This window comes from Pan troglodytes, chromosome 4 (assembly GCF_028858775.2).
Source record: "Pan troglodytes isolate AG18354 chromosome 4, NHGRI_mPanTro3-v2.0_pri, whole genome shotgun sequence".
Lineage (NCBI taxonomy): Eukaryota > Metazoa > Chordata > Mammalia > Primates > Hominidae > Pan > Pan troglodytes.
In genome coordinates this window covers 79581095-79653183 of record NC_072402.2, presented here as the reverse complement: position 1 = coordinate 79653183, position 72089 = coordinate 79581095, and the positions used below count along the sequence as shown (strand labels likewise).

The 72089-nt window shown below is 36.6% G+C and overlaps 1 pseudogene; it reads left to right on the top strand.

Moving 5' to 3' along the window:
* Nucleotides 1-37674: 37674 nt before the first annotated feature.
* LOC741438 (small ribosomal subunit protein eS8-like) lies at nucleotides 37675-38345 on the top strand (annotated as a pseudogene).
* Nucleotides 38346-72089: the final 33744 nt, after the last annotated feature.

Here is a 72089-nt window from a genome sequence, read left to right as displayed (position 1 = left end):
CAGAAATGCACATTCATTTGATCCGTATGAAACTGCAGCTTTCTAATCCAAATCGCAACCCAGACCGTGGGCTTATGAGACTGTTTTGATAACAACAAAAAAATTCAGAATGTTTTACAGACACCATATTGAGAAGGATCCAGTAAAGGAAATAACTTTACTCAACAGAAGATCCCCCAGGAGGACCCATATTATGATTTAGTTAATAGTAATTAAGAAGGTGGGTGGTAACAAGTGAGTTTATCCAGAAGTCAATTGTGCAGAGGTTTAAAAAAAAAAAGTTAAAACAGATTAGAAGCTGGACAAATTCACAACTATATTTTGTCACTAGATCATATTCTACCTAAGGCTGCATCAAATATTTTTAATTCCTAATCCTTAAAAAAAGTAAGCAAGTAAAAGAAGAAAGAGACATTGGCACAGGATATAAAGCATTCTTTCTCTAAGCAAATGGTGCACATTTTCTTCATATTTCTCTAACATTTTTACAATTGGGAAAACACCCCAACAGGCTAACAAATATTTATGTATAGTCTAACTTCTAATTTCTTTAAGTGTTTTCCTATGACCTACCTTGCCTGATGCTTCGTAGCACATGATGAGTTGGTGGTAACTGCTTGATGAAAGTCACAAGCAGTGGCAAGAAAAAATGGATTTGTTCCTTCTTTTCGAAAACTAAGTACCAAACATTGTTGGTAGTTTTCAATTAAATGCTACATATATTTCTGCCATTATTATAGCATATTACCATAAGACAGAACAAAGTGGTAATAAAGGATAAAAGAGAAAAGCACTATGTCCACCTTTTAGCATATTAGTTGATAATTATGGGAGTACATGACATTTGGCTTTAGATCAACTTATAGGTCTTCCACATATATTATTTTTCATGCAGCAAGGAACTGGATTTGTGATCCAAATAGGTCACAAGGAACATATTGTTAAGAATTTCAATATGTTCTCAGAAGCAGCATCTCCTATAAACAGTGACAATATCAGGCAGTAAGACATTTATAGTCCATCCTGGTTCATCCAAAGCATTTATAAAAATGGCAGCAAACTACTTCTTGTGCATAGAGCAATTCTGAGTCATTAAGCAAAGTGTTAGGTGCACTATAAATGAGGTGTCGAGGGGAAAAGATAAGAAATAAAAGTGAATGTTGGGTATGCTTTTAAGTTATCCTCAATGACTGCTGGAGGTTTCTAGTTTTTATTGGCCTTAGGTCAGCACATGTTGCCCTTGCCTATCACTCTTGGTGATGGTTGGAGCAACTGTTGCTCCTGCTGAAAGAAATCAGCATCATCAGGAAGAGTACTATAAAAGCAATCACAGTGTTGCCACAACTGTTGAGCTAGACATCAAATTATAATATCAGGCAGACAAACAGGAACACATTACTAGCTACCCATAGATTTCTAGGGGTAAAGTGGTAACTTTCCACATTTGTGGAAAAGTGATCTTTACTCAGGAACATAATTTTTCTATGTCTAGGGGAAAGATCATTAATCCCATTCAGCAGGCCTTACTGAGCTTCACTCCTCCCCACAAAAGCAGCCACCCTTGATGAGGCACACTAGTGATAACAAAGTTCACACATCTATACAAATTCTTCAGGGGAATCTGGGTCAACATAAATTTTTCTTAAAAATTATAGAGTAAATTTCTAGGAGTAAGTAATTAACAACTCTCCCTATTGCATTCCTCTATTTATCTTCATAATATCAGTGACATTAAAAGCATTAACTTTTGAGTTCTTAATTACACAGGGCTCTTGGTTGTATGCACAGTTATAGAGTCCGTTCTTGCCCTTTAGGAGTTTAAAATCTAAAAACATTTTTTTAAAATGCAAAACATAATCTAAATTGAAAACGCCAACTACATGAATAAACAGTAGGTCATCTATAATTTCTCTGCAGCTGTCCTCACGGAGGACCAGAAATTATACTGCCTCGTAAAAGGCATATAGGATTTAAATAGAGGATAGTGAGTTTTTGGTATGGTCAAGAAGGAGGGATTAGGGAGGAGAAGTGGGGGAGGAGAAGATGGGGGTGAACAAAAATACACTGGTGAGAAAGTGGAAAGTTGGGCAATGGTGAGTAGGGCTGTTTGATCAGAGCAGGAGGTTCGTGTAGGTAAGTAGTAAACAGAGACTAAAAGAAGAGTCACAGACAACACTGAATACCAGTTTAAAAGTTTGAACTTTATCCTTTGCTGGCGAGTGTCCCCAAAGGAGACATTTCATCAACAATTGAGGAAAACCACACGTCACACTGAATTTACTAAAGCTGGTGTAAGAGGGATGACCTTGAGCAATCTTTTATATGGTATAAATAGCACTAGCTTTCCCAACAGTCACAAAATCTTGCCGTTTTACACAACTGGATATTGATAGAACTGCCACTTGTGGCAAGGTCTCTTGGGCATGCCTTTTGAGCCCTCAAGTTGGTAATCTCTGAGTAGACATTCCAGACACTTACAGAAAAACCAAAGCAGTCATAAATAGCATCAATTCAATTTGCATAGCACCTTTCCTCCAAAATACTTTAAGTGCTAAAGGAGCCTGGCTCTTTACAACAGGACCATGCCAAAACTCACTAAACAAACTGCTTGCTTAAGAGGGATAAATTCCTTGAACAAATGCATCTGTAAACTCTCTACCTCCCTCATTATGGTTTGCACAGGGCAGTGCCACAGATCCAAACAGTGGCCAGAGGCAGAATATCTCCAACTGATGAATGGAAGCAGAAAGGCTGTCTGTGCAAGTGTAACTCTCTCTTTTTTTGTTTTAGATGGCGTCTCGCTCTGTCGTCCAGGCTGGAGTGCAGTGGCACGATCTTGGCTCTCTGCAACCTCTGCCTCCCGGGTTCAAGTGATTCTCCTGCCTCAGCCTCCCGAATCTTAGCTGGGATTAGAGGCATGCACCACCATGCCCGGCTAATTTTGTGTTTTTAGTAGAGACAGGGTTTCTCCATGTTGGTCAGGCTGGTCTCGAACTCCTGACCTCAGGTGATCTGCCTGCCTCAGCCTTCTAAAGTGCTGGGATTACAGGCGTGAGCCACCAAGCCTGGCTGCAAGTGCAGCTCTCAAGGTCAGCATAGCACTGCTCTAACCTGGGAATGTGTCCCATTAACTGTTGGCTGGCATCTCTGGCCCAAATAAAACTCCTATTTTTAGAAAAATTTTATTGTAAGTTACAATTCATAATTGTATATAGTTATGGGGTACCAAGTGATGTTAAGATTTATGAATACAATGTGGAAGAATTAAATAAAGCTCATTAACACATCCATCACCTCAAATACTTATTTTCTGTTGTGAGAACATTTGAAATTTACTCAGCAATTTAAAAACGTACAATACACTATTATTAACTATATTTATTGTGCTATGCAATAGATCTCAAAAAAAGCCAACAGCACTTATTCCTCCTGTCTGAGACTGAATCCTCTGATGATTGTCTCCATATTCTTTTCAACCCCAAGCTCTGTAATGGCCATTCTACTCTCTGCTTCTATGAGTTCAGTTGTTTTAGATTCCACATATAAGTGAGACTATGCAGTATTTGTCTTTTTATGCCTAGCTTATTTTGCTTAATATATAACATTTAGCATAATGTTTTCCAGTTCCACTCATGTTGTTGCAAATGGCAGAATTTCCTCCTTTTCTAAGGCTAAATATACAATATCACATATATATATATACAATGGAATACTATACTATTTATATGATTATATTTATATATATGTGTATGTGTATATATATGTATATCTGTATCTATATCTGTATCTAATCTTTGCAGATATCTCTTTGACAAACTGATTTCAAATCTTTTGATAAATACCCTGAAGTGAGATTTCTGGGTCATATAATAATTCTGTTTTCAGCTTTTTAGAGAATCTCCATACAGTTTTCTATAATGGCTGTGCTATTGTACAGTCCCACCAATAGCATACAAGTGTTCTCTTTCTCAACTTTCTCACCAACACTTATCTTTCATCTTTTTAATAATAGACATTCTGGAACACGTGAGGTGATATCTTGTTATTTTAATTAGCATTTTCCTAATGATAAGTAATGTTGACCATTTTTTCATATATTTTTTGGCCATTTGTATGTATTTTTTAAAAGAAATATCTATTCAGTTCTCCTGCTGATTTGTTTTAATTGGGTTTTTTGTTTTGTTGCTATTGAATTGAGATCATTATATATTTTGAGAATTAACCCATTATTGGATGCATGACTTGCAAATATTTTGTCCCAATCTGTAGGTTGTCTCTTCAGTGTGCTAATTATTTACACTGCAGACACTCTTTAGTTTGATTTAATCACATTTGTCTTTTTTGCTTTTGTTGCCTGTACTTTTATGGACAAATTAAGAAAAAAAATAACTGCCAAGACCAAGGTCATGTAGTTTCCACCCCACCCCACCCCCAACCTGTTTTCAACTGACCATACATGCATGGATTCATTTATTAACTCTATTCTATTCCATTGGTCAATGTGTCTATTTTTATGCCAGTACCATGCTGTTTTAATTACTATAGCTTTGTAGTATAGTTTGATATCAGGTGGTGTGATACCTCCAGTTTTTTTCCTTTTGCTCATGATTACCTTGGCTATTTGGTTTTTTTATACTTTCATATGCATTTTAGAATTTGATATGGTTTGGCTGTGTCCTCACCCAAATCTCGTCTTGAATTCCCATGTTGCGGGAGGTAACTGAATCATGGGGGCAGGTCTTTCCCATGCTGTTCTTGTGATAGTGAATACGTGTCATGAGATCTGATGGTTGTAAAAATGGGAGTCTCCCTCCATAAGCTCTCTCTTCTTGTATGCCACCATGTGAGACATGCCTTTCACCTTCCGCCATGATTGTGAGGCCTCCCCAGCCATATAGAATTTGTAAGTCCAATAAACCTCTTTCTTTTGTAAATTGCCCAGTCTTGGGTATGTCTTTATCAGCAGCATGAAAACAGACTAATACAGTAAATTGGTACCAGTAGAATGGGATGCTGCTGAAAAGATAACTGAAAATGTGGAAGCGACTTTGGAACTAGGTAACAGGAAGAGGATGGAACAGTTTGGAGGGCTCAGATGAAGAAGGGAAAGTTTGGAACTTTCTAGAGACTTGTTGAATGGCTTTGCCCAAAATGCTAATAGCTATATGGACAATAAAATCCAGGCTGAGGTGGTCTCAGATGGAGGTGAGAAACTTGTTGGGAACTGGAGCAAACATTATTCTTGTTATGTTTTAGCAAAGAGACTGGCAGCATTTTGCCCCTGCCTTAGAGATCTGTCAAACTTTGAACTTGAGAGGGATGATTTAGGTTATCTGGTGGAAGGAATTTCTAAGCAGCAAAGCATTCAAGAGGTGACTTGGGTGCTGTTAAAAGCATTCAGTTTTAAAAGTGAAACAGAGCATAAGAGTTAGGAAAATTTGCAGCCTGACAATGCGATAGAAAAGAAAATCCCATTTTCTGAGAAGAAATTCAAGCTAGCTACAGAAATTTGCATAAATAACAAAGAGCTGAATGTTAATCACCAAGATAATGGGGAAAATGTCTCTAGGGCATGTCAGAGACCTTTGCAGCAGCCACTCCCATCACAGGCTCAGAGACTTAGGAAGAAAAAATGGTTTTGTGGGCTGGGCCCAAGGTCCCCATGCTGTGTGCAGACTAGGGACTTGGTGCCCCACGTCCCAGCTGCTACAGCCGTGTCTGAAGGGATCCAATGTAGAGCTTGGGCCATGGCTTCAGAGGGTGCAAGCCTCAAGCCTTGGCAGCTTCCATGTGGTATTGAGCCTGCAAGTGCACAGAAGTAAAGAACTGGGGTTTGGGAACTTCCACCTAGATTTCAGAAGGTATATGGAAACACCTGGATGCCCAGGCAAAAGTTTGCTGAGGGGGTGGGGCCCTCATGGAGAAACTCTGGTAGGGCAGTGTGGAAGGGAAATGTGGGGTTGTATCCCTCACACAGAGTCCCTACTGGGGCACCATCTAATGGAGCTGTGAGAAGAGGGCCACCATCCTCCACACCCCAGAACGGTGGATCCACCAACAGCTTGCACTGTGTGCCTAGAAAAGCCTCAGACACTCAGTGCCAGCCTGTGAAAGCAGCTGGGAGGGAGGCTGTACCCTGAAAAGCCATAGGGACAGAGCTGCCCAAGACCATGGGAACCCACCTCTTACATCAGCATGACCTGCATGTAATACATGGAGTCAAAGGAGATCATTTGGAGCTTAATTTGACTGCCCTGATGAATTCTAGACTTGCATGGGGCCTGTAGCCCCTTTGTTTTGGCCCATTTATCCCATTTGGAACGGCTGTATTTACTCAATGCCTGTACTCACACTGCATCTAGAAAGTAACTAAAATGCTTTTGATTTTACAGGCTCATAGTCAGAAGGAACTTGATTTGTCTCGGATGAGACTTTGAACTGTGGACTCCTGCGTTAATGCTGAAATGAGTTAAGACTTTGGGGGACTGTTGGGAAGGCATGATTAGTTTTGAAATGTGAGGACATAAGATTTGGGAGGGGCCAGGGGCAGAATGATATGGTTTGGCTGTGTCCCCACTCAAATCTCATCTTGAATTCCCACATATTGTGGGAGGCACCTCTTGGGAGGTAATTGAATCATGCAGGCAGGTCTTTCCTGTGCTGTTCTCATGACAGTGAATACGTCTCAGGAGATCTGATGGTTTTAAAAACAGGAGTCTCCCTGCACAAGCCCTTTTCTCTTGTATGCTGCCATGTGTTACATGCCTTTCAACTTCTGCCACTAATTTGAGGCTTCCCCAGCCACGTGGAACTGTAAGTCAAATAAACCTCTTTCTTTTGTAAATCGCCCAGTCTCAGATATGTCTTTATCAGCAGCATGAAAACAGACCAATACATAATTGTTTTCTATTTGTAGGAAAAATAACATTGGAATTTTGATAAAGATTGCATTAAATCTATAGGTTGCTTTGGCTGGACATTTTAACAATAATAATTCTTCTAATCCATGAGTACAGGGATATCTTTCCATTTGTGTTTTCTCAAATTTCTTTTTCTTTCTTTCTTTCATTTTTTTTTTTTGAGATGGAGTCTCACACTGTCACTCAGGCTGGAGTGCAGTGGTGTGATCTTGGCTCACTGCAGCCTCTACCCTCTAGGTTTGAGCAATTACCCTGCCTCAGACTCCCAAGTAGCTGGTGTTACAGGCGCCTGCCACCATACCCAGCTAATTTTTGTATTTTTAGTAGAGATGGGGTTTCGTCATGTTGGCGAGGCTGGTCTCTAACTCCTGGCCTCAAGTGATCCACCCGCCTTGGCCTCCCAAAGTGCTGGGATTACAGGTGTGAGCCACCATGCCTGGCCTCTTCAATTTCTTTAATCAATGTTTTAAAGGGTTTGGCATACAGGTCTTTCACTTCCTTGGTTAAACTTATTTCTAAGTAACATTTTTTATGGCTATTGTAAATGAGATTGTTCTCTTGATTTCTTTTTTAAGTAGTTCATTGTTAGTGTATAGAAATATTACTAATTTTTGTGTGTTGATTTTGTATCCTGAAACTTTACTGTATTTGTGTATTAGTCCTAATAGTTTTGTGGTGGAATCTTCAGGTTTTCTATAGATAAGATCATGTTGTCAGCAAAAAGTAACAATTTCACTTCCTTTCCTATTTGAATACATTTTATTTCTCTCTTTTGCCTAATTGCTTAGGCGAAGACTTCCAACACTATGTTAAATACAAGTGCCACAAGTGGGCATCCCTATCTTTTTCCAGATCTTAGAAAAAAGGCTTTTAATTTTTCACTGTTGAGTATGTTAGCTGTGGGCTTATTATATACGGCCTTTATTGTGTTGAGGTACATTCCTTCTATACCTAATTTGATGAGATTTTTTATCATCAAACGATGTTAAACTTTGTCAGTTTCTTTTTCTGTATCAAATGAGATGATTTTTGGTGGCTTTCTTTTTGTCCTTCATTCTGTTAATGTGGTGTGTCACATTTATTGATTTGTGTATGTTGAACCATTTTTGTATACTGGAGAAAATCACACTTGATCATGGCAAATGATTCTTTTAATGTATTGTTGAATTTGATTTGCTAGTATTTTGTTGAAGATTTTTGCATCAAAATTTATAGAAAATATTAAATTTATGTAATTTCTTTTCTTGTAATGTTCTTTTCTGCTTTAGTATCAGGGTAATGCTAGCTTCATTAAAAAGTCTGGAAGTATTCCATCCTCTCCAATTTTTTCTAAGTGTTTGAGAAGGATTGGTGCTAATTCTTCTTTAATCATTTGGTAGAATTCAGCAGTGAAGCAATAGGTCCTGGTCTTTTCTTTGATGGAAGACTTTGTATTACTGATTCAATCTTCTTACTTATTATTGGTATGTTCAGATTTTCTATTTCTTTACCATTCATGGTAGGGCATACATGTCTATGAATTTAACCATTTTTTCTAGGTTAGATAATTTGTGTATAATTGTTCATAATCATCATTTGTGACCCTTTGTATTTCTCTGGTATAAGTTGCAATATCTCCTCTTTCATTTATGATTGTATTTATTTGAGTCTTTTTCTTTTTTCTTGGTCTAGATGTAGGTTTTTCAATTTCACTTATCTTTCCCAAAAATCAACTCTTAATTTCATCAATCTTTTGTATTGTTTTTCTAGTCTCCCACCTAAGTACTAACCTTTCTTAGCTTCTGAGATCAGACAAGATTTTTTCCTAATCTCTATTTCATTTATTACTGCTCTAATCTTTATTACTTCCTTCCTTTTTAATGTCGGGATTAGTTTGTTCTTTTTCTAATGTTAATTCTTTGAAAAGTAACATTAAGTTGTTTATTTGATATCTTTTTTGATGTAGGCATGTATTGTTATAAACTTACCTCTTAGAACTGCTTTTTCTGTATCTTGTAAGTTTTGGTATGTTGTATTTCCATTTTGGTTTGTCTCAGGGTATTTTTAAATTTCTCTTTTAATTCAATTTGTTGCCCATTCAGGAGCATGTTGTTTAATTTTTATAAATTTGTGAATTTTCTAAAATTCTTCCTGTTATTGATTTCTAGTTTCATATCATTGTGGCTGGAAAAGATATTTGATATGATTTTAGTCTTCTTAATTTGCTGAGACTTGTTTTGTGGCCTTTCATTATCTATCCTAGAGAATATCCAATGTGTACTTCAGAAGAATGTGTATTCTGTTGCTGTTGGATGGAATGTTCTGTATAAGTCTGGTAGGTCCAATTAGTCTAAGGTGCTATTCAAGTCCAATGTTTTCTTATTAATTTTCTGTCTGGACGATCTGCCCATTGTTGAAAGTGGAACATTAATATACCCTACTATTATTGTACTGAATATCTATCTCTCCTTTCATATCCTTTAATATTTATTTTATATATTTAGGTGCTCCAATATTGGGTGCAAAAATATTTACAATTGTTACATCCTCTTGAGGAATTGATCCATTTGTCATTATATACTGTCCTTGTCTCTTTTTACAGTTTTTGACTTAAAGTCTATTTTTTTCTGATATAAGTATAGCTACCCCTGCTTTCTTTTGGTTTCCATTTAGGTGGAATAATATTTTTTCCATGCCTTCACTTTCAGTGTATATGTGTCCTTAAAAATGAGGTGAGTCCCTTTTAGGCAGCATATAGTTGGGTCATGTTGTTGTTGCTGTTTTCCATTAAATTACTTCATGCATTTTTATGGGAGAATTTAATGCATTACATTCAAGGAAATTATTGATAGGTAAGGACATGTTACTATCATTTTGTGAATTGTTTTCTGGTTGTTTTATAGTTATTTTACTTCCCTCTTCATCTCTTGCTGTCTTCCTTTATGGTTTGATGGTTTTATGTAGTGGTATGCTTTGAATTCTTTTTTTTCCTTGTGATTCTACTAAAGATTTTTGCTTTATGTTTACCATGATACTTACATAGAACATATTATACTTACAACAGACTATTTCAAGCTAATATCAACTTTGATGTCATAATCTACATTTTTACTCCCCCCTTCCTCACATTTTACATCTTTGATGTCACAATGGACATCATTTTGTAAAGTGTATCCCTTGACAATTTATTTTGGCTATAGCTTTTATTAACAGTTTTGTATTTTAACCTTTGTGCCAGAGATAAAATTGCTTTAAACACCATTTTTATGTTCCCAGAGTATTCTCAACATGGCTCTGTGTTACTAACATTCAGTTTTGTGCTTTCGTTTGTTTTATGTTGTTAATTAGCAGCCTTTTGTTTTGGATTAAATAACTCCCTTTAGCAATTCTTGTAAGGCACATCTACTGGTAATGAACTCCTTTAGTTTTTATTCATCTGTGAAAGTTTTTATTTCTCCCTCATGTCTGAAAGAGAGCTTCACTATGTAAAGTATTCTCAGTCATCAGTGTTTCTCCTTTAGCACTTTGAATATAATATCACACTCTCTCCGTTCTTGTAGGGTTTTTGCTGAGAAATCTGCTGATAGTCATATTGAGACTCCTTTATATGTGATATTGAGACTCCTTTATATATCTTATCTCTTGCTGATCTCAGGATTCTTTGCCTTTGATTTTTGATATTTTGATTATTACATGTTTTTGTGAACTCTTCTTTTGGTAGAATTTGTAGACTTCTGCACTTCCTATATCTGAATGTTGGCATCTATCCCCAAATTGAGGAATTTTTCAGCTATTATTTCCAGAAATATGCTTTCTGGCCCTGTCTTTTTTCTTCTCTGATACTTCTATTATGCAAAGGTTTGGTGTCTTGATAGTGTTCAATAATTCCCACAGGCTTTCTTCATTCTTTTGTTTTTCTGCTCCTTTGACTGAATAATTTCAGATGCTTTTTCTTCAAGCTCATTGATTCTTTTTCTGCTTGGTCAAGTCTGCTGATGAAGCTTTCTAGTGCATTTTTTCAGTTTAGTCATTGTATTCTTCATCTCTAGGATTTCTAGTTTTGTAAAAAAATTGTTTCTATTTGTTGAACTTCTAGCTTTGTTTGTGTATTGTTTTCCAAATTTCACTTAATTTTCTATCCATATATTCTTGTAGTTCACTGAATTTCTTTAAGAGGATTATTCTGAATTCATTTTCAGTCATTTTATAGACCTATATTTCTTAGAAGTGTCATGATTTCTTGATTCCTCATAATCCTTGTGGTGTTGTCTGTGCATTTAAAGAGAGAGCCTCTTCCAACTTTTACAGGTGTTCTTTGGCAGGGATAGGTCTTCATTATTTATTGTAGTCTGAAATTCTAAAATGGCAAGCTGGTGACAACCTTAGGCAGGAAGAGTTTGTGTGGGTTCTCTAGGTGGCTGAGTTATTGTCTTTGCTCTGATGTCAGATGGGGCTACTGGCTGGACTCAGCTGTCCAGTGAGATCACTTGCTGGGCTCTGCTATCAGGCAGAGCTTCTGGCTTGGTACTGTGATGGCATCTGGTCAGGCTGGTCACAGGATGTATTTCCTGGCTGGGCAGTTCCATTATTCGGAATCTGCAACTGGGCAGGTCTACAGTGGCCCTGACCTCTGAGGTTAGGCAGAGTTGCTACTCAAGAAGGGTGGAACCTGAGGCTATGCTCCTTAGAAATGCATAATTGGGGACTGCCTCCATGTCCAGGCAGAGCCATAGAGTGAACTTTTGACTGAGTCAACTGTTGTTTAATTTCCAAGGTTGAGCAGGTCTAGTCCCTATGCTTCTCTGAAATGTGAAGAAGTGAATATCTCCTTGCCCGAATGGGGTCACCAGGGGCTTTTTGGCTAAACTGAGCCATTCTGCACTTGCAGGTCAAGCACTTCTAGCCCCTAAGCTCCTCTGAATGGGCTGAGGCAAGCATCTCCTTGCCCAGGTGAAGTGGTTGAGGTATCTCGAGGCTGATTGTGGAGACTAGTTGTCTAGAGACTCAAGCCAAAGTTAAACTTTTCACTGTGCTTCTGAAAGCAACCAGTTCAGCTTTGCAGGTGTGCTATGCACTTGCTGGGCTCTCCAATTGGGTGCCACAATTGGTAGGAACACAGAGGTACCACCAAGATCCACACACTGGTCAGTGTGAGCTCCATGTTCATTCTTTGTTTCTACTTGACTTTGAACAGTTTAGCTATGTCATTACCCTCAGTGTATCCCATAAGATGAGGCCTAAGTAGGCTTCCTGGGAAACATCTCAGAATGCTAGGGACACTGGATGACTGCCTCCAATTCTTTTTTCCCACTATAAAAACTGTGGGTCCAGGGGAATCTTCTGTCTGGCACTGTGCCAACTTCAAGGGGGTTGAGTGGGTAGTGACACAGCTGAAGTGAGATTTTTCTTTTCTTTTCTTTTCTTTTTTGAGATGGAGTGTTGGTCTGTCGCCCAGGCTGGAGTGCAGTGGCGTGATCTCAGCTCACTGCAAGCTCCGCCTCCTGGGTTCACACCATTCTCCTGCCTCAGCTCCCGAGTAGCTGGGACTACAGGTGCCTGCTACCATGCCTGGCTAATTTTTTCTATTTTTTAGTAGAGACGGGGTTTCACCATGTTAGCCAGGATGGTCTCGATCTCCTGACCTTGTGATCTGCCCACCTCGGCCTCCCAAAGTGCTGGGATTACAGGCATGAGCCACCGTGCCCGGCCAAAGTGAGACTTTTCTAATTCAGTTATCATTTAGTTCCACGGACCACATGGGTGTCTCAGCCTTGTTTCCAAGTATTGAAATTTTCAGAAAGATGTTATGGTCTGTAGATAGTCGCTCATTGAACTTTCTTTGTCGAGGAGGGTGAGCACAGCCTGAGACTTCATATTCTGATACCTTGCTTACCAAACTCTTATCTTTGACTCCTTGTTATTCACATACTCCTGACAGGCTAATTTTCAGAAAATATATATTTTTCAAAATCAGCATTGTACAATACCCTTCAGTACTTCTACAATGACTGAAAACTCAAGCTTAGACATCAATCAGATGTTCCAAGGCTGAGGTCTTGCCTGACTACTTATTGACCTACTATTTTCTTTCTTACATTTTACATCCCCTCTGCTCTACCTAGGATTGTCTTCTCTTATTCCTAAATATGTTACACTCATTCTCAACCAAATATGCTCATTAATGCTAGATCTTTTGCCTAAAATATCCCTCTGTATAAACTGTTTAACCTCCATGAGGTATTTCATATCTATATCAATTATTTACTGATTTCTGACTTCCCACAGCATTTATAATTCACAAATATTATTCTGGGGCTCAAGCACTGCCTTTTTGTTAAATTAGATTATAAGAGTCCAGAAGAAAGAGGCAATTTCTTTAAATTCTTTCATGTTCCCCACAATGCCTATCAATATATGAAATAAGATTAGGTGTTAATTAAAGACCTAGTAAATTAAATTACCATGAAAATATCCTTTGGTCATTGGTCAATAAAATCAATAGTCAGAAAAGAAGCATGTTGTCATGGAAATAGTACAGGCTCTGGAGTCATAAAGACATGGGTTCAAATCCCAGCTCTACAACTTACTACCTGGGGCACTGAAACTGTCTTCCCTTTGCCATAGTTTCCATGGGTGTAAAATGAGAATATTTCACAAGATTATTATGAGAATTGAATGAAACAGCATATACAACCTTTATATGCTATTTTAGTTTGGGCTTCTATCACAAAGTACCATAAACGTGGTGGCTTGCAAAATAAATTTATTTCTCACACTTCTTAAGAATGACAAGTCCAAAATAAAGACGCCAGCAGGGTCAGGTTCTGGTGAGGGCTCTCTTCTGGGTTGCACACAGCTAACAACTCGTTGATCCCTCACATGGTGGAAAGAAGGCAAGAGAGCTCTCTGAGGTCCCTTTTTATAATAGGGCACTAATACCATTCATGAGGAGTCTACCTTCATGACCTAATTACCTCCCAAAGGCACCGCATCCTAATGTCATAACACTGGGGTTAGGATTTTGGTGGTTGCATATGAATTTTGGGCATATGCAGGCCTTTAGTCCATTGCATATACCATAGTAAATAATAAGTATTCAATAAATTTTAGTTTTTTACTCAGTACTCATACCTAATCACTATAAAGTAGAGGCAGAAGAGTCATCTTAGGCTAGCTGGCTGCTATGGCAGTGACTTGAAGGGTAGAAATTTGATTAAGAAGTCGATATTAGCCTCAGTTCTTCATAGCCACAATAAGGATTTTTTACAGACCAGCACATAAAATGCCAATTTACAATCGAAGTAAGAATGATTTTTCAGATGAGAACATTCAAATAAGGTGGTTAGTGTTATCAGCAGTGAATCTGTATGGGTCTGCAGCAACCTCAGTTCTTGCCTCCTCAAAAGAAAGAATTCCATCCAGGGGCATAAGGCAGAATGAGAGACTGAGGCAAGTTTTAGAGTGGGAGTGAAAGTTTATTAAAAAGTTTAGAACAGGAACCAAAGGAAGTAAAGAACACTTGGAAAAGGGCCAAGCGGATGACTTGATCTCTCAAGTGTGTGATTTGACTTTCGATATGGGGTCTTGGCATGCTCCCAGGGTTGCATTACTTCTCCCCTGATTCTTCCCTTAGGGTGGGCTGTCCACATGTGCAGTGGCCTGCTAGCACTTGGAAGGGGCCTCATGCATAGTGTGTTTACTGAAGTTGTACACATGCTCACTTGTGGTATTTTTCCCTTACCAGTATGGTTCCTAAAGAAAGGTCATACACCAGTTAAACGCTACCATTTTGCCTTTTAGTCAGCATGGTTGAGCCCACTTGCCCAGCTCCTGAGATCTTACTGGGAAGCTGCTGATTACCAGTTTCAGGTATTTCTACCTATTGGGAGACTTCCTTTCCCTGGTGCTGGCTGCAATCAATTATTATTTTAGAGAGACATCTTATAGCTGCCTAACCACCACATGATGGTCACCTGACATTCCTGGTGGGTGAGATGTGTCTCCTGCCCTGCTCATGTCTGCCTGACTACCTACTCTAACAGTTAGTACATTATTTCCCTATGGAAAAACCATATGAAAAGCCAAATTATGATCAGTTTGCTGAACATGAAATCACAACAAGGAAATTTTATTTAGTGGTTTTAATGTTATGTGGCAATAGGCTATCATACAACTCCACTAGGGAAGTAATACATGCCAAAGTGAAGGGAAATTTGAAGTCAATGATCATGGCACCCTATGTACTGTACAGTTTTGAAGATACACAGCCAAATTGTTTTTGGACTCTGCTTTTCTGATTCCAGGGTTTGCCACATGACAGCTACTTTTGAGAAAGGGTTTGAATGTGTCCCCAAAGTTCATGTGTTAAAAACTTAACCTCCAATGCAACAGCGTTGAGAGACGTGACCCTTAAGAGATGATTAGGTCATGAGGACTTTACCCTCTTGAATGGATAAATATCATTATTGCAGAAGTGGGTTTGTTATCATGAGAATGGGTTTGTTATAAAAACAAGTTTGGCTTTCTCTTTCTCTTGCATGCTATTCAACATATGATGCCATCCACCATGTTATGAGGCAGCAAGGAGGTCCTTACCAGGTGTGACCCCTTAATCTCTGACTTCCTAGCCTTCATAATCTTCAGCCAAATAAACTTCTATTTTTTAAAAATTACTCAGTCCATGTTATTCAGCTATGGCAGCATAAAATAGACTAAGTCTCCATTAGTAATGCCCTTAATCACTGTCTACTTTTCTCTTGCTGCTTTATGCCCTGAGATGCTAATTCCTGCAGATCACATTGTCTAGGCTCCCTTGCTTTTATGGGTTTTGTGACCCCAGAAAGGATATGTTGAAGTCCTAAACCCTGGTACTTTTGAATGTGACCTCTAGGAAAATAAGGTTTTTGCAGATGTAAAAAAGTGAAGATGAGGTCATTAGAGTGAGCCCTAATCTAATATGGTTGATGTATTTACAAGAAGACAAGTCCAGGCACAGTGGCTCACACCTCTAATCCCAGCACTTTGGGAGGCCGAGGCAGGCAGATCACAAGGTCAAGATATCGAGACCATCCTGGCCAACATGGTGAAACCCCATCTCTACTAAAAATACAAAATACAAAAATTAGCTGGGCATGGTGGTGCACGCCTGTAGTCCCAGCTACTCATGAGGCTGAGGCAGGAGAATCGCTTGAACCTGGGAGGTGGAGGTTGCAGTGAGCCAAGATCACGCCACTGCACTCCAGCCTGGAGACAGAGCAAGACTCCATCTAAAAAACAAAAAAGAAAAGAAGACACAAAGAATGACACAGGAAGAAGATCATATGATGAAGGAGACAGAAATTAGAATGATAAAGCTGCAAGACAAGGAACACCTCCGATTGCCAGTAACTAAGCTAAGAGAAGGACGTCAGACAGATTGTCTTTTAGAGTCTTCATAAAGAGCATGGCCTTACTGACATCTCAGTTTCAGACTTCTAACCTCCAGAACTGTGAATGAAAAAATTTCTGTTGTTTGATGCCTCTAAGTTGTGGCACTTTCTTACAGCATCCTTAGGAAACTAATATACCAGTACAATAAAGCACCTGCAGTAGTGGCTCAGAGATTTTTCCCAGTGAAAGAGGTAGTCCATAAGAATGCAGAGCTCGGAGGCTCTCCTCAAAGGCACTGGCTTTATTAAAATAGAGTATGGAAAAGTTCAAGCCTAGAGACACTCTTGAAAACAATGAGGATTTTGATAGTAAGCAATTAAGAGGAAGCTGCTTAGTTCCATGAAAGAGACAAGCTAAACTTTAGGCCATCCAGTTTACCAGAAGGAACAAGGGAGAGGGACAGCTAAAGAACTCAAAAACTAGTTTCAAAAACTATACTTCAAAAATGTAAATGGTTCTGACTGTGGAACAATCTATGCCCTAGTATATTATTGAAAACAATAGAATAATATGTCTAAAATCAGTGAAGCCTAATACCTGGGTATGATATAATATGAGGCACACAGCTTAACAGAGAGATAAGGAAAAGAGACAATCAAAGGGAGCCCATTAAAACCACTCTCATTACAAGGTTACTATGCCTATGCCCAAGGTTGTGCCCTTTGACAACCATCATCAGAAGTTTCACCCTGCAGGGAAAATGGACTTCACTGAAATCACCTCACAAAATTACTAAACAAAACAATAATAACAAAAATAGACCTGTAGAAAAGGAAGGAGAATCATGTTCTGGGTTGCTGCAGCATATTACTTAAAATATGCACTTTCAATGAAAAATGGAGACATTCAAAGAAATAGAAAAGTGTGATCTATACACAGAACATAAAGCAGGTTAAAAAAATTCTGTAAGAGGGCCAGATGTTGGATTTAAGAAAGACTTCAAGGCAACCATTATAAATATAAAATTTACTAAAGGAAACCATGCTTGAAGAAATGTGAAGTTATGATGACATCTCATTAAATAGAGAATATTTCAAAAAAGATATGAAGTATATGAATAACCAAATAAAAATCATGAAATTGAAGGTACAATAACTGTTTTGAGAAATTCCTTAGAGAAGTTCAATAGCAGATTTGAACAGGCAAATGAAAGAATTTGTGGAGATGGAGCAATAGAGATGATGCAATCTGAAGAACAGAAAGGAAAGAAGAATGAAAAAAAATTAACAGAGCTTCTGATAAATGTGGGGCACCATTAAGCATACCAACATACATATAATAAGAGATCCAGAAGGAGAAGAGAAAGAAAAAGGAACAGAATATTCAATGAAATAATGGCTGAAAACTTCCCAGATTTCTTGAGAAATATTATTTATCCATCCAAGAGGATAAAATCAAAAAAATCCACACCCAGACACATCATAATGAAACTGTCGAAAGGCAAAGCCAACGAATCATGAAGAAACAAGTTGAGAAAGGACTCATGACATAGGTTACCTTAATAACAGCTGACTTATCACAAACAGTGGAAATCAGAGAGCAGTGAGATAATATATTCAATGTGCTGAATAAAGACAAAATAAAGACATTTCCAGATAAGCAAAAACAGAGAGAATTCAATGTTATCAGATCCACCTTTCAAGAAATACATTTTTTACAAAGTTCTCTAGGCTAAAAGTAAGTGATCCCAGATGGTAATTTGAATTTGCATGAATAAACAAAGAATACCAATAAAAATAATAATGTAATTATGAAAGTGTGAATGGACAGTTTTACCCCTTTCTTTTAAATAATTTAAAAAGCAATTTTATAAACTAATATGTATGTTGTGTGTCTTTAACATAGAGAATTACAATTTTTGATAATAACAGTATAGAGGAGGAGGTAGGTGGGAGCAAAGTTTCATTGAAATAAGGAAATGACACCAGATAGTAACTTAAATTCACAGGAACAAATGAAAAGAATTACAAATGATAAATCAAAAGATTAACATAACACAGTCCATAATTATATACTGTGTCGCCTTTTTTTCTCAGCTTCTTTGAGACACTTACTTAAAGTAATTATAAGGAAGTATTATAGGGATTATAATATATGTAGATGTAATATACATCACAAAATAGCACTAAAAGGAGAAAAGGGACTGGAGCTAATCAGAAGCAATGTTTTTATATGCTACTGGAATTAACAGTATAAATCTGAAATAGATTCAAGGCTGTATATTACAAACTTTAGAGAAATCATTTAAAAATCTCAAAAATACAGTAAAAAAGATAATTTGAAAAATTAAAATGTTACACTAGAAATATTTATTTAATGCAAGGAAAATAATACAGAAGGAATAGAAGAACAAAAATGACATAGACATATAAAAAACAAAAAGTAGTAAAGTGTCAGACATATAACTATATATTGATTATGTAAATATATAATAGCATTCAATATGAACAGATAAAATATTCCAATCAAAATGCAGAGATTATCAGACTGGATAAGTAAATCACTTCCAATTATATGTCATCTATAGAAGACCCACTTTAGGTAAAAGTTACAAATAGGTTGAAAGTAAAAGGACTGAAAACATCAAGCAAACAGCAACCACAAGAAACCAGGAGTGTCTATACTAGTTTCAGAAGAAACAGACTTTAAAACAAACAAAAAACAAGTTACTAAAGAGAGAGGGGAACATTTTATAGTGAAAAAAGGATAATGACAAAAGGGTCCATCTATCGAGGATAAATAGCAATTATAAATATATATGACCCAATATGCACCATAAATGCACCACAGAGCCCTAAAATACATGAAGCAAAACCAGAGAAAAAATGGAAAGAAGAAGTAAAAATTTCAATAATAGTAGCGGGGTATTTTAAAACCCTACTTTTAATAATGGATAGAATAACTAGACAGATGAGCAACAAAAAAATAGAAGACCAGAACGACAGTATATATCAACTAGACCTAACAGACATCTATAAAACATTCTACCCAACTATAATAAACACATGCAACATTCTCTACAATAGGCCATACACTAGTCTGTAACACAAGGCTTAATATATGTAAAAGGATGAAAAGAATTGAAATCATACAAAGTATGTTCTCCAGCCACAAAGGGTGAAATTAGAAAACAATAACAAAGAAATTTGAGAAATTCACAAATATGTGGAAATTAAACAACACACTTCTAAATAACCAATGAGTCAAAAAAGAAATCACAATAGAGTTAAAGAAGGCTGTCACTCAGTCATAAGATTCTATTTATATGAAATGTCCAGAATAGCAAAATCTATAAAGATAGAAACAGATTAATGGTTGCTTCAGAGGTAATAAGGGTATTTGTGGGGAAGTGGGGGCTGACTGATAATGAGTATGAGCTTTCTTTCAGGGGTGACATCAATGTTTAGAAAACATTGTAGTGGAACATGCATGCATGGTTGTACAACTCTGAATACAGTAAATACCATTGTATTGTTGACTTTAAATGGGTGAATTGTATGGTAATCAAATTATGTTTCAATAAAGTTTTATTTTAAGATATCAGGTAATCTCTTGCTGATTCTGTTAGTGGATTTTCAAGTCATAGTTTGTCAAATTCTAGGGTTCTATAAGGGTTAGCATGAAGAAAAAGGAAGAGGATAGATAAGTAAGATTCCTGACTCCCACTTTCCATTTCAGAGGAACTCTGCTTTTACTCATTTTATGTATTGGTATTCTAGGTAAGATTTTGTTTGTTTTTAAAGTATCTAATTGCTTTAAAAAAGTTTGACATCCACTGGCTTATAGGATAAATTTCAAACCTTGAGTATGATACATAAAATCTTTTACTATCTGTCTCAACCTAATATTACAGTCTCATTTGTTTCCACTTCTTCCATGTGACTTCAGCCATGCCAAACTACTCACTGACATTAGCTGAGATCTAGATTCTCTTCTCTTTCTGATGTCTGAACAAAATCAGGGTTTTGTTAGTGTACAAAACCAGGACATCAGAGGGAAGTGGAGATTGCCTTTCGGGGTAAGCAACAAGCAGTACTTGACACAATATGTAAACAAACAAACAAAAAAGAATGGGATAGAAAGTTAAAATTACACATACACACAAACACACACAATCAATTCTCGTTATTCATGGTAGTTGTGTTCTATAAAATCATCATGAACACTGAATTAGCAAATATTAAACTATTGCTCCTTGGGAAAATAAAAGGCTAGGCTCTTGCAAGCTTCTGGTCACATTTTCACCCATCAATCAATATGCAATCTTGTTTCACATGTGTTTCTGTTTAAAGATATCTTGTTTAATATATATTTTCAATTCATTAACATTGAACTCACAGCTGACAAGACTATAACTCATGCCTAAACAAAACTTGTCTAATGCTCATATTTTCTCCATAAGGCACATTGCAGCCTTTTTGCACTAAGGAACACTAGATAACACTTCAGCCCAGTGCTTGGGAGTCTTTTAAGCAGTGAAATCACTAACAAAATAGCACAAAAACATTAAAAAATGGCATTAAATAGACTTGAAAAGCACATTTGTTTACAGATGAGAGCTGAAGCAAGAATGCACTGTATCACCTTATTCAGCTTCAGCTGGGGACATGCACATAGGGTGACTCAAAATTTTCACTGTTCTGTGCATGTTCACAATGACTAAGAAAACACTAAGTATTGACTATGAGGTTACTAATAAGTTTTAGCTAATAGGTGAATTTGCAAATATGAAATCCATGAATAATGAGGATCAACTGTAAATTTTTCTTGCTTCCTTTTAAAACCACATTTATTTCCTCAATAGATTATGGCATTGACTACCACACCACTTTCCTGCTTCTTGCAATAGCATGAATACGCTTCCAGATTTTCTTGGAGTTGGGCATGGTTTTGTGATTGGCTTTTTGCCAAAGGAATGGACTTAGAGGTAACGTGCACCCTTTCCAGACCTGATGCATAAAGCCCTCCCACATAAGAGCCTCTGTGCTGTTTCCCCCTTTTCACTGCCTAGGATGAAGACAAGCCACAGGGAAATCTTGGGAGAGTCCTCTGTTGAATTTGCCAGAGTCCCAGGATGGAAGAAACCATAGAAAAGAAACCATTATCCCTAAACCATCATCATTTGGAGGTGAGTTGCCCAACATGAGGAAGAAATACATTTTTGTGTTAAACCATTGAGACTTGGAGATTTATTTGTAAATAGCAGCTAGAGCTACCTAAATAATACGCTAAACAACTACCATTCCAGTTGGTATAAAAGGGCATCTATCATACTTTGGATATATCTCTACTGCCTAATTCTCTGGAGGATGTACCTTAATTTTCTGATGGGGTATCATTTTACTCACCTATCTCTGGTCAGCTTTAGCATCAAGGTCAAAATAATAACAAAGAAGGCTGAGTTACTGACTACACAGTCAACATGTTCCTCCATGCAAAGACTCATAGTGTTGTTAATTACTTTCTAAATTGCACTAGAAAACTTAGTTTCTGGATTATTTTATTAATTCATAGGAATGTATGGAACTGTTAGGGATATATGGTTATTTCTCTATCTGTTACAGTAGATACATAGTTTGGCCTGAAAGAGACTCCACAGGGAAACCCAAGCTGAGTTCAATAGGTCAAGCTACATCAAATGCATGTAAACCCAGGAAGTGAAGGGAAAAGTTACACATTTTAACTCTCATAACATTTCCGGAATGTCCTTAGCTTCTGGCTTGGTATTCTCCTTTTACTTAATCTCCTCTCTCTTTCAGCATTCTCTTCACAGAAAGTGTAATTTAAGAACCTGTTGGAAACTAGCAAATTAAAATAGCTCCAAAAATGTTTTTTCCCCTGCAAGGATAGCACTTTGGGGGAAAGAATTAAAGTTACCCTGAAGGCTTCCCTCATGGGAGTGCTCTGCGTTCCAGACTAGTTACTCAACCTTTGGTCATGGACTGAGAGCCTCCCTGTCTCTTGGCCAGCTTTCAGCTCTCAGGACAGTTTTTCTGCATCCACAAACATTTACTGAGAAATTGTGTTTCAAGCCCCGTCTTAGGTACTACACTGAGTATTCAAAGATGACAAAATCTCTCTGTTCTGAAGAACTAGATACCTGAATAATATATTGGACAATGCAATAAGTACTAAAATAGAAATGTGTACAGAATTCTATCAGAGCAGAGAAGACAGAGCGATAAATTCTGTGCAGGTGAGAGCAGTGAAATAAGGGTAGGTAAGGCTCCACAGTGAAGGAGACATTTAAGCCAGCCCCTAGGGTTTATGGGATTTTGACATGCAGAAGCAGGAGAAGGGTTCTGAGTGGAGGCTGTAGTCTCTACAAAGGTCCTAGAGATATGAAAAAACAAATCCACCATAATGTGCTCAAGGAATGGTGAGAGGAGTTCAGAATAACTGGAGTACAGTAGGAGGCATGAAGGGGAAAACTAGAGATAAAATTTTAAAAGGTAGAAATGAGTCTGCCAAAAAGCCCTTTGACATAACTTGTACAGTGGCGAGTGGGGAGGACGGGATGCAATTTATCATCCCTTACTGCTTTTTGAGGAGGATGGAATCAGTAATTTAAAGGGTCTTATGTTTTTTCCTAAATAAGGTGATGAGTGTGGGTATGCATGTTTAGTATATCTGGTCTATTACAAGATATATAAGAAAGTTGATATAGGTACGGGACATAGAAGCTGGGAAGATTTAGGGCCTTCATGCTGGAAAAGTTTTTTTTTTTAAGTCTTCAAATGGCCACACAGTTGAAAGAAGACTTTGGAAGAGAATGAAAATGTGTGATGAAGATTCATTGAGCTGTTTGCTGTATGGTGAATGTTGTCTGCCACTCCTATGAAATTGTAGATCACTTCTACATTGCTTGTTAATGTGGTGGTATGATGGGATTATTTACTGAAGAAATCAAAGAGGTGCTCAGTTCATCTATTGTTCAAGTTTGATACTGGATGAAAATAGAAGCCATTCACATGGAAATTACATATTTAGGCCAAATTTTATGTTGATCCTGCAAGCAACCAGAACCACTGATTTTACGTGGCTACGTAATATTACATTGGATTTTTAGGCCTAATAACTCTAGATAAAGCATGTTAACAAGTGATGGTATAGCAGAGATTATAAAATGCTCATCAACATTCACAACTTTTTTCTTATCCTCACAGCTAAAGCTACATTTTCCAGACTTCCTTGCATGTACATGTCATCATATGATTGAATTCAAACCAATGAAATGTCAGCAGAAATGAGGATACCACTATCCAGTCTAGTCTATTAAAAACATCTTTTACTCTCTTCCATGCTCTTTCTCTTTTATAGCTGGCTGGGATGGAGAAGATCCACAGTGCCACGCTGGAAGCTAAATGTAAAAAACAAGAGCCTCCATCAATGTGGGCCCCTGAATGACTGTGTGGAAGGGGGCTCCCCACCTACCTATTTATAATAGTGTGGCAATGTGATCAAGAAGTAAATTTGTACCAGATGCTCCTCAACTTACAATGGGTTACAAAACTTTCAACTTACAATATTTTCAACTAACAATGGGTTTGTCTGAACATAAACCAATGACAGATTGAGGAGAGTACTGAATACATCACTTTTGCACTATCGTAAAGTTGGACAATAGAGTGTTCATTAGATAAGGTACATTACATTATATGATGAATTCCAAGCATGGAAAGAGATTTATGCCATATCTTTGAATGAAGCAAATAATTTCAAAACAATATTATAATAGGATCTAATTTTTTTTTTTTTTGAGATGGAGTCTTGCTCTCTCACCAAGCTAGAGCGCAGTGGCAGGATCTCAGCTCACTGCAACCTCCGCCTCCTGGGTTAAAGCAATTCTCCTGCCTCAGCCTCCTGAGTAGCTGGGACTACAGGTGCGTGCCACTATGCCTGTCTAATTTTTGTATTTTTAGTAGAGACAGGGTTTCACCATGTTGGCCAGGATGGTCTCAACCTCTTGACCTCGTGAGCCACCCGCCTCAGCCTCCCAAAGTGCTAGGATTATAGGCGTGAGCCACTGTTCCAGTCCTGATCTAATTTTTAAAAATTATCTTTCTCTTAAAAATCAGAAGCATATAAACTAAAATACTGAGTTATTATTTCTAGAAGACAGAAATATAGGCGGTTCAAATTTTCTTATTTTGCCTATCAAATTTTCAAATATGCTACAGTGAACATACATTTTTGTGGTCTTAGAAATAGACTGAATGTAATTTTTAAATAGAAATTTTCAGAGGAATGGGTCAGTCACAGACACTTGAAAGAGTCTAAAAGATCACTTTGCCAATCATTTTGAGTCATGGAAGAAGGTTATCATCTCTAAAAATGACAAGGAATAACACTTGCCTGGAAACATAAATACTGACGTAATAAGTAAAATCATATTATTTAAGAATCAAAATTTCTACTTAATTGACTAGCTGATTAAAAGCTAGGTGTTGATGAAATTAATGAGGCAAAGTAATCCCCTTACTAAGGCAAAATTAGCATACTGACTATGATGTTAGAAAAAATACTTCAGAAAACAGGGGATTCCCAGAGTACTTTTATATTTAAAATTACATAAATATATAATCTTGCCTGATTCTGTCTATTAATGTTGGTCCTTGCTGTCCATCCCCAGAAAAAAAGGCCAAAGTCTGCCAAAATCAATTCAGTACTGTTACACTGCTACTCAAATGTGTAACAAATAATATTTGTAAATACCTATTATACCTATATTCATATGTGTTTTATAAATTATATACACATTTCATAACCCCCAAAGCAATTTGTATTTTAAGGTTAGAAGTATAAAGAATAATAAAAAGAATAACAGATTTCTTTTTTTTTTTGAGATGGAGTCTCACTCTGTCGCCCAGGCTGGAGTGCAGTGGCGCAATCTCGGCTCACTGCCAGCTCCGCCTCCGGGGTTCAAGCCATTCTCCTGCCTCAGCCTCCCAAGTAGCTGGGACTACAGGCGCCCACCACCACGCCCAGCTAATTTTTTTGTATTTTTAGTAGAGATGGGGTTTCACCATGTTAGCCAGGATGGTCTCGATCTCCTGACCTTGTGATCTGCCCACCTCAGCCTCCCAAAGTGCTGGGATTACAGGCATGAGCCACCACGCCCATTTCAATCAGTGCTTTGCTCCAATATCACACATATCTATAAATATTTATTGACTACTCTCTGTAGATAAAATATCTTACACAGAAACACCTAGTCTTTGACTGAGTCTTTTGTGTGAGATGAAACTTGGCCTTTAGTCTTCAGGGCAAACCTCTATCACTGCATCTTACTGCAATTACTTTCTGTTTCCTCTCCTAGACTATAAGCCTTTTAAGTCATATTCATGTTTGTCTTCTAATACTTAGCAGAGTACCTTCCCCATAGTAAGTACAAAATTAATGTTTTTTGAATGCTGAATATTTTGAGAAACTGATCAATGTTTTCTTAGAAATTATTATTAAATTAACAAGTAATTGTAATTTATTTTTTAATGAATTGGAATATGTTCCAAAAACTAGCTGAGATATAACAAAAGTCAACAGAAAAGCTGCTAACAACATAGACAAAGGAACATTAATAGAATTTCTCTTTCTGTTATTTTGCAAAATTTTGTTTCTTTCCAGACCTCAGTATATAGTAAGCTATTTCAACTTTCAGACTCTCTTGTCCATGCTAGATGGGTTGTGTTCTCTCTTACAGTGTTGAATTTCAGACCTGAAGTAAAAAGCATCACACTCTTTCTAAACTACTCATAAAAAGATTTCCTCATAGGTTCATTTTCCAAAATAGGACAGTCAAAGCTATTTTTTTAATCAACTCCATAAGGTCTCCTTCCTTTATAATCCATATCTTGCCTAGAGAAGGATCATTGACTAGGTAGGCTACCACTTTTCTATAAGAATCCAAACTTCTTTTGGAATCATGTGAATTTAGCATGGTAAAAAGTTCAAATATATCTAAAGTTAGAATGATGATGATCAACTATAGCTAAGGGAGATAGGAGCCACTTCTCTCCTGCCCAAATTCTACCTCAGTTTTAGTTAAAGATCTTGATTCTTTTTCAAGCGAAGTTTCTTTAGCCATTTAAATAATGTGGGCTTTAGTTTGTTGAATGAGCTTTAGAGACTTTTTGAAGGACAAATATTAATAAATAAAGAAATGACCAGACCTAATTATTCAATCTATGGAAAATATTAAAGGGGAGGCCCATGGTACCAAATTTGCAGGTTTGTTCCTGGCAGGCTGAACTTCTTCAAAGTCAAATCATGTTTTAAATCAGTTGTAATTGAGTTCTTACTGATCTCTGCCTCACAGAACCAAGGGATAAATTTTTCGAATTCCTTTGGTAGAAAACCCAAGTATATGCCATAATATTCAAGTGTTTTCTCCATAGAAATAAAGTTTGCAATATGAGTGAATTCACTATCAACAGCCTGCTCAGATCAAAATCAGGTGAAAGCCTGTAACATACTTTTGTGACTCCTCTTGTGGCAATTTGAGATTTCAGGGGGAAACATTCTCCAAAACTAACAGAAAACATAACTCCAGTAATCTACAAAAAATAATTTTTCTTATCTGTATTTTATCTGATATACTCCTAGGTGACAGAGAATTCACTTCCTTAGATAATCACAGAGAAAGCTGATTCTTCTCCTTGAAGAAGAGGTGGTACTTGTATTTGATAAACATGAATTAAGACTGTAACCCTAGATGCACAGATTAAATAAGATCTATTAGAATCATTTTGATTTTGAAAATGTATTCCTGTTCTTACTTCATATACATTCTCTAGCAGTAAGAGTTTAAAAAAAAATCAAATGGATTGCCTGCTATAATAAGTGAATTTTTAACATAGGTTATGTTATGTTGAAGGATAGCTGCTTTCTGTTTGGTACAGAATTAAGCATAAGGAAGGGGATGACAAGTATGCTCTTTCCCATGAAGTAGTCTACTGTGGAACATGGCTGTCCTCCAAATTATTTAAGGAAAAAAAAAAAACCCTAATGAGCTAACACCAGGGAAAAGCTGTTTCCATGGCAATTGAGCTATCAGAAAACCTGCAGAACAGAGATTCTTTCTCTAGCTAGTTTATGTAGTTTCCATTTTTAACTCCTTACTACTGGCAGTCAGAATCAGCAAGAGCTCAAGCTAAGTAAATGTTTACTTTTCAAACACCAGAATAAATCATGGTTTGATTACCATTTCATTAAAAGATGATCATTAATCCCCTGAGGAAGGTGAGAAAAAAAGGCAAGATGAGAAAGACATTTATGAAGAGCTTGGGATGGGGGGACAATGAAGATTAAAAAAAATACAACATGACTTCCCAGTTGTGCTTAATGAATGTGTACTCACTGCCAACTATTTAGTGAACACCAAGATACAAAGGAAAGCTCCTCTAGATCTGAAGTAATTTAGATTCTGCCACAGAAGGCCATTAGCAAAGAAAAAATTCCTACATACCCTTGTAAAAGTCTAGGATAGTGATACACTCAGGGCCTAAGGGACATTGAAGAGGGACATTAATCCCATTTGTAAGGGGGCTGGGAGTTGCCAGAGAAGTGAAGCCTATGCAGGTTTTAGAGGCTGAGTCAGAGCTACGTAAGTCAGTGAGAATGGAAAGGGCACTGTAGAGGATCAGGGTAGGCAGACGAAAAGGGGAAGCAGAAAGGTTTGTTTGAGAACTCCAAGCAGGGAGTTTTGCTGAAACAGTTATTATTGTATTGAGGGTAAAAAAAAGTAGTCAGAGATAAGATAGGACACAAAATAAAAGGGGTTATGACATGGGAAGATCTGTTACCTTTCTTGATAGTGGTAATTGAAATATACAGAATGACAACGATAACTAGGGCCAGCTCTTATTAAGTACTTTCTATGTATCAGGCATAGAAATATTACTTTATATAGTATAATCTAATTTAATTTTTACTTAACCTATGAAATAGATTCTATGATTCTCCTTTGTGATATAGTTATTTGGCTGACCCAACAGCCTTTGAGATCCCCTTTGGGAGAGCTAAATATTTGTTCTCCTTTACTCCTTAGCTAGGAGTGGCCATGTCACACAATTCTAGCCAATGAAGCATAAAAAAATCTGGGTTCCTAAGGAAGATGTTGCTTTTCTGACTAAAATAAGACAGCAATGATTATTACTGTCACTTCTATCTTCTTCCTGCCTTTAACAAAATGAAATGTCTGGAGTCACAGCAATCAATGTGTTACCATGAGGTAAAAGAATTAGGGAATGGCCTAGAGAAAGGCAGAAAAGCTGACCCTGAAATCTTCAAGTTACTGCAGCAAAATAAGCAGCTGCTTACCATTGTATTTCTTAGTGGGGGGAAAAATAAACCCATTGACAACTGGAAGTTTTGTTATGTACAGCTATGAATGTTCCCAATAAATATACCTGTTTTGTAGAAGATAAAAATGAGGTGTAGAGTTCTTAACAACTTGCTCAAGAGCATGCTGTTACCAAGTGATAGAGTCAGGATTCCAAATCAAGTTTGATTCAAAGCTTGGGCTCTTCTCTGGACCGGATAGATTCACAGCTGAATTCTACCCAACATAAAGAAGAGTTGTTACCGATCCTACTGAAACTATTCAAAAAATTGAGGAGGAGGGACTCCTCCCTAACTCATCCTATGAAGCCAGTATTGCTTTGATACCAAAATATGGCAAAGACAAACACAAAAAAGAAAACTACAGGCTAATATCCCTGATTAGCATAGATGCAAAACTCCTCAACAAAATCCTGGCAAACTGAATCCAGCAGCACGCCAAAAATCTAATTCACCATGATCAAGTAGGCTTCATTCCTGGGATGCAGGGCTGGTTCAACATACACAAATCAATAAATGTGATTCACCCAATAAACAGAACTAGAAACAAAAACCACGTGATCATCTCCATAGATGCAGAAAAATAATTTTGATATAATTCAATATTCCTTCATAATAAAAGCCCTCAACAAACTAGGCATCAAAGGAAACATCCCTCAAAATGATAAGCGCCATCTGTGACAAGCCCAGGCCCAACATCATACTGAGCAGGTAAAAGCTAAAAGCAGTCCACTTAAGAACTAGAATAAGATAAGGATGTCCACTCTAATCACTCCCATTCAACACAGGACTGGAAATCCTAGCCAGAACAGTTAGGCAAAAGAAAGAAATAACAGATATCCAAATAGGAGAAGAAGAAGTCAAATTATCTTTGCTGAAGATAATCATTCTCTACCTGGAAAACCCTAAAGATTCTGCCAAAAGGCTCTTGGAACTGATAAACAACTTCAATGAAGGTTCAGGATCCAAAATCAATGTATGAAAATCAGTAGCATTTCTACACATCAATAATGTCCAAGCTGAGAGCCAAATGAAGAATACAATCCCTCTTACAATAGACACACACACACAGACACACACACACACACACACACACACACAGACACATGGAATACATCTAACCAAGGAGGTGAAAGATCTCTACAAGGAGAACTACAAAACATTGCTGAACATATAAGTACATGTTTCTTTTCGGTATAATCATCTATATTCCTTTGGGTATATACCTGGTAATGGGATTGCTGAGTCAAATGCTAAGTTCTTTGATAAATCTCCAAAATGCTTTCCACAGTGGCTGAACTAATTTACATTCCCACCAACGGTGCAAAAATGTTCCCTTTATTCCTCAACCTCACCAGCATCTGTTGTTTTTTGCCTTTCTAATAGTAGCCATTCTAACTGATGTGAGACGGTATCTCAATTGTGGTTTTGATTTGCATTTCTCTGGTGATTAGTAGTGATGAGCATTTTTTCATGTTTGTTGTCTGCATGCATGTCTCCTTGGGAGAAGTGTCTGATCATGTCATTTGCCCATTTTTTAATGGGGCTGTTTGTTTTTTGTTTCTTGAATTAAGTTTCTTATAGATTCTGGACATTAGACTTCTGTCAGATGCATAGTTTGTGACTATTTTCTCCCGTTCTTTAAGTTTTCTGTTTACTCTGTTGATAGTTTCTTTTGCTGTGCAGAAGCTCTTTAGTTTAGCTAGGTCCCACTTGTCAAATTTTGTTTTTGTTGTGATTGCTTTTGGGGACTTAGCAATAAATTCTTCACCATGGCCAATGTCCAGAATGGTATTTCCTAGGTTTTTCTTCTAGAATTTTTATAGTTTGAGGTCTTATATTTAAATATTTACTCTATCTTAAGTTAATTTTTGTATATGGTGAAAGGGAAGGGTCCAGTTTCATTCTTCTGCATATGGCTAGTGAGCTATCCCAGTATATTTATTGAATAGGGAGTCCTTTCCTCATTACTTGTTATTGTTGACTTTGTCAAAAATCAGATGGTTGGCCAGGCACCGTGGATCATGCCTGTAATCCCAGCACTTTGGGAGGCTGAGGCGAGTGGATCACCTGAGGTCAGGAGTTCGAGACCAGCCTGACCAATATGGCAGGGCCCCATCTCTACTAACAATACAAAAAAAAATTAGCCAGGTGTGGTGGTGTGCACCTGTAATCCTAGCTACTCAGGAGGCTGAGGCAGGGAAAATCGCTTGAACCCAGGAGGCAGAGGTTGCAGTGAGCCAAGATCACACTATTGCACTCCAGCCTGGGCCACAGCACGAGACTCCATCACAAAAAAAAAAAAAAAAAAAAAAAAAATCAGATGGTTACAGGTGTGTGGCTTTATTTTCTGTTTCATTGGTATATGTGTCTGTTTTCTACCATACCATGATGTTTTGATTACTGTAGCCTTCTAGTATAATTTGAAATCAGGTAGTGTGAAGCCTCTGGCTTTGTTCTTTTTGCTTAGTATTGCTTTGGTTATTTGGGCTCTTTTTTGGTTCCATATGAATTTTAGAACAGTTTTCCTAACTCCATGAAGAATGATGTTGTCGTTGCGCCATTCACAATACCAAAGATACGTAATCAATCTAGGATTAGATAAAGAAAATGTGGTATATACATACCATGGAATACTACATAGCCATAGGAAAGAATGAAATCCTGTCCTTTGCAGCAACATGGATGGAGCTGAAGGCCATAATTATAAATGAATTAATGCAGGAACAGAGAACCAAATACCATATGTTCTCACTTATAAGTGGGAGCTAAACATTGAGTACACATGGATATAAAGATGGGAACAATAGACACTGGGGATGGCTAGAGAAGGAAGGGTGAGAGGCAAGCAAGGATTGAAAAACTATCAGCTACTATGCTCATGCTCACTACCTGGGTGATGGGATCATTCATACATCAAACCTCAGTGACACACAATTTGCCTATATAACAAACGTGCACATGTAGCCCCTGAAACAAAAATAAAAGTTGACGGGCCAGGTGCAGTGACACACGCCTGTAATCTCAGCACTTTGGGAGGCTGAGGCAGGCGGATCACGAAGTCAGGAGATCGAGACCATCCTGGCTAACACGGTGAAACTCCGTCTCTACTAAAAATACAAAAAATTAGCCGGGCGTGGTGGTGGGCGCCTGTAGTCCCAGCTACTTGGGAGGCTGAGGCAGGAGAATGGCGTGAACCCGGGAGGCAGAGCTTGCAGTGAGCCGAGATCGCGTCACTGCACTCCAGTCTGGGCGACCGAGAGAGACTCCGTCTCAAAAAAGAAAAAAAAAAAAAAAAAGTTGACAATGAAAAAAAAGCTTGAGCTCTTAAACATCTCAACATACTGGTAGTGTTTCCTCACTCTTCTTGCATGAAAAGGGGCAAAGTAGAAGGTAAATCCATTCCTATGTTAAAGAAAAAGAATCTTCATGGTAAAGAAAAGGAAAATTTAGGAATAGAAAAGCTGAAAACTCAAATTACTAATAACCTGACTGTTTTTGTCCCTAATGAAAGAGAAAATGAGAAAAGATGGAATAAAAGAATCTCTCCCCCTTCATGGGGTGCCCTCTCTCAGCTATCCAGAGCTTTTCCACCAGGCTTCCCTCCCTTCTCCTTTCTATGAGATGTGTAAGACTAATAGCTTAAGGTACTGCTCGTGGGGAAATAAAAAATTTAGTGAGCATGTTGACAATGTCTACATTTATGATCCAAAACTACAAACTGATGCTTAAGTTGTGGATTCATTCAAACACTTACTGAATTCTTTTTTTTTTTACAGTGCTAGTAGATAAAGGAAATTGGTTTAAAAAAAAAAACCAAATTTCCTGTCATCTCATATTACACCACACACACACACACACACACACACACACACACACACACACAGTTATTTACCCTACCACTTCTGTGGTAAATTGACTGTAGCTTGCTGGGCCAACTCCTCCATGCAATGCAGGTAGCTCTAATCCACATACTATTGCACAGCATTGTGATACAATGAAGTATAGTATGATGGTAAAGAGTGCAGCATTAGTGTCAGATTGCCTGAATCAGAATCTCTACAACTTACCAACTATATAACCTTGAGAAAGTAACTTAATCTCTCTGTGCTTCAGTTGCCACATCTCTAAAATGTGGGATAAGAATAGTACCTGTCTCATAAGGTTGTTGGGGTGGGTTAAGAGACGGCCCATTCAAAGAACTTAGATGCCTGATATGCAATAAGCACTCAGTAAGTATTAGCTAATTTAATTTCATTTGTCTTTGGAATCACTACTCTTCATTTCATCTTCCAAATCCTTTTCCCCTTCATACATCTGGTACTCAAGTGATTTAACCTTTTCAAAAATCTCTATCAACAACATTTGATTTTATAATGCATTTCAAATACAGTGTATTTAGTACATGCGCTCCCTCACCTAGGGGAATTTGTACCTTAAATTTTATCTGTAATTGTAGAATGAGTTTTCTACCAGTATACCAATAAATACTTAGAAAACTATATTGCTTGTCGGGAAGCCTGTGTAGCATTCTTAAAATCACAATAGGTTGGCTATTTTCTAATCAGAGGTAAGTAAAGCTCCAGGTTGAGCCATTATTTGAGATTTGGTAATTCACACTATAATGTAAAAGACTGCTTTACTGTGGCATCATCTGTTACTCTAACATGGCTACCTACAGTCCACATTTGTAAGATGTGCCTTTCCCTACTTTGCTCATAGATTTTTCCTTTACTTGTTTTTCCAGTGTAACAACAACAACAACAACAGAATGATAAAAGGTGAGCAGCTACATAGGATGAAAACTGCCTTACCTTTATAAATTCCAGTAACAACAAAAGACAGTGTCTCATTCAACAAACTTGGCAAGTGCCTGAGCAAATACCAGGGATGTTTTAACAAATATATGCTTTAGGTTTCCCATACTCAACTCTGTCTCACCACAAGGAAAACCCTATTCTTCAGGAAAAAGGTGCCCATCACATCTTCCAAGAATATGTAAATACTGTTTTGGAACCATCAAGTTTAAGGTAACCTATGTAACATACACAGATGACACACTTTTCACACGGAGTGCCAACTGTATTTCAATTTAAGTCTTTTCAGAAGTATGTTGGAAGGGGTCCAAATGTATTTCATCAAAACTGTATATAAAAATTAAACAGAATAGTCTTGCATAAAAGAAAAAATTTTCATAAAAATAGAAAAGATCATGCCTCTTTAGTACAAAAGAATTAATATAATTACTGTTTAATAAAATCTTGTCTTTCCTCATTAGCTTTGACTGTAATAAACAAAACTCACTTTTAAGGATATAGCTCTGTTGCAGCTTGGCTATGTAACTGCAATTTAAAAACTGGCTTAAATATCAATTTTAAGTCTATATGCAATATTACAGATAACTTATTTATTTATAAGAAGAAAATTATTCTAAACATCAATAAGAGAATGACCTTATGAAAAGGAGGATGATCAGAGTAATTCAGTAAATCATTATTCTAGAAAGAGTAAGATTTGCTCCTTAAAACCCTCTTGAGAGTCTTATTACCACAAATTATTTTTGGGTTTTTATGTTTGTTTGTTTGTTTGTTTGTTTTTTGAGACAGAGTCTCGCTCTGTCACCCAAGCTGGAGTGCAGTGGCACCATCTCCGCTCACTGCAACCTCTGCCTCCCGGGTTTAAGTGACTCTCCTGCCTCAGACTCCCGAGTAGCTGGGATATCAGGCGCCCACTACCACGCATGGCTAATTTTGTTGTATTTTTAGTAGAGATGGGGTTTCACCATGTTGGTCAGGCTAGTTTTGAACTCCTGACCTCAGACAATCTGCCCGCCTTGGCCTCCCAAAGTGCTAGGATTATAGGCATAAGCCACCGCGCAGGGCCTATTTTTGTTATTTTTTCAAAGTGCACTTAAATAGTTCTGTGTGGCCTACAAGATTGAAAAAAAAACCACTTTATTTTCCTTGTTATTATTTTGATTGGAAAATAAAATTATACATATTTATAATGTCCAATGTGATTTTTCGATGTATGCCTTGTGAGATGATTAAATCAAGCTCATTAACATAATCCCTCACCTCTTATATGTATCATTTTGTGATGAGAACTTTTAAAATCTGTCTTCACAATTTTCAAGTATACATTATTATTTACTATAGTCACCACAATACACTTTCACAGTGCTGTCACTATTTCTCAAGCCACCCTTTTCTCCATTCATCCTCTGTGGCACTTAAAACTTCAGTCATGCTCAACAACTTGCAGTTCCCTAAACAGGCCATAACTCCGGGCTTTTGTTCAAGACTTTTATTCTGCCTAGAATTCATATTCTCTTTTTGACCATTAGGGTAACTTGTATTTATCTTACATATTTCAATTAAAACACTATCTCCTCAATGTAAAGCTTCTGCCAGTGGAATGGGCTCCTCTTACTCCTTAGAGTCTTATTGAATTTTTGTCTATCATTTTATTACAATGGTTCTGCTACTGTATTATCGTTGTTTCCATGCATGTCTTCCAACTAGACTGTAAATAATCCTAGTATAAAGGCCATGCCTGTCCAGCTTTATTATTCTCTAATACCTGGTATAATATCTCACATATATTAGGCCTGTAACTTATATTAAATGAATGAACCTTTAGAGGTCTTATCAACCATTTTGGTTATACACCAACTGTGTTTATTATACAAGAATCATGAAAGGTCTGAGATTCTATCCTACTTCCAAGGTAATAATTTAGCCCAAAGCAATCTCATAGATGCTGGCAAAAGAAAGCACAACACTAGGGTAGAGTAAAAGGACAGACTGTTATGGCAGTAACAATAGCCAGAGTACCAGCATATTTTACACTATTTCCCCCTGCTCCAGGTCCCACAAAGGCAACACAAATTGGCCCAGATGGATGCCTGGACATACAGTGGGTTACACTACAGGAGATAAAACCTGAGCTTAGGGAACCCAAATCTTTTTACCTTTGCTTTAGAGTGGGGCACTCTATCTTTCCAGGTATATTCACTATACCAATATCTTTAAAGAGATAGTCCAGAAAAAGAAAAGTTAGTTATTCTGCTTGCAAGATACACAGAAACATAAGATACTCAAGGAAAATTATCCCTCAGCAACATTCATGAAAAAGAAGGATGCACATCTATGGACAAAATTTATCTAACCTCACTTAAATTTTCAGAGGGAATCTCTTATTACATTCCAAGGATATTGTAACTTAAATACATTCCTTGACTAATATCAATTTTTTGTATCTCCCAATAATTACCTTGGAGGTGTCTAGATTCTACTATAACTGTGACTGAGGTATTTATAGCTCACTGAATGGCTATGTGCTTCCTACATTACCAGTGCCATTGCTGTTAGGTGGGAACACATGATGAGTTCTTCTCAATGAACTGTGAATAGTAATGACCTTTCATACTTCTAAGACAGAATAAGAGAAGGCTTGAGTTCTCCATTCTCTTCCCTCCTTTGATATAGAAATTATGGAGTTTTTTTAATTGGCAATGTTTTTGAATAATTCACGTACAATAAATTGTGTATAAAGTGGACAATCTGGTGACTGTTGTATATACCTGTGAAAATATCATCACAATCAAAATAGTGAACATACCCATCACTCCCTAGAGCTACCTCCTGTCCCTTTGTAATCCATTCCTCTCTTAATCTCCAAATCTAAATCCATAGGGAACAAATTATGGTCTTTCTGTCACCATAGAATGGTTTGTCTTTTTCTAGAATTTTACATGATTAGAATTATAAATTGGCTTTTTCTGAGTTATTTCACTCAGTGACATATTTGAAATTCAGCCATATTGCTCAATGGTTCCATTATATAACCATACCACAATTTGTTTACCCATTCACTGATTGATGGGCATTTGGGTTGTTTCCAGGTTTGGGCTATTGCAAATAAAACATGATCATTCATGTACAAGTCTTTGTGAGCACAAATGCTTTCATTTCTTTCGAGTAAATGTGTAACGTTACAATGGCTAGATGATATGGTAGATGTATGTCTAACTTGTTTTAATGTCAGGAAGAATTAAAACCACAAAGAGTTGCTACTGAATACCCACAAAGATAGCTATAATTTTAAAAATCGAATATAACAAGTATTGAGAATTTCTTTTGGGGTTATGAAAATGTTTTGGAACTACATAGGAGTGGTGCTTGCACAACATTGTAAATGTACGAAATGCCACTGAAACGTACACTTTAAAAGCATTATGTTATGTGCATAACACCTCAAAAAAAGACTTTCAAAATGAAAGCTATTTAAAATTACTAATTAGACTATTTAAAATTACATACTTTAATGACCATTTAAAATTACTAATATTGGTGAATGAGAATTTCAGCTGTTTTACATCATCACCAACCCTTGGTATATTCAGTCTTGTTAATGTTAGATATTCAGTGGAAATATAGTGGTATGTCATTGTGGTTTTGTTTTACATGTCCCTAATGACCAATAATGTTCAACATCTGTTCTTATGCTTACTTTCTATATGCGTGTCTTCTTGTTAAAGTGTCTTTTCAAATCTTTTGCTCAATTTTCAGTGATTTTTTTTTTTTTTTTTTTTTTTTTGAGACAAGGTCTCGCCCTGTCTCCCAGGCTGGGATGCAGTGGCTCAATCTTGGCTCACTGAAACCTCCACCTCCCAGGTTCGGGTAACCTTCCTGCCTCAGACTCTGAAATAGCTAGGACTACAGGCATGCACCACCACACCCGGCTAATTTTTTGTATGTTTTGTAAAGATGAGGTTTTACCATGTTGCCCAGGCGGGTCTCAAACTGCAGAACTCAAGCGATCTGCCTGTCTCAGCCTCCAAAAGTGCTGGGATTATAGGCGAGAGCTAACACATCCAGCCTTGATTATTTTGAGGTCTTCTAACTGTTAAGTTGTAAGAATTTCTTGTGTATTCTAGATACAATTCCTTTATTGAATACAGTCTCCAATTTAAGATTTTGGCTTAAGATTTTTTTGGGCGGTTTCTCTTTCCAGCCAGCGCCGAGCGATGGGCATCTCTCGGGACAACTGGCACAAGCGCCGCAAAACCGGGGGCAAGAGAAAGCCCTACCACAAGAAGCGGAAGTATGAGTTGGAGCGCCCAGCTGCCAACACCAAGATTGGCCCCCGTGGCATCCACACAGTCCGTGTGCAGGGAAGTAACAAGAAATACCGTGCCCTGAGGTTGGACGTGGGGGAATTTCTCCTGGGGCTCAGAGTGTTGTACTCGTAAAACAAGGATCATCGATGTTGTCTACAATGCATCTAATAACGAGCTGGTTCATACCAAGACCCTGGTGAAGAATTGCATCGTGCTCATCGACAGCACACTGTACCGACAGTGGTAAGATGTCCCACTACGTGCTGCCCCTGGGCCGCAAGAAGGGAGCCAAGCTGACTCCTGAGGAAGAAGAGATTTTAAACAAAAAACGATCTAAACAAATTGAGAAGAAATATGATGAAAGGAAAAAGAATGCCAAAATCAGCAGTCTCCTGGAAGAGCAGTTCCAGCAGGGCAAGCTTCTTGCATGCATCGCTTCAAGGCCGGGACAGTGTGGCCGAGCAGATGGCTATGTGCTAGAGGGCAAAGAGTTGGAGTTCTATCTTAGGAAAATCAAGGCCCGGAAAGGCAAATAAATCCTTGTTTTGTCTTCACCCATGTAATAAAGGTGTTTATTGTTTTGTTCCCCCCCCCAAAAAAAGATTTTTTAAAGTTTATGATTGGTTTATCAAGATATAAACCTATCATAAGTCAAGGAGCATCTAGCCTTATAATGGCTTGACTTATGATTTTTTCATGTTACAGTGGGTTTGCCAAGGTATTAAATGCACTTTTGACTTATCATATTCTTGACTTATGATGGGTTTATCAAGATGTAACTCAATTGTAAGTGAAGGAGCATCTGTAAATATTTTGCAAATATTTTCTCCAATATTTAGATTGACTTTTAATTTTGTAACGTTTTGAAGAACCAAAATTATTAAATTTGATAAAATGTAACATTAATGTTTTTCTTTTCTAGTTTATGCTTCTTGTGTTTTACTTAATAAATCTTTGCCTAATTCCTGATTTTTAAATTTTTCTGCCATATTTTCTTTTAGAGGTTTTATAGTTTCAGCTTTTACACTTAGGTCTGTGATCCATTTTGAGTTAATTTTGTAAATGGTGTGAAGACTTTCTTTATATATTTTATGTTATTGCTTATATCCAATCAATTGACCTAGCACCATTTGTTGAAAAGATCCATCAAATGCCTTGACAACTTTGTTGAAAATCAGTTGACCATATATGTCAACCTATTTCTTGAATTTGAATTCTGTTCTATTGATCTGTATGTCTATATAAATAATTCTAATACTTCTCTACTTCATAAGTAACAAATTAAATTTTATTAATATGCTTTTATTTTCAATAATTTTAGATTTACAGATAAATTGAAGGTACAGAGAAATCCCAAAATCCTACTTTATGTTTTTGTTTGCTTTGTAGATGATTGGTTGGCTCTAAGTGTTTGGCTCTATTTCTGGGTTCTCTACTCTGTGCCACTGGTCTGTGTGCCCATTTTTATATAAGTACCATGCTGTTTCAGTGAATATATCCTTATAGTACAGTTTGAAGTTGGGTAATGTTATACTTCCAGATTTGTTCTTTTTGCTTAGTCTTGCTTTGGCTATGCAGGCTCTTTTTTGGTTCCATATGAATTTTAGAATTGTTTTTTCTAGTTCTGTGAAGAATGATGATGGTATTTCGATGGGAATGGCATTGAATTCACAGACTGCTTTTGGTGGTACGGTCATTTTCACAGTACTGATTGCACCCATCCATGAGCATTGGATGCATTTCCATTTGTTTGTGTTGTCTATGATTTCTTTCAGCAGTGTTTGTACTTATCCCTGTAGAGGTCATTCATCTCCTTGGTTAGGTATGTTCCTAAGTATTTTATTTTTTTTTTGCAGCTATTGTAAAAAGGGTTGAGTTCTTGACTTGGTTCTCAGCTTGGCTGCTGCTGGTGTATAGCAGTGCTACTGATTTGCGTACATTGATTTTGTATCCTGAAACTTTACCGAATTCATTTATTATGTTGACTAGAAGTGCTGAAAGTGGGCATCCTTGTTTTCTTCCAGTTCTCAGTGGGAATGCTTTCAACTTTTCCTCAGTTGGTATAATGTTGGCTGTGGGTTTGTCACTGATGGCTTTTATTACCTTAAGGTATGACCTTTCTTCCTGGTTCAATCCAGGAGGGTTGTACATTTCCAGGAATTTATCCATCTCCTCTAGGTTTTCTAGTGATTGAACTGTGGCCTGGGAGAGTACTTGCTATAATTCTTATTTTCTTAAGTTTATTGAGACTGGTTGTGGTCTATCATGTGGTCTATCTTGGAGAATGTTCCACATGCTCATGAAAAGAATGTATATTCTGCAGTTGTTGGGTAGAATGGTCTGTAAATATCTGTTAAGTCTATTTGTTCTAGGGTATAGTTTAAGTCCACTGTTCCTTTGTTGACTTTCTGTCTTGATGGCCTGTCTAGGGCTGTCAGTGGAGTACTGAAGTCCCCGGCAACTATCTCATTTCTTAGGTATAGTAGCAATTGTTTTATAAATTTGGGAGCTCCAGTGTTAGGTCCATATATATTTTGAATTGTAATATTTTCCTGTTGGACTAGTCCTCTTACGATTACACAATGTCTCACTTTGTCTTTTTTAATGGTTGTTAAAAAGTCCGTTTTGTCTGATATAAGAATAGCTACTCCTGCTCACTTTTGGTGTCCATTTGCATGAAATATTTTTTTCCATCCCTTTATCTTAAGTTTATGTGAGTTCTTATGTGTTAGGTGAGTCTGTTGAAGACAGTAGATCCTTGGTTGGTGAATTCTTATCCATTCTGCCATTATGTATCTTTTAAGTGGAGCACTCAGGCCATTTACATTCAACATCAGTATTGAGATCGTGGGGTACTATTCTATTCATCATGCTAGTTGTTGCCTGAATACCTTGGTTTTTTTTTTTTTTTTTTCATTATGTTACTGTTTCATGGGTCCTGTGAGATGTATGCTTTAAGAAGGTTCTATTTTGGTGTATTTCAAGGTTTTGTTTCAAGATTTAGAGCTCCTTTTAGCAGTTCTTGTAGTGCTGGCTTGATAGTGACAAATTCTCTCAGTATTTGTTTGTCTGGAAAATACTTCATCTTTCCTTCATTTATAAAGCTTAGTTTCTCTGGATACAAAATTCCTGGCCGATAGGATCCCAACCCCTTCTAGCTTGTAAGGTTTCTGCTGAGAAATCTGCTGTTAATCTGATAGACTTTCCTTTATAGGTTACCTGATGCTTTTGTCTCACAGCTCTTAAGATTCTTTCCTTCGTCTTGACTTTAGGTAACCTGATGACTATGTGCGTAGGTGATGATTTTTCACAATGAATTTCCCTGTTGCTCTTTGAGCTTCTTATATTTGGGTGTCTAGACCTCTAACAAGGCCAGGGAAGTTTTTCTCAATTATTCCCTCAAATACGTTTTCCAAATGTTTAGATTTCCCATCTTCCTTGGGAACATCAATTATGCTTAGGTTTGGTTGTTTAACATAGTTCCCAAACTTTCTGGAGGTTTTGTTCATTTAAAAAAATTTTTTTCTTTGTCTTTGTTGGATTGGATTAATTCAAAAGCCTTGTTTTTGAGCTCTGAAGTTCTGTCTTCTACTTGTTCGATTCTATTGTTGAAAGTTTCCAGTGTATTTTGTATTTCTCAATGTGTGTCATTTCCCAAAGTTGTCCTTGTTTTTTATTTATGCTGTCTATTTCTCTGGAGACTTTTTTGTCCATATCCTGCATTTTTCAAAATTTCTTTAAGTTGGTTTTCATCTTTCTCCTATGCCTCTTTGAGTAGCTTAATAACTGAGCTTCTGAATTCTTTTTTTCTGGCAATTCAGAGATTTCTTCTTGGTTTGTAACCATTGCGGGTGAGCTAGTGTGATCTTTTGGGAGTGTTAAAGAACGCTGTTTTGTCATATTACCAGAATTATTTTTCTGGTTCCTTCGCATTTAGCTATTTCAAAGGAAAGATCTGGGGCTCAAGCGCTGCTGTCCCATGGGTACTCTCTTGATGTGCTCTCCCCCTTTCCCTAGGGATGGGGCTTCCTGGGAGCTGGATTGCAGTGATTGTCATTGCGCTTCTCACCCAGCAGAGCTACCAGGCTCTGGACTGGTACTGGGAAGTGTCTGCAAAGAGTCCTGTGATGTGATCCATCTTCAGGTCTCTCAATCATGGTTACCAGCACCTGCTCCAGTGGAGGTAGCAGGGGAACGATGTGGACTCTGTGAGGAACCTTGGCTGTAGTTTTGTTTAGTGCACCAGTTTTCTCAAATGCTGGTTGTGCTAGCAGTGAAGTTGTCATGTGGTCAGACTCAGGACCTCTGGTTAGCCAGGATGTGGCAGGCAGTGGAAATAGCTGTTGTTTTCTCCTTTCTTGGAGCATGGTTTTTCTTTTATGAGTTGCTGTAATGGCTTGAGTTGGTTGGCCACCAGCCAGGAGGTGGTGCTTTCAAGACAGCATCAGCTGCAGTAGTACAGGGGCGATACAAGCTTGTCCTAAGGTCACTTGGATAAGTATTTGGGTTTCTTAGGCAATTGGCGGGGTCATAGAGCTCCCAAGAGATTATATCTTTTGTCTTTGGCTACGAGGGCAGGTACAGAAAGACCATTAGGTGGGGGCAGGCTTAGGCATATCTAAGCTCAGAATCCCCTTGGGAGGGGTTTGCTATGGCTGCTGTGGGGGATAGGGGCGTGGTTCTCAGGCCAATGGAGTTATGTTCCCAGGGGAATTATGGCTGCCTCTGCTGCATATACAGGTCACCAGGGAACTGGGGGAAAACAAACAGTGACAGGCCTCACCCAATTCCCACACAGTCAGCAAGGCCAGTCTCACTCCCAGTGTGCCCCACCAAAAGTACTGAGCTTACAGCCAGGCAGCTGGTGAGCAGGGCTGATATCTTGCCTCAGGCGACAAGCCTCCTCACTGAGAGAAAGCAAGCAGGGCTTTCAGGGTTTGGCCTCCCCACCTGCCAAAGCTTCTGTGCTGCACTTCCCATTCACTGCCCCTCCACTCCTGGATATTGCCCTAGAAAATTTACATTCAGTCAAAATTATTATAAAGTTCACTGGAAGTTTCCTTTTCCCTGTGGTCTTTCCCCAATCCCACTGGCAGCCCTCCCCAAGGACGCCTGTGAGATAAAGTCAGAAATGGCTTCCCTAGGTACCAGGAGTGCCTACAGGGCTCTTCTTGCAGTTTCTTCTACTTTTATGTTTCGCTTGGCTCTCTAAATCAATTTCAGCTCTAGGTAAGGTTATATCCTTCTCCCGTGATCTGGATTTTCAGGTTCCCCAGTGAGGATGTGTGTTTGAAGGTAGACTTTCCCCCTCTCACACTTTGGGAACTCATAGTTTTTTGGCTGTCTCACGAAGTTTGCAGTGACAAGCCACTTCTTTCAAACGGTCTGTGAAATCTTTAGAGTTTCCTGGTATGTTCCTGTGGTAGTATTTGGAGCAAAAGTTCCCGATGTGAGTTTCCACATGCTGTGCTGTCTGTCTGAGTGGGAGCACATACATGTCCTTTATTAGGTTGAGAAATGTTCTATTTCTAGATTGCTGAGAGTTCTATCAGAAATGAATTTGGACTTTGTCAAATGCATTTTCTACATCTATTCTGATGATCATACAATTTTTATTTTTAAAATGTTAATATGGTAAATGACATTGATTAATTTTCAAATACTAAATCAACTGTGCCTTCTTTCTTGGGATAAACGTTTCTTGATTATGATGCATTGACTTTTCAACATATTGTTATATTCCATTTGCTAAAATTTTTAATTTTTAAATCTGTGTTAATGAGAGATATTGGTCTGCAGTTGTCTTTTATTGTAATACCTTTGTCTAGTTTTGGTATTAGGGAAGGGTTGAACTCATGGAATGAGTTGAGAAATAGTCTCTCTTTGGTTTTCTTGAGACATTTGTGTAAAATTGCTATTGTTTGCTTCTTTAATGTAGAATTCACCAGTGAAATTTTCTGAGCTTGGCATTTATTTATTTGTGCATGTGTTTGTGTGTCTGTGTAAATATAGCTAAATATAAATTCAGTGTCTTTAAAAAACATAGGGCTATTCAGGTTATCTATTCTCTTGAGGGACTTTGGCAATTTTTGTCTTTCAAGGAAATTTCCCATTTCATCTAATTATCAAGCGTATTCATAAAGTTGTTTTAATATTCCCATATTCTTTTAAAGTCTCTAAGATTTATAGAGATGACCCTCTCTTTCTTGATATTGGTAATTCGTGCCTTTTCTCTTTATTTGTTTGATCAATATAGCCAGAGATTTGACAACTTCATTGATTTTCTCTAATCAAATTTTGGTTTCAGGCTACAAATTTTCTCTATTTTCCTAAATTCTATTTCCTTTATTTCTGCACTTAGGATTTTTTTCCCATTACTTCTTTGCAGGGTATAACTAACTCTTATTTTTTGGTTTCTTAAGGTAGAAGCTTAGGGCATTGAAATGAAAATTTTCTCTTTTTTAATACGTGTTTAATGTAATAAATTTTCCTCAAAGCACCAATTTAGCGGTATCACACAAATTATGATATGCCTTGCATTAGTTTTCAGTCAAATCACAATATTTTAAAATTTTCCTTATAAACTCTGCTTTGACCAATGTGTTATTTAAAAAAGATCCTGCTTAGTTTTCAAATCGTTGAAAATTTTCCAAATACTTTTCTGTTACTGATTTCTAATGTGATTCCCTTGCAGTCAGATTCCACACTTTAAATAATTTAAATCCTTTTGAATACTTTGAGACATTTTTAGGGAGTGACGAATATGGTCTATTTCAGTAAATGTTCTGTGTGCACTTGAAAATAACATTTGCCCATATCGTTGAGTGGAGACTTCTATAAATGTCAGTGAAGTCAAGATGGGGGTAGTGTTGTTTCAAGTCTTCTATTTTCTTATTTCTCCTTGTTCTCCCAATTATTGAGACAAGGATGTTGTAATCTCTGATTAATATTGTGGCTGTGTGTATTTTTTCAGTTCTATCAATATTTGCTTCATATTTTTAAAATATCTGTTATTAGTTGCATACATATTTAGCTCTGTTATGTACTCTTTATGAATTGACTTATCATTACGAAATGACCTTCTTTAGCTCTAGAAATAGCACATGGTATTTACTTTGCCTGGTATTAATATAGCCACTCTAGCTTTCTTAGATTAATGTAGGCATAATATACTGCCCTCCAGTCTTTTACTTTTAACCTACACATGTCTTTAAATTTAAAGTTAGTTTCTCACAGACAGCATATAATTAGGTATCACTTTTTATCAATCTGGCAATATTTGCTTTTTAAATTGGGCTGATTAGACCATTTACATTTAATGTTATTATTGTGTATTAGCTTAGAGGCTGCCATCTTGCTATTTGATTTCAATTTGTCCATACTTTTTTATTTCCCCCTTTTGCCTTATTTTGGATTAACTGAATATTTTTATGATTCTATGTTATCTACAGCATTTGTTATATATATTTTTTCTTTTGTTCCTTTAGTAGTTGATTTAGGGTTTATAGTATAGATCTTTACATTATTATAGTCAACATTCAGTTAATATTACACCACATCTTCATAGTAAAGGAATTTTACAACAGTATATTATTCTGGACTTTGTACTATCACTATACATTTTACTTCTACATGTGTTATATAGTTATATTGTTATCATCATTGTTTTAAATAGTATATTATCTTTTAAATTCATTTTTAAAATAAGACAAATCTTTTTATACTTAGCCTCATATTTAACATTTCCAGTGGTCTTCTATCTTTTGTATAGCTAGATTATTATCTGCTCTCATTTTACTTCTATCTGGACTTCTTTTGATATGTTTTGCAGATCTTGTCTGTTGTGTTTTAGCTTTTTATGTCTGAAATAGTCATTTATTTTTCATTATTGATAGATATTTGTGTTGGCTCTAGAATTCTTGCTTTACAGTTTTTTGTTCTTTCAGTACCTTAAAAATGTCACTCCACTGTTTTCTGACATGCATTGTTTCCCATGTGAAATCTGCTGTCACTCTCATTTCTGTTCCTTATTACATAACATGTCTTTTTTCCTGTTTTTACTTTTAAGATTTTCTCTTCATCACTGGCTTTGAGCAGCTTGATTATGATGTCCTGCAATTTTTTTCCACTTGCATTTTGTTGAGCTTGCTTTTAATTTCTATCACATTTTTAAATGCCCTCCAACATTTCTTCAAATATTTTTCTATGATCTTTCCTAATCATCTTCTTGTAGGACTCTAATTACACATACTCAGGAAGAGACAAATGGAATTGGAGTACAACCAAAAGTCTCTATTACTTGAATATTCTCAATCAAACAAAAGATCCTGTTCCACTTTTTTACTAGTACCTTCTTGACTTCCATAGTTCACAATAGCCACTTTAAATCACACTTCTAAACATCATAGGGTATAAATAAATATTTCTACAATTGTTCCCCTTTCAGAGACTACACATCTCAGAACTACAGCTATTTTAATATAAGTGAGGTTTGGATCTCTAATTTCAGACAACTGCTTTTCTAAGCAAATAGTATTGCCCTCCACCTGCAAAGAGTGTGCAGTGCACACTCAGTAAGTGGATACTTCAGTAAGTATCCAAGTGCACCTACTTGGATACTTACTGAAACAACTATCCTACTCTCATGTGCAGCCACAATACTGTGACTATGTGAAATTTTAAAAAAAGACATAACTGATAATTAGAAAAAACACAGAGGAAGAAGTAATTAGCTCAGGCACAGATTAAGGAAGCTTGCAGAAGGCCATCAATAGAAGGGGAAAGATGCCCATCAGCTGGGCAAGAAGGAAAAGAATATATTGGAATAATGGAAGCAAAAGAGAGTCTGTTATAATGGGGTTACTGAAATGCTTTCAGTATTGTGAAAGAGAAAAATGGGAAGAATAGACAGAAGATTAAGGTTAGAGAGGGAAATGCCTTGTAACATGTCATATAATGCCGCATATCTACAACTATCTGATCTTTGATAAACCTGAGAAAAACAAGCAATGGGGAAAGGATTCCCTATTTAATAAATGGTGGTGGGAAAACTGGCTAGCCATATGTAGAAAGCTGAAACTGGATCCCTTCCTTACACCTTATACAAAAATTAATTCAAGATGGATTAAAGACTTAAATGTTAAACCTAAAACCATAAAAACCCTAGAAGAAAACCTAGGCAATACCATTCAGGACATAGGCATGGGCAAGGACTTCATGTCTAAAACACCAAAAGCAATGGCAACAAAAGCCAAAATTGACAAATGGGATCTAATTAAACTAAAGAGCTTCTGCACAGCAAAAGAAACTACCATCAGAGTGAACAGGCAACCTACAGAATGGGAGAACATTTTTGCAATCTACTCATCTGACAAAGGGCTAATATCCAGAATCTACAATGAACTCAAACAAATTTACAAGAAAAAAACAACCCCATCAAAAAGTGGGCGAAGGATATGAACAGACACTTCTCAAAAGAAGACATTTATGCAGCCAAAAAACACATGAAAAAATGCTCATCATCACAGTCCATCAGAGAAATGCAAATCAAAACCACAATGAGAAACCATCTCACACTAGTTAGAATGGCGATCATTAAAAAGTTAGGAAACAACAGGTGCTGGTGAGGATGTGGAGAAATAGGAACACTTTTACACTGTTCGTGGGACTGTAAACTAGTTCAACCATTGTGGAAGTCGGTGTGGCGATTCCTCAGGGATATAGAACTAGAAATACCATTTGACCCAGCCATCCCATTACTGGGTATATACCCAAAGCATTATAAATCATGTGGCTATAAAGACACACACACACATATGTTTATTGAGTCACTATTCACAATAGCAAAGACTTGGAACCAACCCAAATGTCCAACAATGATAGACTGGACTAAGAAAATGTGGCACACATACACCATGGAATACTATGCAGCCATAAAAAAATGATGAGTTCATGTCCTTTGTAGGGACATGGATGAAGCTGGAAACCATCATTCTGAGTAAACTATTGCAAGGACAAAAAACCAAACACCGCATATTCTCACTCATAGGTGGGAATTGAACAATGAGAACACGTGGACACAGGAAGGGGAACATCACACACCAGGGACTGTTGTGGGATGGGGGAAGGGGGGAGGGATAGCATTAGGAGATATACCTAATGCTAAATGATGAGTTTATGGGTGCAGCACACCAACACGGCACATGTATACATATGTAACAAACCTGCACGTTGTGCACATGTACCCTAAAACTTAAAGTATAATAATAAAAAAAATAAAAATTAAAAAAAAAATAACCAAGAGAGTTATATGGTAATACTTGCATTTCAGAAAAATTACCCTGGTAGCTATGCAGAAAAGGGATCTGAGAGGAGAAATACTAGAGGCTAGGAGGTTAGTGGAGAGAACTGCAATCCATAAAAAAAAATAATATCCTAGATTAAGTTAAGGGAACAAGGAGAACAAAGATAGGACAGGTTCAAGAGATAACTGGCTAACTTTAAAAAATCACTTATTATATGCAGCCACTGATCTAAATATCTAACATGTATTAACACATTTATTTATTTACAACATTCCTATGAAGTAGGTACTAATTTACAAATGAAGACTCTGAGGTTATATAAATATGTAACCAGAATACAAACACTCATATTTTTTGACCTCAGGAAACAAAATTGATAGAAATTGGGAACTGGATACAGGACCAGTAGAGCTTCTTATCACACCTAATAGGTTCCTATGGCCTGAAGGTTTGTGTCCCCCAAAATGATATGTTGAAACCTAATCACCAGTATTATGGTATTTGGAAGTGGGGTCTTTAGGGAAGTGATTAGGTCACGAGGGTTAAGATCTCATGAGTGGGATTTGTGCACTTATATATGAGGCCCCAAAGAGCTTCCTTGCACTTCTACCATATGAAGACATAGATAGAAGAAATCACCTATGAACTAGACAGCAGACCTTCATCAGACACTGAATCTGCTGGCACCTTGATCTCAGATTACCTTGCCTCCAAAACTGTGAGAAATAAATTTCTGTTGTTTATAAGCTACTCAGTTCATGGTAGTTTTGTTATAGCAGTCCAAATGGACTAAGATATAAGTATTGAGTAAAAGGTAGTGAAAAGAAATAAATGACTAGATACTGTACAAAACAGTTTAATTCCTTGCATTGATTTCATGTGTTCCAAATGTAGAATTTTCTAGAATACATAAGTCCTGTAGAAATTTTTGTTTGTATTATTTCCTTTAAAAGTTTCTGAACAGAAGACAGAACTAGAGTCCCATATGATAAACTGTGAGCTAATTTCAGAGTTCTTGAAGTAGAACCCTCCCAATGCCTCACTCAGAACATGATTCTGACTCTCAACCCAGAACATATTTATATACACGAACATTCTCTAATGAAAGAGATCAAAAAAATTACCTTTATTTGCTCCCTACTTTTTCTTGTCAGCTCTGACCAACAAGTGGCTTCTCTAATTATTAAAGAGACCCAACAGTTGGGCTGCTTATCCAGGGAAGTGTGGGCTCTTCATAGACGGAGCTGAAGTTGGCTGAAACCATCATCTACTGCTCCTTTACTACAAGGGAAAGTATTCATTTCCAAGCCTCTAGCAACACATTCACAGATTGGCCCCAAAATTAACTAAATAGGCCCCATCATTTAGGAGGTTCCTAGTCCTGAGTATCATTCCTGTCAGAGAATCATCTTTTCTAGCCTGTTTGCTGGGAGAGAGATAAAGACTATTTATAAAGCCAAACTTATCTTTGACGTGAATCAGCACATTAACATGCATTTCAAAGTAGCATCAACGAACTATATTCTAGCCTCTCAGCCCCCACTTGTTCTGAAAAACTAACCAAGCCCGCACTGTTTCATTTGCATCCCATCAAGCCCTCCATTATCTGCTACAGGCTGGAGAATCCAGCTGTTGAGGGGAGAATTCCACTGGCTCCCAGATTCTCTCGCCAAGAGATATGCTGAGTCAGCCCTAACGCTATATAGGCACATATCTCAAGAGTAAATCCTAGCTTCTGCCCTTAAGATGCTCACCTTCTAGAGAAGAGGCAGATTCATAAAATACTATATAGACACTCCATAGTAGGTAAGCTACCTCCAGGTATATATTTCGTTTTTCTTTTATATTTATTTTATTCTTAACTACCAATTTCTCATCAGGAAACAATCTTTACTAAAATCTTGAAGTCAGGTGATTTTGGACCACATTAAACTGTTTTCAATTTTTTTATTTTAAGTATATAGTGACAAAATTTCACTATGTTGCCCAGACTGGTCTTGAACTCTTGAGCTCAAGTGATCCTCCCGCCTTGGCCTCCCAAAGTGCTAGGATTACAGGTGTGAGCCACCGCACCCAGCCCACATTAAACTTTTGATTCTCATCAAATAACAAAGAACTTATTGCTGAAATGAAGCTTAGAGGTTATATAGTTCAGTGACGGGGAGGGCAGGGGTGTGGCTAAACAGCAGAATCAGTGGAGATTTCTTTGAGAAAATCAATATGGAGACCTTGAGAGAGATTTGATGCATCCTCCTAAGGAAGCATGACTCCCAGTCCCAAGACAGAAAATTTTACTGGTTCAGTTTATTACTATTGTCCTTACTAGGCAGGGATTTCAGTCCAGGCCATATCAACAGCCTGTGCCTACAGCTTGATATTCTGACAAACCAGCTAGGATCACATGAACGTCTAGTAGCTACCAAAAACCTTAATATTCCAAAATTAAATCAAATTTCTTCAAAGAAGTTGAAGACATAATAGACACTCAGAGACAGAGAGTCTCCTAATATTCATAAAACTGATTTAATTCTCAAAATAACCCTGTTAATGGGGGTGGGGGAGGCCTACTAAGGTTGACAAGATTTAAAAATCCATTTCTCTTTGTTAATAAAGCATAAGAGACTATTCTTTGGAAGGAGCTTGGGAATAGGCTATGGAGGAGTAAAAGTCAATGCCACCATATTTTTTGCAATTACTAGGTCTATATTGATGAAGGAGTAGCAAAGTATTTCCTGCAGAGTTTCAGGTGTACACAGCATGGACATTCTTCTATTATTTAATCCCTGTACAATTATACTAACAAAGTTACCCAACTGTGGATATTTTCTATTTCCAAACAAAAACCTGATTGCAGCGTTGATAATACTCAATTCAAATAAAAAATTTCAAGGTGCTGGGCATAAACGAGACAAGTGAGGAAAAGCAAATAAATCACAAATTAAAAATAAATATATAGTAAGTTAGTTGAAATTAAGAACTATGTAGACAAATAAAGTAGAATATGAAGGATTTAGAAGTCAGCTTCCCAAATGGTCCTCAGTGATTCTTGCCTGTTGGTATGCATGCCTTTGTGTAGTCCTCTGCTACACTGAATAGAGATGACCTATATAACCAATAGGGTTTTGCAGAAATGATAAGGGCTAGGTCATAAAAGACACTGAGCTTTCCCTTTATTCTGGCCTGGGATCACTCATGCTGGTGGAAGCCCTCATGTCATGAAGAGACTTGTGCAGTCCTATGGAAAGAGCAACATGGGGAAAAGCTGAGACCTCCAACCAAAACTAGCATCAACTTTCCAGGCATGTGAGTGAGATAACTTGGAAGTGGATCTTTCAGCCCCACTCATGACTTATGGTTGTTTCTTCAGCTGACCTCGCTTGCAACATGACTAGAGGGCCTAAACAGAATCACTCAGCTAAGCCACTACTAAATTCCTGATCCACAGAAATGGAGACAATATATATTTATTGATTTAAACCTCTGAGTCTAGGGTAATTTGTTATTCAATAATAAATAACTAATATAGGGAATAAGAGCAACTGTGATAGGAGGGAGTATTATATAAGAGGTGGCCAGTGAAAAAACTCTGATAAGTGATACTGAGCATAGATCTAAAAGCAAGTAAAGGAAATAAACATCTGAAAGAAGTATATTTCAGGCAGAGTAATCAGTGAGTACAAAGGCTCTGGGGCAGAACAGTCCTTCAGAGCTTTTTGAAGTAGAGAGTGAAGAAGGTGAGGTTAAAGCAGCAGTGGGACAGATGGGCAGATCACTGTGAAGACTTTGGCTTTTACTCTTGAAGAGATGGAAAGATATTAATGGCTTTTGAACAGAAGAGTCACATGATCTGACTTAAGCTCACTATGACTCCAGTGTTAAGAATAGTTTACAGGAAAGCAATAGTAAAAGCAACAGCATCAATAAAAAAGGTGGTGCAACAATCAAGTACAAGATGATAGTAGCTAGGATCAGGGAAATAAGAGTGGAAGTAAGTGATTGGACTTCAGTATGAATTGTTTGATAACTGCCTCCCAGCCTCTGCATAAGCCCTCTGTTCTCAAAAGGAGTAGGCTAAAGTTCTCATCTTTTGGAGAAATTGGGGAAACATGGAGAAAGGAGTGAACCAAGACAGAAAAATAGTAATCAACTTTGAGAAGTGAAGAGGCAAAGGGTGAGTCTCTGAATCCCAAATAGTCTCTTGGCTATTTCTCACTAATGTCTTTTATAGAAATATAATTTTTTCCTTGCCCAGGATCCAATTCAAGATTATATATTGGATTTAGTTGTCAGATCTCCTTTATTCTAGAACAATGTCTCAGTCTTTAATAACCTTGATATTTTGTAGAATACCCCTCAGTTTAGGTTTGTCTGATGTTTCTTCAAGTATAGATTCACATTTTCGCTTTCGGCAGGAATAACAGAAAATATGTGTCTTCTAGGTACATCATAGCTGGAAGTACATGACATTTGTCCTATCACTAACAATGCTGACTTATATTATTTGGTTATGATGGTGTCTGAAAGTTTGTCCACGATAAAGTTACTATTTTTCCTTTTGTAATTAATAAGTATCTTATGGGGTGATACTTTGAGATTATGTAAAAACTTGTTTCTCATCAGCATATTTCCACTCACTAATTTGATTGATGATCCTTGACTGAAACATTTATTACTATGGTGGATGTTTCAATATTTTTTGCTAATTCCATCATTCATCTATATTTACTACTTAATATTTTACTATTAGACAGAGTGCTCCTTTACCCCATTTATATTTATTTATGTGTTTATATAAAAAACTCATGACTTTTAATCTAACTATCATTATTTATTTTGATGCTCAATTGTCCAAAATTTGGTCAGTGAGGGCTCTTTAAACTAGTTCCAATGCCTTTTTGTCATGTCTCTGTCACTATTTGATCACTTCCTTAGTTAACAGCACACAAAAAGATGTTCTAATTGAACTTGAACTTTCTGTACACCAGCCCTGGAACCAGTCATTTTTTTTTAAGGAACCCCTATTCCTTTTAGTAAACAATGGTATTTAGAAACTACATCTGGATGGCAGGGATGCTCGATGGTATTAAATGGTACTGTATCTAGGTTATCTTGGTGAACAAAGATAGAACACGCCCCCCCCACACACACACAGATCTGTTTCTATTTACATATATTTTATTATATGTTTTAAAGCCATGAGTTCATAATGGCATCTCAAATTCTAATGTAACATCAAAAACTTCATTCTAGTCTCCACTTTATGTATCCGTAACTTGCTTCTTTGATAATAAAAAAACTTGTCTCACATACTACTATGTATTACTCTATACTAGAATACACTTCAAATAGTTTCAGAATTGCTAATTTATACCCCTGTGATATGGTTTGGCTATGTCCCCACCCAAATCTCATCTTGAATTGTAATAATCCCCATGTGTCAAGGGCAGGGCCAGGTGGAGATAATTAAATCATGTGGGCATTTTCCCTCATACCATTCTCATGGTAGTGAATAAGTCTCACGAGATCTGATAGTTTTATAAATGAGAGTTCCCCTACAGAAGCTCTCTTGCCTGCCACCATGTAAGACATGCCTTTGCTATGATTTGCTTTTCGCCATGATTGTGAGGCCTCCCCAGCCATCTGAAACTGTGAATCCATTAAACTTCTTTTTCTTTATAAATTACCCAGTCTCTGGTATGCCTTTATTAGCAGCATGACAACAGATTAGTACACCCTGTGAAAAATAAACCTACTAACTAGAATAAATGTTTGTTTAAAGTTCTTTTTGTCTGTAACCTGAGGCTATATAATCAAAATACAACGTTCAAAGCTCTTTAAATGAGTCTGCTCCCTTCCCATTCAGTATAGTTATGTTATCCATTTGAAATACAATTAGCCTCATTTATCCTGTTAGTATTCCATCATCCCCCCAAACCCTATTGATTTCATCCATTCCTTCATTTATTTTAGGATGTGCAACATCATCTTGGTACTAAATGTCAGAAGTATACAAATACGTATAGAGAACTATCTCTCCCCTGAACCCATGTATTCTACCTCATTCCTTCTCTCTCTCTTGCTCTCACTCTCATATTCCTAATCATCATTGGTGGCAACTAGCTCATTATTTTTTAGTTTTAGTTTATGTTCCTTGTGTTTTTCTCTGTACAAATAAGCAAATATGTATACATTTCTATTTCCCTTTTCCTTAAATAAAAATTATAGGTGTTAGATGCTCTTTTGCATTTTGCTTTCTAAAAATTCATAAAACAGTATACCACAAGTTATTCTATATCAGAATAGAGGTCTTCCTTATTCTTTTTAAGCTGTATAGTACTACACTGGATGAACAGTCTCTAATTTGCTCAACTTCTCTCCTACATAAAGGCATTTAGGTTATTTCCAATATGTTGCGATTACAAAAAATGCTGTAGTAAACAACTTTATGCGTGCATTTTTTTTTTGAATTGTTGAATGAAAATCTTCAGAATAAATTCCTAGAAAAGGTGTCTGCATTGAAAGGTAAATGTCTAAATACTTTTACTAGATACTGCCAAATTCCCTCTCCAAAGGCTGTACCAATTGGCATGTTTGAGGTTGTCAGTATGAGAGTGCCAGATTACATATAACCTTGCCAACAAATGTGTTGCCATACTTTTTAGTTTTTTCCAATCTGAGAGATGAAAAATATATTTCTGTAGTTTCAATTTGCACTTCTATATTATCAGTGAGGCTGAATAACTTTTCAAATACTTAAGGGTCAATTTTATATCTCTTTTTGTAAATTGTTCATATCTTTTCTACCAAGCTTTTGGTGTTTCTTCTCAATTTTAATAGTTCTTTATACATTAGGGATACTAGCCCTTTATTTGGCTGTATATTGCAAATAATTTTTTTCAGTTGTCTGTTACCTTCTTATTTATCAGTTTTTAATGATCCTTTAATTCTCACGTATAAAATATACTACCAAGAGCTTATTTCTCTTTCCTATTTACCTTTACCTCTCTTTTATCCTCTCTCTTTTGTTTGCATCATTACATTGTCAGAACATGTAATATTTCTACATTATACTTATATCCTTGTATGCATATTTCTTTTAATCTCATATCTATGATAAAATATAGTAGATGTTTACCATATACCCCATTTCTGAAGTTTTCCCAGTTGTCCCTTTATTTAGAAAAAAAACCATCCCTAGTAGACTTTACCTATTGTTCTAAGATCTGAATAAAGAATCCCCAATGCAAAATTTCTTCCTAGTTCCACACTCCCCACTCTGCACAGTTGCTCTATTGCTGTCTTACTTTGTATGTTGTTTTGGAGAAGTCTGACTCTAGTCTATGTTTTCCTCCTTGTAAATCATTTAATATTTTTGGTAGGAGGGCTTAAGAAAATTATTTTTTAGATTTCAAAATCTAATAGTTTTACTAGGATGTGCCTCAAAGTTCACCATTCCAGGTTGATTTTTCCAGCTACCCACTGAGCTCTTACTATATGCACATACAGGTCTTCATTTATTTCTGGAAAGTGTTCTCGAATTAAAGTTTTAAATATTAGCCGTGTTCTATTGTTTTCTTTTTCTGCTTCAGGGACTATAGTTTTTTTTATTATTATTATTTCGATAGTTTTTGGGGGACTGGTGGTTTTTGGTTACATGGATAAGTTCTTTAGTGATGATTTCTGACATGCTAGTGTACCCACAAAGACTATAATTAATATGTCTTCTTCTTTGCCTGTCTTCCATTTCAGCCACTTCTTTTCTGTTCCATTTTACTTTTCTGTGTGTCACTTTTCAATATCTTTTATGTTTTCCTACTTCAATATACCATACAATTTTCATTTCAGTCTGTCCTCCCTTAGGCACTCTTTAATTTAGTCTTCATATTTATGATAATTTTCTCCTTTTCCTAATTTCTTTCCTGAGTTTAGTCAATCTCTTTTGATTTCTATAGCTTTTTGTCCACTTTGCCTTTAATGTTTTCATATCAACAAATGCTTAAGAATTCTAAATCAAGTTTGGAGCTTTTTATTACATTTTTCTTCTGCTTCGTGATGCTTTCTGAAGACAAATTTTTATCGGATGAAAATTTTGATTTTGATTTTGTTATAGTAGATAGCAGATTTGTATAGATTTATTCACTTTTGTCTAATCCATTTCGTAGATGTGTGGTGGCTTACAAAATTTTTAGTTCAATGGTGCCCTCTTCTGTCAGCGTAGCAGAGTCTAGTTTCTTTAATGGATATTTTGGGGATGGGGGAAGGGCCCAGGAAGGTGGGATTTTTTTTTTTTTTATGTGGAAATACCATATCACTAAGTAAAGTATTTCTATGTTTATTATTTTTACATAGGTTTTCATTCTATGACTGCATCTTAATGAATTTATTCCGTCCCTAATGATGAAAATCTAAGTCGAACACATTGTCAAATTAATCTCCATAGAAACTGTACTAATATATACTCCTACTAGCAATGTGTAAAAAGGTCTACTTCCTCACAGCCTCTGATATGCTATATTGGCTAACATATCTAACATTTTACTCCACAATTTTACAGGCCTGTGAAAAATGGCATTACAGAGTAGTTTTATTTTATATTCATATTATGAGTGAGTTGAGCATTTTTCATATGTTTAGGGACCATTTTCCTAAATGGTTCTGTATTTTCACATCCTCTACCCTAATCTGGTACATTTCTAAATAACTCTTTGAACCTTGAATAGTTTCTGTAATGAACACAGTGCTGGCCCTTGTCTACAAAAGCTGCATTTTAAGAAGTAGAACAATTAGACAAGACTGAACACCTGACCTAGAGGAAGAAAAATCATAGGCTGAACTGATCCAAGCAGATTTCCCTTACCCTTAAATTTGAACTAATCCAAGACTGAGTCACTTAAGCTCATAAGTTCATAAGCTCTTAAGATAAAATATCCTGTAGATTTGGGATTTTAGTTTCCGTTGGAGCTAGGACCACCATAAGCCAAAGTAATCAGCTGGCTGAAGCTACGGGTAAAATGGGAAACAGAATGCTGATTGGCAAGGAGGAAAAAATGGGAAGGACACTCAGTGAAAAATAGAAATCAGAGATGGTATGACTCTGGAAGACGTGAGGAAGAGGCTTAGCTTGCTTCAGTGTGATGGGAATTTCTTTTTATTGTCTTTGATATTGCCTGTTGTAGCCTTTTTTTAAAAAAAATTACTTTTTTCTTTGAATTAGTTTGTGTGAATTATTTTTTCCTTGATTAGAATGCCTTTCTTATGGAAAACATTAGTTTTGCTCTCTGTTGCTTCAGGGGTACAAATAAAGCCAATAGATGAAATATACAACGAATCAAAGTCTAACTTGATTATTCAACTTATGGAATGAATTCTCTCAGGAAGGTGAGTTCTTCCTTTTACTGGAACCATTCCAACACAGACTAGGCAATTACTAGGCAGCAATGTCAGAGAAAGGATACCAGTATCAAATGAGAGATTGAATTAGATGCTGTTTAAGCTTTATTTCACAACTGAAATTTTAAGAGTCTATGTATGGTCCTTTTATCTATTCAATGTTTGCTTATTGAATGAATTAAAGACTCTTTAATTTAATCAAAAATACTTTTATTACAATAAAATGTCTTTTACTACTGGAAGGAATAATTCTTCCAAAACATCTAGAAAACAATTTTCTAGCTAGTGAAAAGGAAATCAGTCTGTAATATCTGGAACTAGTCTGACATGTGTGGCTGGGCTTCACTGTTGTTAAGAAGCTGGCCTTGTACTTACAGTTAGGCCATGTTATTTCCCTGTGGGACATAAACAATTTCACATGACACCAATATCAGAAAAGGTCACTCTGAGACCATGATAAAGTGAGACAAAACAACGTCAGTTTATAATTTTATCTTAGCATAGACAAAATCAAGGTCATTATGTCCCCCACGAAATACCCAACCTCCCTATCTCCTGGCTAATATGAGTGACTGCTGTTCCTTTACAAAAAAATAGCTTTATCCTCTTTCTTGTCTGCCCTCTCTGTTTACTGAGATACCCAGTCACGGAATTGTCCCCACTTTTTGAGAGTACCCAATCTAGAGCAAATCTCTGCTTTCTTGGACCCTCCCAAAAGTCACCCCACCAATGCTCAAATGCTATTATAGGTTCTTTCCAGCACCCTTGTATTGGTCTGCTCAGGCTGCCATACAAAATGCCATAGAATGGGTGACTTAAACAGTAGAATTTATTTTCTTACAGTTCTGGAGCCTGGAAGTCTGAGGTCAGGGTGCTACCATGGTCTGTTTGTGGTGAGCGGTGACTTCCTGACTTGTAAATGGCTGCTGCCTTCTCGTTGTGTCCACATATGGCAGGGGTGGGAGGAAAAGGAAACTCCCACCATATCTCTTCTTATAATGGCACTAATCCCATCATGATGGCCACGTCTTCATGACTTCATCTAAGTCTAATTACCTCCCAAAGGCCCCATCTCCAAATACAATTACATCAAGATCAGGGCTTCAACATATGAATTTTGGGGGGACACAAATATTCACTCATAACAACACTATTACTGAGATGTCCCACGTTTCCATGGGATTTATTCTCTTTCATTTTATCAAATAATAAATAATCAACTTGTTCAACTAAAAGTGTGTTTCTGGTATTCCTTAACCAAAGAGCATTTTCATTAGAAAATGCTGCCTTTTGCAAAAATTACTGCCACGTTGTTTCATGAAGTTTAGAATACTGGGCAGGTGGAAAGTGTTTAACAGATAGTAGGTATTCCTTGAAAGAAAATTAAACGAGGGTGTTGAGAAAATTGCTTAAACTGTACTGCTAAGAACAAAGCCCTGATATTTGCTTTTTATCTGCTTTTCTCCATTCATATCACACTACAAACAAGATGGGTTTTTGGAAGATGAAGTTGTCATTTAATGAATAAAACTGACTAATGTGACTGCAAATTTTATCAACAGATTCAAGCTGGTAGCTGCTTAGTTCATAGTGACATCATTCAATCTGCTAATATTTGTCCAGAATACTTAGGTTAATACACTCTCTGTGGTTCTGCATTTAGGGACTATTATATCATTTAAATATATTAATAGTTCTCCAAATGTCCTCAGGCAATGATAGTGGAATGCAAAATTCTCAATCCAATGCAAGCATAATTTACGGATTTTCCTTAATACTCATCTTTTTTACCATGGGTTTATATCAAAATACTAACAGAATCATCTCAGGCAGGCTGGGTAAATATAGTCAGGCCACAAACATTCCTTTCAGCCAAAGGTGCCAAAATTTCCAAAGTATGCCCTCTCCCCTTGGGCAGATAGCATCCTCAGTCTTCAGACACAACTGTCTAAAAACTGACCCCCTATAAGATTCATTCAAAATTGCATAATAACTTTTAGGCCCAGAGCTTCTAACAACAAGCGAAATCCAAGACCCAAAGAATTTAAATTACTTTGTACTGGTTAACTGAAAAAAAGCTGGCTTCCTTACACGTGAAACAGATATCACACCTACGGTTCAGTTTTAATGGAACTAGAGCTCCTGGTGCTTTATGCATCTTTCTCTTTTAATCAGTAATATTGTAAATTACATAAACATTTTTCACAGCTTAAGGCTTAAAGCCTTTTATCTAAATGTAAACACTGGGCTAGGTGGGTAGAACCCCCCACCTAGCAGAATACCACAAATACAGAAAGTGCTTCTAGATAGTACAGGGGAGGGGTACCTTATCAGGGCTACTCACACTTAAATATGCATAGGAATCACATGATCTTGTGAAAATGCACATTCAGTGGGTCTGTGGTGGTATTTGATAGTCTGTATTTCCAACAAGCTCCCAGGAGCTGCCCATGTTCATGCTGCTGGCCCATAATTAATTATTATTCTTTCTTTGATAGGAAAGCTACAAGTCTGCTATTTTGTAGAAATAAAAATATCCCTTTGAGATTTCCTTCCTGCTTTCTCTTTTTCATCTACTCCATTCCCTGGGTAAGTTCATTCATATAGTATAAAACACAATTTAGGTAACCGAAACAATCGTACCTCCTAGAATGTGTCAAATGTTAAACAAACAAAAACCAACCAAAACCAGTACACTTTGCATGACAAGCAAAGTCAAATGCTTCTCATTAATTTCCTCTGATCATCACTAAAATTAAAAACAACTTGTCTGATGTTTAAAATTTAGACACAAACTTACTAGAAAAGGAAAAAGAATCTTACAAATATTGTAGAACAAAACAATTACTAAATTGTGTTCAACTTAACTCTGCCATTAATTATTATATATTATTACTACCTTCTGTAACAATTACTAATGCTATTTTCCCCCTTTATCACAAAGAAAAATCAAAGAGAAATTATGATCATTTGTTGCACACGTTAAAAAGTCCTTTCACAATAATCGTCATTCTTCAGGCTGGAATAGTTAATATTTGTGCTCATTCTTCAACCCAATTAAAGCCCTGAAATCAATAATGGGTTGATTATTAGGGAAAAAGACAAAAAAGTATCCATGGCTACATGGGATTCAAAACCTAAATATATGAAGCCTGTACAATGAACTGAAATTATTAAAATTCAATTATGCCAAACAATTGGTTTAATTAATCCTTATTCTCCTTGAATTGATTTAATATGGAAGGTTATGATCTATTTTAATATAGTCCTTCTAAAATGGAATTTGACCATTTCATCTAAGGTGTCTAATACTTTAATATACAGTTCTTTAATTATGCCTTTGTAATCTTCTTTATTTCTCTAGGGTTAGTAGTTTTGTCCCCCTTTTCATTTCTGATTCTACTCATTTGAGTCCTTTTTTTTGTTCTTGGTTAATTGAGCTAAAGGTTTGTCAATTTCATTAGTCATTTTAGGGAACCAGCTTTTGGTTTCATTATTTTTCTCTGTTTTTCTATTCTATATCTCATTAATTTCCTTTCTAATATTTATTTCCTTGCTTCTGCTAGTTTTAGGTTTAGTTTACTCTCCTTTTCCCAATGTCTTAATACAGAAGGGTAGGATATGTTTTAATATAGTCATTTGTGGTATAAATTTACCTCTAAGTACTGCTTTTACTCTATCATGTAATATTCTTTTTTTTTTTTTCTTTTGAGACAGAGTTTTGCTCTTGTTGCTCAGCTGGAGTGTAATGGCATGGCACGATCTCAGGTCACTGCAACCTCCACCTCCTGGGTTCAAGCAATTCTCCTGCCTCAGCCTCTCAAGTAGCTGGGATTACAAGCATGTGCCACCACGCCCGGCTAATTTTTTGTATGTTTAGTAGAGATGGGGTTTCACCATGTTGGCCAGGCTAGTCTCGAACTCCTGACCTCAAGTGATCCGCCCATCTCGGTCTCCCAAAATGCTGGGATTACAGGCGTAAGCCACCGTGCCTGGCCTTTTTGTATTCACCTAAAATTATATCAAAGTGTATCTTTTGATATCTTCATTGAAGCTGGTGTGTCACTTAATTTCCACATATTTGGGAGTTCCCCATATTTCTTTGTTTTTAATATCTAATTTCATTCCTTTGTGGTCAGAAAACATACTTTGTATTATTTTTTATCTTTTTAAATTTATTGAGCTTTATTTTATGGCTTAGTATATGTTCTATTTTGAATAATGTTTTATGTGCACTTGAGCAAAATGTAGTCTGCTGTTGTTGAGTGTTATGTATAGATACGTATTAAGTCTAGCATTGTTAAAATCTTCTAGAACTGTGTTGACCCTCTGCCTAGTGGTTCTAGCCATTACTAAAAGTAGAATATTGAAGTTTCCAACTGTGTTGTTGAATTGTCTATTTCTTATATCATTTTTGTCAGTATTTGCTTCATGTATTTTAGTTTTCTGCTATTAGCTGCACATATGCATACACCGGTTGAGTATCCTTTAATCCAAAACGCTTGGGATCAGAAGTGTTTCAGATTTTGGAGTATTTACATATACATAATGAGATATCTTGAGACTGAGATCCAAGTCTAAACACAAAATCGTTTATGTCTCATATACGCCTTATACATATAGACCAAAGGTAATTTTACACAATATTTTAAATAATTTTGTACATGAAACAACGTTTTGACAATGTTTTGATTATGGCCTATCACATGAGGTCAGGTGTGGAATTTTCCACTCATGGCATTATGTTGGCCCAAAAGATTTTGCATTTTGGAATATTTCAAATTTCAAATTTTCGGAATAGAGATGCTTAACCTGGAAGTGCCATATCTTTCTGACAGATGGATCCTCTCATCATTAGAAAAGGCCTCTCTTTATCACAACTAAAGCCATTTTGTCTGATATTAGTACAGAATCTCCAACTTTCTTGTAGTTCTGTTTACATATCTTTTTTCATCCGTTTATTTCCGATTTGTTTGTATCCAAAGTGTGTCACCTTTAGATAGCACACAGTCAGATCTTGTCTTTTAATCTAGTCTGAGAAACTCTGCCCTTTGTTGAAATCTTTAATCCATGTTATATTCAATGTTATAATGGATATAGATTAAAATCTGCCATTTTACTTTTTGTTTTCTATATGCCTCGTGTATTTTTGTTCCTCTATTCTTTTTTACTGCTTTCTTTTGTATTAAGTGAATATTTTCAAATGTAGCAGTTCAATTTTTTAAAGTATTTTTTGGTTTTTTTTTTGTTATTTCCTTAATTCTTGCTCTAAGGCTTACTATATACATCTTAACTTATCAGAAATAGCTTCATATTTATCCTAACTTAATTCCAGTGTGATATAGAAACATTACTCCTATATAGCTCTATTCTCTTTTCCCTCTTATGTGGCATTATTGTTATACATATTATATCCATAAATTTTAAAAACCTGACTATTTTTGGTTATAGTTATTGTTTTAATTATTACTATAAAAGACTTTTTAAAAAAAGAGACTCCAAGAAAGGAGAGCAAATATGTATTTATAGGTATTGTTATATTAATGTTCATATTTTTATTTGGTTGTTTTTCTTTATTCCTATGGGTTCAAATTACCATTTGGAGTCATTTTCTTAGCCCAATATGGCTTTGCTGCCATTCATATCCTTTGTATTATTATTGGCAGATAGATTAGATTTCTATGTGCTATAGCTCAGTATGTTTATATTTTATATACGTATTGGTTTTTATATTCAGTATTACATAGGTTTAAAAAGGAGAAGAAATATACAATTATACTTTTATGTCTTTTATAATTACATAATTACTTTTACTGGTGCTATTTATTTATTTATTTACATTATTGTCTGGGGCCACTTGCTTTCAGGCTGAAGGAATTCTTTAGTATTTTTTGTAGTGGTGGTCTGCTGGCAACACATTTGCACAGTTTTTGCTTATCTGGCAATGTCTTTTTTTGCCTTCATGTTTGAATAACAGCTTTGCTAGGTATAGAATTCTTCGTTGACAGTTTTTTTTTTCTTTATTTTTGTTTCGTTTTGTTTTTCTTTCAGCACTTCAAAAATGTTAACATACTGCCTTCTGGCCAACAACTGTTTCCAATAAGAAGTGAGTGTTAATCTTATTGGGGTTCTACTCTAAATAATGAATTATTTTTCTCTTGAAGCTTTCAAGATTTTCCCCTATCTTTGGCTTTCAGAATATTTATTGTGATGTGTCTATTTGTGGATCTCTTTGCATTTATTGAAGTTTGCTGAGCTTCCTGGATGCGTTTTTCAATAAATTTTGGAAATTTCCAGCCATTATTTCCTTCAATAATTTTTTTTGTTTTCTTTTTTTTGCCCTCTCTAACACTCTCATTATGCATATACTGGTGCACTTAACAGTGTCCCACATTTTCCAGAGGCTCTATTCTTTTATCTTTATTCTTTTTTTTCTCTCTGCTCTTCAGATTGCATAATACATATTGTTCTATCTTCAAGCTAACTAATCATTTTTTTCTGACACCTCAAATCTACTGTGATTCCACTGTGAATCCACTGTGAATCTATCACCCTTCTAGTAAATTTTTCGTTTCAATTATTGTACTTTTTAACCCTAGAGTTTCTAACTGGTTGTTTTAAAAAAATTGTTTTACTTTACTGATTTTATTGATGGACTTTATTTCATTTGATATTGTCATCATATCTCCTTTGTTTCTTAATCCCAGCTTCCTTTAGTTCTTTGAACATATTTATAATGGCTACTTTGAAGTTACTGTCTGTTTAATCTGGCATCAGGTTGCTCTCACTGACCATTTCTGTTGCATTTTTTCACTTTCCTGTTTCTTTGCATGCATATTTTTTTTTGTTTGAAACTGGATATTTTAGATAATATATTGTAGCAACTCAGGGTATTCCTTCTGGGGCTTGTTATGGCTGGTTGCTTGTTTAGCTGTTTAGAGATGACCTAGATTATTTTAGCTAATCCACTAAAATAATCTATCCACTCCTACAGAGTGTGAAGCCTCTGATGTTGCTCCTCATGGCATGCATTCTTGCTTATGCTCACAGTCACCCTGGGATGACAATAATTTTGGCAGGGCTCTCTCTGTCTTTTTCCCTGACCATATTCAGCTGTTAAGTTCCACTAATTGAGGGCTGATTGCTCTATTTTTTTCAACAATGCCCTGAGGTATAAATTGGTTCACAGACTAATCCATTTAAATTCAGGCTCATTTTAAGGGATAGTTCCTCAGTGTTTTAGATTTGCTCTGACCCAAAAAACGCTATTCTCAGGTATCTCTTTCCTTAGTTTTCCCCAGAGAACTAGTTAGCCTACAATTTATTCTATATTTCCAGTGAGCCCATCCATCTCCTCCCAACTGCCTTTCACCACTGCTTTTGAGTGTTCTTAGGTTTGAACTTCTCCATCTTTCCTTGCAAATGAAGTCAGTTCCTTTGGGTAGGAGCTGGAGTTATATATTCTACCTGCTTTCTCCTCCCTTCCCTAGGAAAGAATTTTTTTTTTATTATTATACTTTAAGTTTTAGGGCACATGTGCACAACATGCAGGTTAGTTACATATGTATACATGTGCCATGTTGGTGTGCTGCACCCATTAACTCGTCATCCAATATTAGGTATATCTCCCAATGCTATCCCTCCCCCTCCCCCCACCCCACAACAGGCCCCCATGTGTGATGTTCCCCTTCCTGTGTCCATGTGATCTCATTGTTCAGTTCCCACCTATGAGTGAGAACATGTGGTGTTTGGTTTTTTGTCCTTGCGATAGTTTGCTGAGAATGGTGGATCCATGTCTCTGGTGCTAGGGATAGGAACAATGGGAGCTTCTTTCTGAGTGAAATACCTTCTTGAGAGCTGAACACTAAGTTGATAGAGGGCAACAGTCAAAGGTGTCCTGGGCTTGTTTCTCTCACTGTGAAACTCTCAGACCATAAGGTAGGTCTGAGAATTACCTAGGCTAATGAAGGCTCCAGTATTCTCAACAGTACCACAACCAAGGTACAGCCTCTGTCCCATGAGTTGGGGCTGGGCAGAAGAAAGAAGCCTCTAGATCTTCACTAAATTCACCCACAACTTAGCATCAGCAGTATGTAGGAGGGGGAAAGAATAAGAAATGATTATATCCTGCCCCATCATAAAGTAATCCAGATGCCAAAAAGAAATTTGGCTTTAGTTTAGTGGCATCAATTTTTACAATAACTGTAACTTCTCTACTTCACAGTATCATTTATTCTTTCTCTGGAGCATAGCTATTTTCAGAGCTCACATTCATCCTTACGCACTAGAATGGCTAAACCTGTTGTTAAAATATTTAAATATGTTTGTATAAGTTGGCAAATAGCTGCTATCTGAAGTTTTCCAGGTGATTCACCACCACCCTAGTCTCCCAGGTCCTTCCCTCAGGATTCTAGTGATCCCCAGTATCCAATGAATAAAGGTATATTCACAGCACAGGACGTACAGGACTCTGCCTCAGTGCTATAGCTGTGTCTATTTTGCATGGTTAGTGTCCACGCTATACAGACTGTTAGATATTTAAATCTCACTTCTGACTCTATTCTACAGAATTAGAGTGTCCAATTTATAAACAGAAAAACTGAAATACTGTCATATAAATCCTTTTCTATTTTCTTAAGTGGTAGGCAAAACTGATCCTTGAAAGCATGATATAGAAGAGGTCATGCACAGATATTTCCTGGGCACCTATTAATTTCCAGGTACTTTATGCAACTTCTGCCTCCTTCCTGGGGACACTACTTATTCAATAGGATTATTTCCTTTGGGCAGCAAAAAAGTGCTCTTTTTGTGAAATGAGGAAAACCATACCCACTTCACAGGCTTTAGGGGGATTTGCAATGTATGATAGTTATTTGTTTACTTGTCAGTCTTGCCTACTAGACTGTAAGTCCTTGAAGTCAGCAGTAGTGTCTCAATTATGTGTGTATAACCAGAACCTATCACAGTGGCAGATACATAGCTGATTCGTAATAAATAGTTTGACTGAGCATGAATTATTCAATTGATTAATATATCTGAAATGCTCAGCTAGTTATTCTCTTATCCAATTTCTTCTAGAAATAATGTTCTTCTAATAACTCTTTGAATGACTGATATTACTATCTCTTTTGTGACTGTGTTTAAAGAAGACTTCTGGAGCTGCAAAGCTTCAACCTGATAGAATCAATTTCAAGCATAAGATAGGCTGGTGATAGGAATTTGTTGGAAAGAGAGCCTGTAGAATGCATCACACTTAACCATCTTTTCTACAAAAAGAAGTCCTGGTGGTTACATTCTAATTAAAAAACTGCACTTTCAAACAACATAATCTTATTCCATTCCTGAATTCATGGGAAAAGGCTTTCTAGTACTATCCAAGATGGAAAAATATAACCTGGGAATAATGAATGTTCTATGAGCTTCTCTCAGAATTTATCATAGTTCAAAGAACTGAGGATTGTTCATTTGCTCAGAAACCTTCAACTGAAAGATTTTCTAGACACCCTGAGAATCAAATTACACACAAAATTTTGTTTTGCCTCAAATCACTGTATGCCAGGTCAGACAGGAGATACCTGGTCCTCTGAAAGAATAATACTCAAGCTCTGCCTACTTGTGCAGCCAACCTTATCTATATGGAAAACACTAAAAAAGGTGAGAGAAAGAAAAAGCTAGTCATCTATTTAGAGGAATCACCCATTATTTTTTCTTTTTTTAATTATTATTATACTTTAAGTTTTAGGGTACATGTGCACAATGTGCAGGTTTGTTATATATGTATACATGTGCCCTGTTGGTGTGCTGCACCCACCAACTCATCATTTAGCGTTAGGTTTATCTCCTAATGCTGTCCCTTCCCCCTCCCCCCACCCCACAACAGTCCCCGGTGTGTGATGTTCCCCTTCCTGTGTCCACGTGTTCTCATTGTTCAATTCCCACCTATGAGTGAGAATATGTGGTGTTTGGTTTTTTGTCCTTGTGATAGTTTGCTCAGAATGATCATTTCCAGCTTCATCCATGTCCCTACAAAGGACATGAACTCATCATTTTTTTATGGCTGCATAGTATTCCCTGGTGTATATGTGCCACATTTTCTTAGTCCAGTCTATCATTGTTGGACATTTGGGTTGGTTCCAAGTCTTTGCTATTGTGAATAGTGCCACAATAAACATACGTGTGCATGTGTCTTTATAGCAGCATGAGTTATAATCCTTTTGGTATATACCCAGTAATGGGATGGCTGGGTCAAATGGTATTTCTAGTTCTATATCCCTGAGGAATCGCCACACCGACTTCCACAATGGTTGAACTAGTTTACAGTCCCACCAACAGTGTAAAAGTGTTCCTATTTCTCCACATCCTCTCCAGCACCTGTTGTTTCCTGACTTTTTAATGATCGCCATTCAAAAACAAATATTTAAAGAATGATATGTCTATCTCTGTCCTCACTAATATTTAACCTCTATCCTATCACTTGAAAGCAAGAACAATGAGAAAGAGAAACAAAAGATAAATGAGAACTGATGAACAGAGAACATTCCTGATTCCTAAGAAGCAAGTAAGAGTGCAGTGTAAGCCAAAAGCTTGTCTTAATGTAAAACTAAATTGTTTAACCCTGCTCCCTTGAACTAATGACTGAGAAAATCAAGTCTGTCATGATGTATGACAAGACATGGTCTTCAGGACAACATCTGCTTTTGGCCTTCACTCATACCTCATTGACACTAGGGTACTGAAAACTAGGGCTAATACTCATCATTGCCATGGACAGTAGGATAATCTTAACAAACACCATTTCAGAGACTGGCAATTTCTAAAACTCCTTTGTAACTATATTAAATGTTTGAATTTTCTGTCCTCTTTTCCAGGGGAGACATCTATAATTCATAAAATAGCTACTGGAGGTATTAGAACAAATATGATGAAAATTGAGTATTCTGGAATACCCTAAACAGGTAATCAGATCTTGAATAATCAAAAGTTGATTTTTAAAACCACGCCCCTTGTTTCTCTTAAATCTGTTGTTAAATTCTATAACCCCTTAAAGAATCTTTAAACATTGACCTACATATTGAACAAAATCATGTATTCCCTTAAAGTGATGCATTTATTATGTGAAATCCTCTCTATATATTTTCTCTTGATAATTTCAGTCATAAATAGATTATCATTTTAATTCTAATTTTCTCAGATATTAAATAAAGCTTCAATCAACAAGATTGAATCTATAATACATTCATATTTATTCATCTATACCTGTATTTGAATAACATATTTTGTTTGAATATTTTCAACAAATTTGGAGGGTATATCTGGAGTACTGCTAAATAGCCTACTCAAAATTTACTGAGACAGAGAGAGCTGGTGCTCATAATTATCCATATTCTTCTCTTATTCCTGGGTATAAGGCTAGAATACATTTTCCAGTCTCCATTGCAGTTAGGTGTAACCAGATGACTGAGTTTAGTTCAATGGAATGTGAAGAAAAGAGATGTGCACAGTTCCAGGCCCAGCTTATAAAATTGTATCTCATGTAATTCCCTAATCCTGAATGAAGAGGACTCCAAGAAATGAGAAACAGATAAAGCTACACAAATGGAAGGAACTTGCCTTCTGGAAGGCATGGAACAAGGACCTGGCAGACTGCAAGGATGTATATAAGCAATAAATAAGATTTTATTGTGATATACTACTGTGGTTTTAGAGATTGTTAAACGAACAAGAATTACTAGAACTGACTAACACAGGTTTGGCTATTTTTTTTTCTTTTGTAAGGAGTAGAGTATCACATAATTATAAAGATTTCAATGAATTATGTTGAGAAACTATTATTATTTGAATTCTGGTCTAATTTAATAAATCTGGGTCCCAAATACTCATTAATTCCTCATGATCTGAATGCCACTCCAAGGATACACAATCTTAGTGTCATATCAGCAAGAGCTGGGAAGGTGAGAGAGGAGAGGAAAGAGTCTAAAAATCTCTCTATAGGGAATTCTTATTTGAAAGCCAGTCTAAAAACAAAGGTTTTTTTTTGTTGTTGTTTGTTTGTTTGTTTTTGAGCCAGTTGTAGCAATGTCCTATGTGTGGAACACTTGGGGGCCCACTGAGAGAGGTACAATGTCAAAGGAAAAACAAGGTGAAGAATCAATGTGAAAGAAATTTCAACAACCAAAGAGACAGTAATATTTAAACAGCTATATCCAACGTGTTACATATGCTGTGATTGCCTTCGCAGAAGTCACTGAAACCAAAGTCCAGCTCAGGGGACATTTGATTGCTGATTCAAAAGGATGCATCATAAGATTAAGATGTTATGTACAAATCAAGAAATGGTTCCAAAATAAGAAATTAAGTATGCTGAGAAATTCAGTATCTGTTGACTATCTGAGATTTTTCAATCAATCCCTAAAACAGAATGGTGAACATAAGGTTGTATCCAATTCCACTGCTAAATCATTTCAGAATTGTTAAAAATTCCTGTTAATGTGGAAAACTCTAGTACTTAAATATTTAAAAGTATTGCGCGGTTGTCTACATCTCTTCACAGATCTCTAAGAACTTGTTTTATGAATCTGGGTGCTTCAATATTGGGTGCCTATATATTTAGGATAGTTAGCTCTTCTTTTGGATTGAATCCTTTATCATTATGCAATGTCTTTCTTTGTCCTTTCTGATCACTCTCGTTTTAAAGTCTTTTTTATCTAATATAAAAATAGCAACCCTTGCTCTTTTTTGTTTTCTGTTTGCATGATAGATCTTTCTCCATCCCTTTACTTTGAGTCTATAGGTGTAGTTACTTGTGAGATGGGTCTCTTGAAGATAGCAGACAATTGGGTCATGGTTCTTTATCCAGCTTGTACCTAGCCTTTTAAGTGGGGGCATTTAGCCCATTCACATTCAAGGCCAATATTGATATGTTAGGATTTGATTCTGTCATCATGTTGTTAGCTGGTTACTATGTAGACTTGATTGTGCAGTTACTTTATATTGACAACGGGCTATGTATTCAAGTGTTTTTTGGTGGCAAGTACTGTTCTTTTATTTCCATGTTTAGTACTCCCTTTAAGACCTCTTGTAAGGCAAATCGAGCGGTAATATATTCCCTGAGCATTGGCTTATCTGAAAGGAATTTAATTTTCCTATGCTTATGAAGCATTGGTGAGATATGAAATTCTTGGTTGGAATTTCTTTTCTTTAAGAATGCTGAAAATAGGCCCCCAATCTCTTCTGACTTGTAAGGTTTCTGAAGATCTGATGTTAGCCTGATGGAGCTCCCTTTGTAAGTGACCTGCCTCTTCCATCTAGCTGCCTTTGACATTTTTTCTTTCACAATAACCTTGAAGAATCTGATGACTATGCATCTTGGGGATGTTTGTCTTGTATAGTATCACACAGGGGTCCTCTGAATTTCTTGAATTTGTATGTTGACCTCTCTAGCAAATTGGGAAAATTTTCATGAACTATATTCTCAAATATGTTTTCCAAGTTGTTTGCTCTTTCTCCTCTTTCAGGAATGCCAATGAGTCACAGATTTGGTCTCTTTATACAATCCCATATTGCTTGGAGGTTTTGTTCATTTCTTTAAATTCTTTTCATTTTTGTTTGCCTGTATGTTTTGAAGGAGCGGTCTTCAAGCTCTCAGATTCTTTCCTCTGCTTGGTCTACTCTGTTGTTTTTGCTTCCAATTGTACTTTGAAACTCCTGTAGTAAATTCCTCATCTTTGAAATTTCAGTTTGGTTCATTCTTAAAATGATTATGTCATCTTTCAACTCTTGGATCATTTTACTGTTTTGCTTGGATTGGGTTTCAACTTGTTCTTATGTCTTGATGAACTTTCTTGCCATCCAATTCTGAATTCTATGTCCAACATTTCAGACATTAACCTGAAATTGTGAGACTGTGTTTTCCATGGAGTATAATAAAGGAAAAACTCCTATTCCTGAATGACTCTGAATCCCTAGAACTATTCCCCTTTGCCTCCATAGATTGTCAGTTCCCAGTGAACATCTGTTCCATATCCTTTCATAAAAAGGATATGGAAATACAGATGTTGTTTTGCAATTGAGCTGCTTCTTGTTTATACAGCAAAGATTCACACAAGGTGCTCCAGATAATATAGTGATAATGTGGCATATAAAGTTTTGTTAAAACTTTTTAAATTATTGCAATTATAGAAAAATTTAACAATGTTAATGCCACATTTCATTAATTCTAAAATACACATTGTTCTATATTTTAACATTTCTGAACTTAAGACTTGTCTTAAATAGGTGGCATCTTATATTCTCTGTTATCCAGGGAGCAGTCATGTTGGGGCTGTCACTGAAGGAGTGAACTAGGTTTATATTCTTGCACATGACCAGACAGTTGCAATGCCTTGATCTTAATTAATGTCTACAACTTTATAATTTGAGGAAGGAATATCAAGTTCGGTTATTGTCAAAAAAAAAAAACCTTTCACTGAAATATTCTAGAAGACAGGAAAATGCCAGTTTCAAAACTGGCAGATTGGATGAGTATTAGTGACTTGAAAGAAAATACTACAGATAATACTGGATTAATATTTTAGGAACAGCTATAGCACTAATGTTCTTGATGAT